At 43.4% G+C, this 71,743-nt stretch overlaps 4 protein-coding genes across 11 annotated transcripts in view; all 4 read left to right on the plus strand.

Moving 5' to 3' along the window:
- LOC135255215 (collagen and calcium-binding EGF domain-containing protein 1-like) overlaps nucleotides 1–261 on the plus strand; it is a 20,493-nt gene extending 20,232 nt beyond the window's left edge. Inside the window, exon 11 of the mRNA XM_064336075.1 lies at nucleotides 1–261. This exon is cut by the window's left edge and continues 1,297 nt beyond it. The gene's annotated coding sequence lies outside the window, so the exon portion shown is untranslated.
- A 25,539-nt stretch (nucleotides 262–25,800) lies between these two features.
- Nucleotides 25,801–31,423, plus strand: LOC135255216 (cytochrome P450 1A1-like). The gene is made up of 7 exons (XM_064336076.1): nucleotides 25,801–25,946; nucleotides 26,783–27,686; nucleotides 27,795–27,921; nucleotides 28,126–28,215; nucleotides 28,875–28,998; nucleotides 29,304–29,390; nucleotides 29,520–31,423. Exons 2-7 carry the CDS (start codon nucleotides 26,847–26,849, stop codon nucleotides 29,815–29,817), a joined length of 1,566 nt encoding a protein of 521 aa, XP_064192146.1. The 5' UTR covers nucleotides 25,801–25,946; nucleotides 26,783–26,846; the 3' UTR covers nucleotides 29,818–31,423.
- Nucleotides 31,424–31,806: 383 nt separating this feature from the next.
- LOC135255217 (enhancer of mRNA-decapping protein 3-like) lies at nucleotides 31,807–57,642 on the plus strand. Of its 2 annotated transcripts, XM_064336078.1 has the most exons (8): nucleotides 31,807–31,981; nucleotides 33,152–33,326; nucleotides 33,581–33,762; nucleotides 41,330–41,680; nucleotides 50,661–50,814; nucleotides 55,353–55,570; nucleotides 55,793–56,141; nucleotides 56,173–57,642. In XM_064336078.1, exons 2-7 carry the CDS (start codon nucleotides 33,163–33,165, stop codon nucleotides 56,125–56,127), a joined length of 1,404 nt encoding a protein of 467 aa, XP_064192148.1. In that variant the 5' UTR covers nucleotides 31,807–31,981; nucleotides 33,152–33,162; the 3' UTR covers nucleotides 56,128–56,141; nucleotides 56,173–57,642. The 2 variants fall into 2 exon arrangements, with proteins under 2 accessions (XP_064192148.1, XP_064192147.1); XM_064336077.1 differs by having other exon boundaries at nucleotides 55,793–57,642.
- Nucleotides 57,643–67,564: 9,922 nt separating this feature from the next.
- Nucleotides 67,565–71,743, plus strand: part of LOC135255218 (tyrosine-protein kinase CSK-like) — a 54,123-nt gene continuing 49,944 nt past the window's right edge. For 2 of the 7 annotated variants that reach the window (XM_064336079.1, XM_064336080.1), the window contains exons 1-2: nucleotides 67,565–67,764; nucleotides 68,137–68,277. The gene's annotated coding sequence lies outside the window, so the exon portion shown is untranslated. The remainder of the gene's footprint in view (nucleotides 67,765–68,136; nucleotides 68,278–71,743) is intronic. The other 5 variants (XM_064336083.1, XM_064336084.1, XM_064336085.1 and 2 more) reach the window with 3 other exon arrangements.

Raw genomic sequence — 71,743 nt, forward strand, 5'->3', positions numbered from 1 at the left:
ACAAGAATACTTTGGGTGTGAGTGCGCATGCGTGCATGTGTGTGTTCCTTGGTGTTTGTGCAACTGTGTGAGCGCGTGCGTATGTGTGGGCTTAAAGGCTTGCATCAGCCCAGCATTAATATTAACCAGGTCAAGATGTTCACGGACCATACTGCCAGCAAGCATCTACTAATCAGAAATAATATGTGTCGTTAAATTATAAATGCCAAGAATGTAAATAGTTATAAGCAGTGAATAAAATGAAGGAATCGCACAAACAAATCTTCGTAGGGCCAGCTGTTTGGCCCAGGCTTGGGAAAGCAGGTTGTTTCTTTATTGTTTTCTCGGATGTTTGCGGTCAGCTGTTTTCATGAAAATGTGTGTGGCCCTGCATGCGTGGAATACCAATACCGTGTGGGTATGTCTACAGACATGCCTGTTTGTCAGTCTGTGTGTATTGGCAGCTGGGTATGTATGAGAGCTATATACATATACATTTTTTCTATACCTTTTCTTATACCAATGCAAACCAGGATCGAGGTGGCCACAGGGCAAGTAGGGCAGCTCGTAATGTCCCTTTGTCCCTTTCTCCAGAAACTTCTTCCAACATCTCCTGAGGGATCCACAGACATTCATATGTCAGCTGGGAGATGTAATCCTTCCAGCATATCCTAGGTCTGCCCTGATTTCTCCTCTGAGTTGGCAGAGTCAACTAACCAAAGCTTGTGACCATAGGTGAGAAGAAGAATGACGATTGATCTGTGAATTGAGAACTTAGCCTTATGGGTTCCTCTTCACCACCACAGTCTGACACAATGCTGACATTACTGCAGCCGCTGCACCTAACCAGCAGTCAGAGTTTGATTCCCAGGTAATTGGAACACACCCTCCAGTCCCCTTTCTCAAAGATGGGAACCACCACCCTGGTCTGCCATCCTAAAAGCACTGTTCCCAACCTCCAAATGACATTGAAGATCTGCGTCAGGCATGATACCCCAACAACATTCAGATCCTTCAGCATTTTGGTATAGATTTAATTGATCACCAATGCTCTACCACTGAGGAGCTTTCTGACCACCCAAGTGACTTCTGGCATGGAGATGGTTCCTGGCCCTCTGAATGTTCCATCTGTGCCTCCTGAAATGAGGGTGTGCCTATAAGGTACTCATAGTGCTCCTTCCACCTTCCGCTAATATCCCCAGTTGAGGTCAGAGTTTCACCAACCTTGCTGAGAACTGCATGTCCCACTTTACCCTCTTGAGGTGCGAAATAGTTTTCTAAAACCTCTTTGAGCTCACCTGAAACTCATTCTGCAATGTCCCTTCAAAGTCTCCCCACACCTCAGCTTTTGCTTCCTGAACTGCATAAGTTTCAGCCTTTTGCCAGGCAGTACCTGTCTTCTGAATCAGGAATTCTCCAACTAGGCCCAAAAGACCTCCTTCTCCAGCTTGGCAGCTTCTTGTCAGAGTCCACCAATGGGTTCTTGGGTTGCCACCAGAACAGATACTCATGAGCTGACAACCACAGATTCTTGGCCTACGTGTTTGGGCCTACCAAGTTTTTTCCAGCAGCATCCTGTACCATCTGATCCAATTCACTACCAGATGGAGATGAGTTGACAGCTCAGCCCTTTTCTTCACTTGAGTGACCGGAACATATAGCCATGGGTCTGACGACACAACGACAATGTCAATCATAAATCTTTGGGCCAAGGTGCTCTGGTAACAAGTACACTTATGAGCTTCTTTGTATTTGAACATGGTGTTTATTCTGGACAAACTGAACAACATAGAAGCCCAATAACACCCCACCACTTGGATTCAGATTAAAAGAGCCATTCCTCTCAGGTACGCACCTCCATGTTTCCCAGGCATAGCCAATGTGAGTGTTGAAGTCCCCCAGCAGTACTATGGACTTGGTGGATGAGGCTATTTCCAAGCACCCCTACTACCCCCTCCAAGAAGACCGAACACTTGAACTGTTGTTAGGCACAGAAATACACAGTTTTCCCATGGCTTTCCTTTCCACCACTCATAGTCGCATTGAGGCAACCTTTTTGTTTACTGGAGTGGTTTGTGCATGGTCGCCAACCAGGGATTTGTAAGCATCCCCACAACTACATGGTGCCTCTCACCCTGAGCAACTTCTGAGTAGGAGAGAGACCACTCCCTATCAATGAGTTTGGTTCCAGAGCCAACACTGTAGAGGCAAGCCCAACTGCATGTAGTTGGTACCTCTAGTTGAAACCCAGCCTGGAGCTAGACCTGGGGGGATGTTGGCAGGCCAATACCTGGTGGCCGACAGCCCACGTAACTCAGACCAGCTCAGCCCAAATAAATATGTGGATTCACCATGTGGGCCCATCACCTGCAAGGCACAAGGTAGGGTTTGGGTGTAATTCCTGTTGGGCAGTGGCATAAGCTGAATGGTTCTAGGCATCACTTGCTCTTGGCTTGTGGTAATGTGAGAAGTCAGCAGCGTGGGATAATGGTTTGGGAATTGGGAACTGGTCTTCTAGCTGAAATGTTCTGGGTATTCTAGCTAGATAACTGCAGTTGTGCTCTTTAACAAAGTTCTTTGCTTAAATTTCTTAAGTAATATATCCAACTTGCATGTAAATGTTTTGTATTTGAAAACATATTATGTGTAAGTTGCTCACAATACGAGCATCTGCTTTACAGTGTGTCAAAATGTGAAGTAATGAGATCATGTTGATCTAGAGATGTTCCCTTATAACCAGCAGGGGGAGCTATTTCACTCATAAAGGACAATGGGACTTGACAGGTGGGTTACGCACAAAAACGGAGACTGGTCCGCCAGCCCTGAAAACCTCTGTGTATTCCATGCACTCTGATCTGGTCTCTGTTTTCTTACTATCCTGTGTCAAAACAAAGTTGTTTGGGTTACCATCTTCTATTGCCATCTGCTTTAACTGCTTCAGCAAGGAAAGAGGCAGCAGGTGGTTGTACATTTAGAATTGTTCTGGAAGCAGAAAGGAAGACACATGGACAGGTCTGCGTAATTCTGATTGATATAGGTGTCAAAGGTTGAAATATTTTGAGTTTGGACAGCTGGTGAGAGAATTAGAGTCATTTTATTGTTGTGGATTTATCATAATTCATTTTCATGGTTAAGTTGAAAAACGTGGTCAGTTAGAAAATCAACAACACATGTTGCATGCTGCCGGCCAGCTTAACATGAAGCCCCATCGCAGCACCCACACGCACACGCACACGCACACACCCGCACACACACACACACACACACACACACACACACACACACCTGAATGCACACTTCTCAGTTCTCCCCTGACAGTGATTCAACAGTTGAGGTGTGAGTTTGACAAACCAGGCACCTGACAGCCCCGCCCCCTTTCGTGCAGCCGAGGATCTATGTGGAGATGTCGCTAGGCAGCAAGGAATCTGGGTACAAAAAACAAGAAATAATTAAAGAACTATGTTAGCCAGAGTGAAAGAGATTAATCTCCCATTGTGCTCAACGAGGGTAATTTTATTATGTGATCACTGGGTGGCAGCACTGAAGGGTTCAGGAGAGTTTAAATAGGTCAAAGTAGTTTGCTCAGGGAGATATATGACTAAAGAAAAGCATACCAAGCCTTATCCATCAGCTGCCACACACGGGAAATGTTTTATGTAACCTGTACAGCCCAGCCTTCACAAATGCTTTCTGCAATGCAGAGAAGTGATATTAACTGAGAGAATAATACGAGAAGAGGTATTCTAACTAGATAACTGAGTGCTGGCTATTTTGCCCATGCAGTAAACTTTCACTATTGTCTCTGTTCAGTTCCGTTACACCCAGAGTACATTTTCACTGAAGAGAACATTTCCATTGAGCAATTTGTGTTTGTTTTTTATCCATCCATGTCATTGGTGAGCAGGACGTACTGTGACTGCGTGGTGAGGCCTTAGTAGGCATATGCCATATTCAGGGCCAGGTGAACATGGAGGAACTAGAGCAGAACATGCAATCACAAGGATAGACAAGAGCTGCCATGTTGCCCGAAAACTGCTTATGATATGTGACTTGTGGTGCAAACAGTGATCCCACAATAATATAGGCCTTTTTTAAAATATACATCGTAGGTCTTCTCTTTTTTTCAAAGCCAGGCAGGGGCAGTATAAGTTGTTCTCATTTGTAAGCGCACTCTTTCCATAACAATTGAAAATTGAAGGGGTTTGTTTGACGTTTTTGTGGCTGTTGGTAGCAATATGACCCGTTGAACTGTAGGTGATGGGTTTCTGTAGTAGGATGTTTCCTTTGGGATGGGGGACTGCTCTACCTACTAGTCCGAGGTCAGTCTTGTTGGCCAGGTTTAGTGAGTACTCCCATTGAGTAAGCTCAGATTAGTAGCATTGACTTTAGCCTGCCAGAAATGTTTGCTTTATTGCCTGCAGAGTTAATATCAGTGAACATGTGTACACTGCGCTCGCTTACACTGCACTTTGACACCAGACAGTCACGCGAACACAGAAACACCCAGCTGGTTTACCTTCTTTACATGAGCACAAGAAGAGGGCCCGCCACCTTCTCACTGCATTCACACTACTTCCAGCAGGCACCTGGGGTACCCCAAAACATAATGGGACACAGAGGAGTGATGGAATTTGGTATTTTACCACCATTGATTGGATGAGATGTTCTGCTAATTTTTTAATGAATGCTGTGGGAGTTCGAATAACTATGGTAGCACCTCTGTTGCCCTCCAGCCATAGTCATGAATTGAAATCAAGGCTATTAGTCAAGGGGTTGTAGAGCTGAGAGAGAGAACATAAACACATTTTTCTCTCTCTCTCCTGTCTTTCATGCACACAAAAACACATATTCAGTTGCAAGCACACACAGAAATGCACGCAGACGTGCACATGCTGACACACACATGGATGCACGGGCACACTCATGCATGCATGCACACATACACACTTTTAGTCTGTGTGGTCAATCTGCTTGCTCATTGTTTGTCAGTAGTATCAAAGTCTCCCCTAAACAAACTCCCAGCAGTGCTTGTAGAGACAACCCCCAGCATATGTGCAGGTGCATGTAAAATACATGTAGTCAGGTCAAGGCAGGCCAACTGCAGAGACCTTAGCAGGGGTTACACTTTGAACATGAACCACCAAACCACAGAACTATATCAGAATCTGAGGCACTGTCACCTAAGGTCACCAAAAATGGCCTCCACATTACAACAAGGCAAGCCAAGATGCAGACATGGGCTGAGCTGCTGTGGAAGGACTGACTGCAATTGCAGGTTTCGATTTAAAAAAAACACGCATGCGGGACAATCTCTACTTGAATAAATCAGGAGTGCTGAGCATGAGGGAATAGAAGGAGAAAAAAGGTAGACTCACGCATGCACGCACGCATGCACGCACGTACACACGCGAGCCCTCACGCGAAATGCTGGCATGCCGCAGAACACCTGACAAGTGCAGGTGCAGCCAAAAAAAAACAAAAAAAACCTTGACACGCTAGCTCATTCTTAAATCGCAGTCACCTGGCCTCTGGCCAAAGCCTCAGCGCTTGCTTTGGCTGCGTCTCCTCCCTTAAAATCTAGGCCCCACCCCCTTATGATGGTGACAGATCAAGCAATTATCAGAATAATCAGGTCCAACAAATTTTCCCTGACAGGGAATGTTGGGAACCTGTCCAAAATTCATTAATCATATGAAAACAAGCAAACAAACTTCATTTAGTGAAGTTTGTCATAAAAAATCCCTGGGGGGTTCGCTGTGACTCTGAAACTCTGTGTGAATCCAGTGATGAGCATTGACAGAAGTCAAGTTCAAACTATCTAGGCTGAAATGCAACTGCCTCCAGCTCTGTCAATGCATTCTCTGTTGCTGGGAGACCACTCTTTGGGTTCCTGTCACCGGCAGACTTTACCTTTTTTCAAAAACGACTCTTTCAAAAAAAGGCTAGTTAGTTCAACTGACCCCTGCTGAACACAGAGGCATGTATCTGAACCATAAGCCCCGTCTGTGGTCTAAACACAGGTGTCTAGGAGACTGGAGCGGATGGAGTTTGCTGCAGTTTGCTGTTCTGACATACCAAGGCTTCTTTGTGTCATTCAGCCCTCCCTGGGTAGATTGAGGAAACTGACTTTTCTGGACCACGGATACTGTTTGCGTGCCTTCAGCCGGTTCTCATCAAGGTGTCATTTTGGCTCGAACATAGTTTCTGTCAATTAAAATTTCTTACTACTTATCTGATTGTTTGTTTCCTTTTTATTGTTTGCATTTCACATGTGGACGATTTCAATGCACTTGCGGAATGCACCATGCAAAAATGAATTGAGCAGATTCTATGTGTGAAGCCTGTAATGTTATCACAGGAAACCTTCTTGTTCACCGGCGACAGTGGTCTGTGGTGTAAGGCGCAAAGGTTCCACTCGGCTGGAAAAAGTGGGCTTGAAATTAGCACAATATAGTCATTCATCTCACATATCGCAGGTGTATCAGAAAACCTGAACCTTTGCCAGAGACTTTAGAACATTTTGTCTGAAGAGCAGTTGCACTTTATTGTTATTATCGCTGCGTTCAGGTTTTTTTTTCTTTTTTTCTTCAAAATCCGACAGGTGGATTAATGCTAGAGCATTGTATAAACTCCCCTAGCCCCGGGCGTTCCGTCTGTACACCTCGGTTTCCTCTGTTATTTACAAGCTGTTCGCATGCACAGAGCGGAGTCGTGAGTGCAGAACCTGCCAGGCGGGTCTGGGAGTTGTTCCTGGGGGAATGTGCATCGCCTCCAGGTGCGTGGCTGCCTGACTTGCGTGAGGACGACTCTTTTATCTACACGGTTCATGTGACTTCTCCATTTTGCCTTGGGCAGGATACATTCTCACGGCTCATTTTTTTCTCTCCCCTGCACCATTGATAAAAATTGGTTCAATGAAGGAATGGCTGCATCTACAGGCCTGCTGAACTTAGGCCCGTACGGATGATTAGTGCTTCCCCTCAGACGTTCAATTCATATTGGCAGAGTTGTCTCTAAGCTGAAAATCGCATTACAACAGTTCTCACTAAGGTGAGCAAACATAACACAGAACAAACTGAAAATCTAATCCTACTGCACAAAGGGATTATCCATGGCACAGAGCAAGAGCTCTTACAGATGTCAATGGATTGGCACAACAAAACACAAGTCACTCTAAAATCGCATCCTGGGGTAAAAATATGAATGGATGGGCTATAGGCTACATGACTTGACCTTTCGATACAATGAATCAATTGTCACACAAAGTGAAAACATTTTAGATTTTTATATTATAATTTTATATAACATAAGTTCTTGCTAGGTTTTAGTTTGAAATCTTAAGGTGAAATGTTTTGAAAGAATGGGACATAAACAAGGTGGTATTTATTATAACTAAAATATTGAGCTCAGGGATTTAGGGTTAGGGTTTCGATGTGTGTGAAAGGCACCGGATGAGGACCTGATGGCGTGTGTGCATGAAGTCAGGGTTTATGATTAGGATTTTGAGCTGGGGTGTTGGATTAGGGTTATGGTTTAGATTTAGGGTGTAGAACTACGGGGCTTTCAAATTAGGGTTCACAGTGAGGATTATAGTAGCATTTTGGGTTGCAGGGCTAGAGTTGCGGTTTAGGATTGTTTGGAGGCTAGGATTGTGATTGGGGACAGGCTTTTGGCATTTTTTTTGGCAAGGTCAGCTTATTTGTATTTTTGTGAATTCATTTTGTGAATTTTCACTGTCAGGTTGCACAAATCATTTGCACTGTTTGGTGCAGACAACTGTTGCTATACGCATGTAAATGCCATGAAATAAAAGCTGATTCACTGTACTTTTAAGGGGTGGATCACCATTCTTCCAAAAGACATTTGGTGTTTTTATGATGGTGGTAGAGAGCACTGTCTAACACATCAGTCCAATATCTCCCATAGGTGTTCAATTAGGTTAAGATCTGGTGACTGTGAAGGCCATAGCATATGATTCACATCATTTTCACACTCAGCAAACCATTCAGTGTCCCCTCATACCCTTTGAATGGGGGTATTGTCATTCTGGAAAAGACCACTCCCATCAGGATAGAAATGTTTCATCATAGGATAGAGGTGATCGCTCAGAATAACTTTGTATCAATTTGCAGTGACCCTTCCCTCTAAGTGGACCCAAACCATGTCAAGAAAATGCCCCCTATACCATAACAGAGCCACCTCACTGTACGGGTCAAGCATTCAGGCCTCTACTGTTCTCTTTGTGTAGGCCACACATGCACTTGCCCACTTGTTCAGAATATGGTGAAGGATGACTCATCTGACCACAATTTTTTTCCATATCTCTGCAGACCAGTGCCTATGGTTTTTCTACTACTGAACTCAAATGTTCATTCATGTAATGAGGGGTTTATGCACTGCAACCCTACTATAATATTGCACTCTATGTTGTAGTCGACAAACTGTTCTTGCTGACAGTCTGACTACCTCCTATATTGACATTCTCGGGCACCTGTGAAAGAGCTGCAATTCTGTTTTTTCTTGCATATCGCACTAATGCACAAGTATCACAGTAATCAAATTTGTGTTTTTGACCACAATTTTCAACCCTATTTACTGATGTCTTTCCCACAGATCTAAATGCAGATGTCTCTTTCGTCACTGTTCCTATTGAAACATTAGCCAGATCATTACCCTACTGTAGAATGAAGCACCGTCCAATGAGTTTGGAGGCATTTGCTTGAAAATGAGCCGGTAACATACTTCTGTATACTTCATTCTGCTGCTGCTGCTGCCGCTCTCAGTGGTCACATTATCAATGAAGACAAGTGAGCCAGTGCCTGTTGGCAGCCATACATGTTCAAACCATATACCGCCACCATCATGTTTCACAGATGAAGTGGGGGGGGCTTTGTATCTTGGACAGTTCCTTTTGGCCTCCACACTTTGCTCTTGCCATTATTCTTATACAAGTGAATCTTGGTCTTATTTGCAATTGATTTTCCACATGGGTGAAATGGGTGTTTAACATTTTCATTAAATAAATGAAATAATAATTTTTAAAATGTGTTGTTGGCTTACTCTGTTTCCCTTTGTCTAATACAACATTTTGTCTAAGGATCTGAAACCATTCAGTGTGACAAATATGCAATAATAGAGGAAATCAGAAACAGGGCAAATACTTTTCATGGCACTGTATACACACACACACACACACACACTTGCTGTAGTGTTACATTAGCATTTGTGAACAGTGTCACATCTATTAAACTGACAGACCTGACTTCTCATACAAATGTCCTACTTCTCATACATATGTGCTGTTCAATGGTTTTTGAAGAATATAATAGCTGGAGCAGTGGTCTCTCATACACCCCACAGGAACATCCCCACATCACCTAAAGGCATGAGATCATAGAAAGACTAGAATGTTTCAGTTAGCATGCATAGGTATGCAATATTTTCACTCGACAGAAAAGAGTACACATCCATTTATCAAACAAAGACCATATTTTTTATTTGCGAGGCTAAGCTATGAATTAAAGATATTCAAAAATAGCCAAGAAATGTTTAATCAAAGTGCAACTGGGCTGTTCACATTGTGCAATCGTCTCAGCCCTCAAGCACACTCCAAAGAAGTTATACTAAATTGCTTAATTTCATTGAGTAGTTATACCCACATGGCTCTTTGAAGTCTTGCATAAAACATGTTATCCACTGCTTACAAATGATTGCTTCCTGCCAAAATATCACATTAATGAATGAAGGTGTTTATATAAATGAACATTGAATAGCATGTCCTTTTGCAATAGTTACCGCCTCTGCTTCACACACAAGAAATAACATGTTTCATTGATAACATTCACACAATTCCTTCATTCTACTGCAACAGATGCCTGACACCAGCAATCCAAATAACTGTCAAATAAAAGTGATACACTGTCAAAAGAGTTTGTATTTTTGAGCCAAACCACAAAAAGTGGAGGGGATTACCATACCTAAGAAATAGTGCGGTGTGAGGGCATGGGGACGAGCTGTTTGGAAAGATTGTAAAAGATTTTCTTGGGGCCCAAGTTTAATTAATTCATTTATTTTTAAAATAAAGGGGTTTGGAGGTGCTTTGGTGCCGTTGGGAATCACATTATGCCAAGTGCATATTAAATGACGTTTTTGACAGGTGCATCTTGGGAGATGGGCCGGGTGGTCTGATGGCAAGACTGTGCCCTTGGATTTGAGAAGAAACAAATGGTTTAGCTCACCAATTTCCTGTGAGCAATCAACAAACGCCACTCGCTTGTGTGAAAATGGATAAATGGATGGGGGCGTAAAGGAGGAGGTGCTTGTTCGTCCGGACTCTCACCCTTGGTAATATAACTCAGGGTGACACTGCTGTGTGCGAGTGCTTTTGCAGGACCTGGCTGTGGAGTAGCAATGCCAGAGATGCTGTGAATAATATGCCACATGTCAAGACTTAGGCCTTTGTCAACGGGAGTAGTAATTCAATTCTGTCAGCTAGCACACGGTAACCCACCGGGGTGTTGAAAGAAATGTCTGGTCGGAGCAGCGAGCGGAGACAGAGAGGCTAATGTGGTAAGTGTCTTGTAAATCAGATCCTGTGTCTGCCAGGCCTCTGCTGCTCCATCAACATTGACTCCTGAAGGCCCCCCCCCCCCCCTCTTTTTCAGCACACCTTTGTTACCTAATCCCTGCAACCGATCAAAGCCCGCTGCACTTCTGTAACTACTCCCGGAACATATATCTCTCCCGCGCTCCTATCAAACCCGCTGGGGGATTAATGAGGAGCTGGGCATTCGATAGCCCTTCTTTAGACCCCGCCGCCAGCTCGGTGTAATTGAATTATCGCTGAGTGCCGAGCGGCAGGTATTCAAAGCGCTCCGTCGCCTTGTGCAAACGGGACAGCGGGAACGGGCCTAGACGGAGTGTAGCCACAGTGGGTAAGGAACTGGGCTTGTAACCGAAAGGTCGCAGGTTCGATTCCCGGGTAAGGACACTGCCGTTGTACCCTTGAGCAAGGTACTTAACCGGAATTGCTTCAGTGTATATCCAGCTGTATAAATGGATACAATGTAAAATGCTATGTTAAAAAGTTGTGTAAGTCGCTCTGGATAAGAGCGTCTGCTAAATGCCTGTAATGTAATGTAATGGCTGTCATGCTGCATTTGAGCCCCCCTCAGAACGACACAGGCAAGAAAGCAGCCAGAATATCAGGGGTTCGCCACTGACCAGACCGTTAAAGAGCTCCCGCTCCACCCCTTCCCCAAAGCCAGAGCCAGATTAGAGGTCCCGCGAGCGTTAAAAATAGTCCGGAGAGAAGGAGGCGCCAAAATAGAGTCCGGTTAAAACTGAAAATTAAAAGATATCTGCATTTGGACAAACACTAAGACAGAGATGAGACAGACTGGCCAGTAAGAGGGAACATCATAACTCCCATGAAAGTGCATTAGAGATGGTCGAACGGGTGGATGATTTATGATCCGGCAGGGAAATTTTGGCAGGGCTGTCAGTAACTGCTAGTGTTGGTCTTTCATCTCCTCTGTGTGAAAGCACAGCCCTGGGGCCTCCAACATTTCCGAGGCGTTTTGGTCTGACAGCTTGTTTGATTACTAAAATCGTGAGTGAATAAACATTTCATCGAGCTGCAACACTGAAACAATAAAAATGTACCCACGTTTTCTCTCGAGCACGCACACACACACGCACATACGCACACATACACACACACACACACACACACACACACACGCGCACAGATGAATGTTCTCCACCGTGTGTATGACTGACATCGCTGACACCGGTTTCAGTGAAACTGATGAACAGATTTACATACTGCGCGAACGCATTCATGCACTGAGGCAGGCAGAACAGAGAAACACATAACTTAAAACCACACCACCCCATTAATAATAATAACCATAACAATACCTCACCCTGTACTTTAGTGATTATGAAAAGGATGTGATAAAACACACAGGATGTAATTAAATCAGGCAGCAACAACTCAACTTGTCAACATTCTTTTTTTTTAAATTGCATCTTCCTCTGTCTCACCAACAATATAGGTTACATTCCTCATTATGTACACATTATACACAGCTCACTTACATAAGAGTCAGTGGAATACACACACACCTGGGTTTAGGTGAATGGAGGTTTTGCAATCACTCACAGTGAGACCGTATCTGTAGCGACAGGGTGAATCAAAATCTCAGAGCAATGAGATTATTGATCAAGCCTATTTCAAGTTGGATTAATTTTTTATGTAACTTTTTGACATTTGTTGTTGTTTGTCATTCAAAAATCAGAACCCTTGTCAACAAAAAGATTTGAGTGACACCTAAAACCTTGATTTGGAAAATTGTGTTTTTATTCTGAGCACACAGTACAAAAAAGCGGAGGCTCCCAATCTTTTTGACCTTCTTCAGAGTGTGTCTCTACTTCAGTTTTACCAAAAGCACATCAGAGTGCACCAAAAAAGGAAGTCAGTGTCAATGAGGCAAAGTAAGGTCAGCCCAAGCTTTGAATCACAGTGTGTCACTAACGAGCAGTGAGTACACAGAAATACAGATATATTTTCCGGCTCAAGTACACGCACTCACACATAAGCACACACCCTGCCTCCTGCACGCACTGTCTCTCTGTGACACGCACATTCTCGCCCTCTATGGGCTGTAATTGACAGACAGAGCAGTGGCGTGAGAAGCTGGATAAGGAACCGCGGCGGCACTTCCTGCATTTCAGGCAGGAGCAAGAAACTGGGTGGAGTCTAGCTCAGGTGACCAGTCCTTGGCGCGAGAGGGGAAAGAGAAGGAGTGCAAGCGAGAGAGAGAGAGAGAGAGAGAGAGAGATCAGGGGGCAGTGGAGACAGAGCTGCACTTCCTCACAGAATGAACAAAATATGAGGACATAAGAAAAAATGTATTTTCTAAAATTGGAACAATTTCACCTAAATTCTCTAATTACCATAATCTGGAAAAACTCCCCTACATACTCAGGGAGAAAAAAGAATGTGTGGCATTGTTTGCAAGATATGTGGCCTCCTGTCACAAAATGAGGGACAACCAGTGAGGCACCATCTATGTTATCTGTATTGTTAGTAGTCTTTATTTTTATTATTGTCCTTATTAGTGTTTGTCTGTAGGTTTGGCTTTGGTTATTTGTTTGTTAATTTATTGCATTAATCGTGTCTTATTTGTTATTGTTAATTGTTTAATTGTGAATTGCTTTGGCAATATTGTTATATAGTCATGCCAAAGCATTATTGAATTGAATTTAATTGAGAGAGAGAGAGACAGAGAGAGAGAGAGAGAGATTCAGTGATCCCCTTTTGGCTGGTCAAGAACAGGAAACTCACACGTTGTCTTGACCGAGCCTCAGTGGCCTCTGATGACCCTTAACCTGCTGCACTACAGGCCTCACTTTCTTCCTCAGAGGAAATTGCTCAGTCTTGCTTTTTTTTTAGAGCTCTTGCAAGATATAATAGCACACACTTTCTTAGCCTTAGTAATGCATGACACAAGATTGCAATTTCCTACGTTTCCTGTATTTTTTATTAATGTTTTCCGATGAAGTGATTCAGGATCATTTCATAATAGCAATCCAAGAGGCATGCTCTCATACACTCATTGCACCTTTTTGGGTGATGATAACTCAAACCATTTAGTCAAGCAAGATCAATCAGATCCTGAGACTTCCTCTCTGTGTGCATGCACATTGAGCTGCGTCATCAAAGACGGCACAAGATACTTCATTAAAATGTGTACCAGCAAGTGTTTGTGTGTTTGTGTGCATTCCTACCGTGTTGCACAATACAATTACACAAATATTGCCTTGCTCTGGATACTGAACAATATGGTATCACGTTTTCTCTTTTCATATTTTTCTTTTAGTCATGATTGTTCAGCAGCGTGGCTGTGATCTGTTTAAGACACATTGTTCCTGTGACAGGAGCATAGCATACCTGATCATTTAGTCACTCAGCTCCTTGTGTACAGGGAGAGACTGAAAACAAGACAATCGCCATAAACTTTAATGAGGCCCAAAACGCAGCTTAGGTGGAGCTCACCACACCCGTGTGTGCTTTTCGTCCTCGCAACTCTTTTTTATCCAGTCCCAGGTCCCCAGAAGCTGATAGGGAAACAGTGCACTATGGGGCTTACCCCTCTGCGGACGAGTTTAGCCGACTGTACAGTGTGTCTGTGCAGGACGTTACATGGCTTCTGTCCAGCGCAGAAACACTTCTCTGTTACAAGGGCACTAATGCTGACTGGGCAAGATATACAGTATATATGCTGAAGAGCTGAAAGTAGCAAAAGAGCTTCACATAGGTTTGTGTTTTTGTTGAACTATTCAATTCTCCATTTGTCCATCTTCCCAGAATTCAACTTGGTCTCCTTTTATGGGGGTGGGGAATCATTTTTTAGTTTTCAGGTTTTTTTACAGTAATTTTTTTTAATAGAAATGGATTGTGCTCTTATTTCAATTTCAACCATCTTTCCATTCATTTTCCATTTTTGATTCATGATCAGGCTATGCTTCATTTGCTTTATTAATGTGTACGAAGCCCTTCCATGTCTTGTTCATGTGATGTAAATAACTTTGCGAAGTCAACTGAATAGGCCCCCAGGTTAAACTTAAATGCCCTCCCTCCTGAAATACCCTTATGCCGACTCTGTCAGCACGCCATATAGGACAAGTGGCAGATGCTCTCTTAGTTGTTCAAGAGCACACGGTATGCCTTTTGTCTAGCTCCATTCCCCGTTTTGTTAAATGCACTCAAGAAAATATATGTATAGCTTAAGAGAGATTTGTAGTACAGCTGTTTTCACCTTCATTTTGAGTACCAAATTCATGTGCTGAAATCTATAACCAGATGGGTTTTGGCTGCTCAAACTTTTTTTTTCAGTCAAAAAATGTCGCTGAAAGTTGTGGCAAGCAGACTGAGAGGTAATGATGTGGAGATAAGGCAGCATTGCCACAGGTGTTCATAAACCTTTGGTGTTGCGACATTTCAACTGGGAGAGGTTCCATACAGGAGCTCCACTAGACCCTGCCCCCCTGCATAGCTCCTGCTCTCCTTCAATGGATCGCCCCACTCAAACATAGAGAGCTGCGGCCTGGCACTGCAATGCTTCAGCCGCAGCTCGTGTCAATAAGCATTCTTAAGGAGCACTCAAAGTGCAGCTTTAATTGAATTTATTCATTCCAATGTCAGTTAAAAGATGATACAGTACAAGCCTGCAGGTAAAAAGAGTGGTTATGAAGAGAAGCCAACAGATGAGGAAAACAGATTAGGTGCTTTGAGAATCAAATCAAGCAATCAGAATGTTGGAGTCACAGGGGAATTAGGGCTTCTGGGCCAACCTGGCTGCAGGTTTGTTTTGTGTTTTTGGGACTCTTGTTGAAGTCGGGTGGGTGGAGGGGGAACATCACAGCTGCCTTTGGGAGACAGGAGTTTATTCAGGACAGGCAACACCTTGGCCCGCTATGGGGAGCAGTACAATTCAAAGGCCTCCATGAATTTATGTAAACACACACATACACACACAAAAAATGTGTGTGTGCAAGTATGCGCGGGCATGAACGTGCTTACCTGCACACATGTACCCACATGCACAGACAGAAAGACACAGACTCACGCACGTACACTCACACGCACGCACACACACAGACATATTCCAAATTCTTTTGACTGTCCATCCCTGTAAGCACCCTCCTTAGTTGATTCCTGTGAAGAGTTATTTGCCTTGCTAGCAGTATGATGGGCTCAGAAGACAACATGGAGCATGGACTCTCTCATTAAAGGACTGCAGTGGAACACCATAACATCCAAAGTGTAAAGGGCAATTCAGTGATTCGGTTTTCCAGGGGCAATATGCCAGTACAGACTGCTCACGAAGCTACCCGTTGAGCAATCATTCCTCTGTAGTATCTGAATCACCTTGGTTAATATTTTAATGATTTTTTCATACTGATGCAAGTTGGTAAAAACAGTGCTCATGGCTATGAAAATGTCTTTATATATTTTCCTCAGGATTTATGATAATATGCCAATAAAAGATTAATGTTTGTCTGATTGTATTTGACATTTAAACTGATGCTGTTGTGGCAGTGTGTCCATTTTCTATTTCCAAATCCACTTACCGTACTGAGCATCACTCTTCTGCAGTAGGATAACGCCTTCATTGTAAAAAAAACCTATAACCTACAAAAAACCTACAAGAGGGTAACCGACCATTAAAGCCAGGAATGATAAAGTTCCTGAACATAATTCAATGGCAGAATTGCAAATATACATATATTTACATGATAAATAAGGTGGCTTTGTGAGAAAGGGAAAGAAGATTAATAGTGAGCCAACATATTTATTTTGTAATTAGAATGGCTATGTTGTGAAATACCTCTAATGAGGCCCCTTTCAAGAAGATGGAATGTAAGAAACTGTTTGCTTTGTTTGCTTTGCAGCTGACTGGCACTATAATGCTCTTATCGTAAAAACAAAAAACAACAAACGATGGTAATAAACTGAGAGAACACATATTTCTACGAAAAGTAACAATCAATGATACCTGTTTCCAGCCATGCAATTTTAAACAAAATCTATCAAATGTCAGAAGTTCTGAACTACTTTCACTGAACCATGAGGAATGAGGTAGTCTCTTATTATCTGACAAAATGTATGGCAAACCCTGGAGATCTTTGACTCAGTGCAGTCCTTTTACGCTGTGACACCTACTGGGAATATGATGCTACTGTGGGAGCTTTTGAAGTCAGCCACAGATAAAAATGCATTGTATTTAAACATTTTTAAGTTTATTTCCCATAGGGGTTGCATATTTATACTTGTAAATAAACTAATGAATTATTTTGTTATTTAAAGCTACATGGAGCCAAGGTGATGACAAGATGAAAACTGTGGGAAGTGTGTCATTTTGGGGCAAGTGGGAGAACTGCATTTGAACTGCATTGTGATATTAAGTGTGGAATGAAACGGAGCTCTCAAACAAACAAAACTCAGTCTTAAAAACATATGGCATTTGTGTGCAAGAGAGAGACTTGCTGAAAATGACTCAAGGAGTTGACCCTAAAAGTGAAAGACTAATGTTTTACTCCCAGAAGAAAAAGATCTATTTGTCCTTACAATTACGAGCTGCCGAAGGAAGACTGTAAAGTTATGAAAATACAAACCTATAGTGTGATTTGAAGAAAGACGTGTTCCACAATGCATCGTAATTCTGATGGTGCTGAGAATCAATCACACTTCCCATCCCCTGCAATTAAACCATAACCTCTCCCTCCCCGATTCCCTTCCTGCTGCTGAGAAAACTGCGGAGGAAATCTGAATCACCCTGTGGCGGATATGAATAGCTCCACCACAATGAGCTGTTCAGGCAATTGAAGCCACTCTGACTATTACAGCTGTGATGATGAATTTAGTGCTATTGCCACTATTGTAAAATGTCTACACCGAAACTTGCTTTGCTTCAGCAGTAGTTCAGACACGTGATGATACAGGCTATTCCATGGCCCATACACATCTGTATGGCACCACATATGCATATTCACGTAGACATGTGTATGTACCCACACACACACACACACACACACACATATGCACACATGCACACACGCACACACACGCACACACACACACAGGCAGTAGCCAGCTACATCGGATGTCCTGTCTCACTGGGGTTAAGGAAGAGACGTGTTATGCTTGAACTGGATTCAGTTCATTACTCAACAGGGGCCTGGGGGATAATCTGTTTGTGCCGTCCAAGAAAAACACTGGGTGGTGCAGATAGATGCCTGGTCCTCCACACAATGCTCTCAGTCCTGCCATCCCAATGCTCCAGTCCACAAGATAGAGGCCTGCACCCACTCGTCTCTGTCCCACGTCAAATTTCCGAATCCCAGCCAATTTGCACCCCATTTTCTTTCTCATCCAATGAATACTTTATTTTGGTTAAGATATTTTCATCTTGCAGCTACTGACACTGACACTGTGCTCTGTGCTCTGACAAGAACACAGACTTCCCGAAATGTCCGTGCTGCATTTGCTACCCTATAGACATCAAGTGAGTTCCCTTTGTGGGCAAATTCCGTTTGATTACATAATTAAAATAATTAATTTTAGCAAGCAGATGTATCCAAGTGTAACGGCCCCACCCCCACAATGAACAGCAACTAATTTTGTACCTGGATACAGTTTAAATGGCCAAGCAATAGAACAGCAATTTATGATTAATGAAAATTTAATGTGACCTTTATTAAAATTAAATGCAAGATTATTTCAGATAGCTTTTAAACTACACTGGAAAAGACTTTGTAATGCAATAGGCTTTTTAATGAAGCAGGTGGAAATAAAAGGATTTTTTTTTTCTTTTTTTTTTTGTCATCTAGCAGACAATTCCCACTAAAATGCACTCAGAAAATACTAATCATACTTTTCAGGGGCAGATGACAGCTTACATTATGTATGATTTGATTTATTGTAAATAAAATAATACCTTATGTCCGAAAACTAGCCTACTTATGGAACAGATATTTTACTTTTATCACTCAAAAACATTTTAAAAAAAATATTTCCCACGAAGGTTGTCGAATTGCTCTGTTCTTTTGGCACGCGGTAGAGGGCTGAATTGTGCCTGTACAAACCAGAAATGGCTACTGACTTGTTGGAGGAAAGCCCTTCAAAAATATATCGTATCGATGCCAAATCCTATATTTACACAACGGCAGCTCTTCCAAAAAAACAGCCAGTGATTGTTTTGATAAAAGAATGACCCACATGGCTGGACTATGCCGCCCTCTGCTCTCACTGTACGCAGCCTCGCGACCCTTGGCACGGCCCGAGCAAACATTGTCTGCACGCAATGCTGGGACTGTGGCACAAATGATTAACCCGTAGAAGCGCTTTCTGTCCGTAGCCCACTGTTGTCTGCAACTGCCTAGTGGCTGCGGCAGGGCAAATGCGGTTAATTTGTTTTTTGGTCAAACATATTTTGCGTGTCAAGAACTGTTGCGCGTTTCATTCCGTGCCTCTCTAAGCACGCGCTTTTATCTTTATGCATTCGTTTTTGTTCGAGCACAATCTGAGTCAGCGAAAAGAAAGCCATTTGGCACCTTCATGTCCGAAAAGTCAGAGGTGGCAGAGAGATGGATGACCGAGATAGATGTGTCCGCACGCAACCATTGTTTACACGGAAAGCGGAATGAAATGGCTCGCAGAGGTTGGGCGCCGCAAAGCCATTGTCGAGCGTAGCCTACTCATGTCTGTAAGTGGAAAGGTAATATTATTGGTCCAGTTACCCACACGCTCGCTGTGAAACACTAGCAGTTAGTCTGCGGCTGAATACAAAGCGTGCTCATTTGTTTGCGTGTTTTAGGACACTATAAAACAGTATTACAGCTCTTGACCTAATATTTACGCAACCATGTCGAGTTTATTATCTTTATCTATCATTCTCACGCTCCACAGTATCCTCCCTTTCCGTTATCTAACACAGACTCTATTTTTTATCTGTCTTTAACTTGACATAGTAATTAACACCTACTTAATTTTTTTTTAATTTTTTTTTTTTTTTGCTTCTTTTTATACTCCAGTGTCTAGGGCAAAGTATTAACAGAGCAGCTCGGCTACTTTCTGGTGGGAGATAAATAGACATAACTGTTTTGACATTTAAAATGGAAACCTTTAATTTTGCATCCATTTTCCCTAATTGACTACTGGTAGTCTATTGGTAGCAAGCACATTCAGAGCCGGTTCTGGGTGATCGCCTAGGGCCACATTTGTCTCCAAACCCCCAACAATTGCATACCCCAAAAACTATTCTCAGCACCAGTGTTCCGCAATTACAACCCTGCCTGGGTGGGATATAAGTCAAAGGTGGGCCTTCAAAGAAAATTTTGCCAATGGCTACCAATAGTTTAGAACAAGCCCATTGATGTTTAAAAAGGTAGAGGTGCACAACAATGGTCGATCCGTTTCTGCATTTTGTACCAATTTCTGCTCTTGATTATTTATTTTTTTAGCTCAATTATATCTTTATCTGGCATTTGTATAAGCACCAGCTACAGCTATAGACTGCAAGAGCATCGTGAAGAGTTTACTGTGCTCAAGTGCTGGAGCGAACCAGCATAGTTTATAGAGCAGTCACAAAACTAAAACTAAAATAATTGGTTGGAACAAAAACCATCACGCAGACCAGTCCAATAACGTATGAGCAAAGATTTTATGTTTGTGTAATTAAATTACCTTTGCAGAGATTTTTCAGCAATATTAAACTGAAAAACTGCAAAGCCCAATCAGTCTAAAAACACCACTAAGAAGAGCAGCATGAATGCATTTTGTGTAGTTATTGTTAATTGAATGCTTGATGTCATGTTTGCACTATGAAGTTATTGCTTGCTTGTAACAAATGGAGCCAGATTGGCCAAATGACTTATACCATGATAGTACTTACCTCTGACTACACTTGGCCCAGCTTCCCAATTTTTACAGAACTACTATATTCTGACTGGGCCTATCCAGTATTTCCATTGCTGACCCTTACCACATGGTGTTTGACATACTTAAAATGGCTGAATGTGCCAAAAATCTGGGATTGGCCCTAAATCAAAGGCTAGATGAGCATTGGGAGATGGGGCCCAAAATGGCACGTCTTCTTAAGTTCAGTCATGCTCTTTAAAAGGTCTGTCATTTCATTTAACTCGCTATGTGTTTACAGAATGTAGTATAATTTTGGACGATTTAATGAGATATGCGTGTGTTTTATTGTGTAATTGATATGTATACTAGTTTGCTGTAAAATGTTTGAGTACGTAACAGTGGGATATGATTTAAGCACACATTTAAAAATTTAAAAACAATCTCACTGGAACCATGCACACCAGTGGGAATATTGTGTACGCAGTAAAATGTCTAGTGTTAATTCAACTCTTAACATATGAGTGCAATTGGGACCATATGTACCCTATATAGTTGTTTTAACACAATTTTACTGTGCGGCAATTCAAAATGAATGTTGTTAGTTAATTATGTACACTAAATTCAATTGTAAATAAGTATTTACTAAACATCTTCTGAGTTTGGAGGATGTGTGATTGCCAAGGCATATTTAATCATCGAAGCTAATGAGAGACTATACACTCATAAAATGTTTCATTGGATAAACCTAAAATGTTAACTTCAATTTGTTACACCTATATTCTTTAGGTTTTCTCAAGTAAACATTTTAAATATTTTTGTTTCAACTGTCTTTCTTTTCCTGGTTCAGCTCATTTAAATTTACAATAACCGCTATGAAAAATGAGCCAACCAGTGGCTACAGTTCCTGTGCGAGGAATCCCTGCTTTGTGCATCCCCTGCTGTCTGTCGGTGTGGGGGGTCAGTGCAAGGTAGACATAGGTAGGGAATGTTATTGTGTGTGTGAGGTCATGACCTGTTGACCCACATAATCCTATTAAGCCTGGCCCGACCAGAGCACACGCGAGGGCACAGGAATGCAGACGGTAGCTCTGCTGCTGGTTTACAAGTGAGCCAGTCGGCCGCTTCTCTTCCCCTCTGATCCGCTTGTGGTACAGAAGCTATGCTCCCAACCGCTGTGGAGTCTGTCGCACCTCCATGGTGCTATACACTAGAGACATGTAGACATTTTCAGCTTCACCCTCTGTACTCCAGGTCAAGGCATACAAGTAAATACTGGATTCGTTTGTAAACAACCTGTTGAATGAAAGCACCTGTCAAGTAAATTCATTATCACAAAACCAATTGTTTTGCAGACTCCTGGCAGAAGTATTTTTTAAACAGGCTATCTTTATCGGGTGCATCCTTCATAAAAGTCCTCCTCTAGCATCTACACAAGATGTCAATGTGATATCCTTATTCAGAATGACATGCAGCTGGACTATGGTTTCACCAAGAGAGCAGACAATTAAGAAGGAAAAACAACGATAATGGATCTTTTCCTCTTTTCAGTGGTCTTTTGTGCAATCTCGGTGCTGAATTTGGCACAAGTAAGTTAGGCTGACTGCACTTTTCTCTCATACACCAGGTCGGGATGGTTTGTGTGACAGGTTCTGGGAGACAGTGTGATGATGATTGGGCCGCCTTTATAGTTAGTACACTTTCATGCGCTTTTCTTGCATGCCCAAGAAGAGAGGATCTATGGAAGATCAGTGCGAAGGGCAGTGATTTTTTAATAGCTTGCCTTCGCTTACAGCTTGTGTGTGATTGAATGTGTCGTGTTTGCAGCCTAATCTTCTGGCTAATCCTGCTCTTATAACATATTTTTTCTTCCTTCGAACATAGGATTTTTTTTCTCCTGGAGATTAATGGCTCAAAGCATTTTTGAGTTTCCAATTCTATCTTCCAACTAGAATTTTTAGCATGTGATTATTCCTGTCCTGTGCTAAATTTAACCTAAATGCAACTTAACTTTGATTGAAATGAATGTATAATTTTGTTTTTCCCAAAGAAGTCATTAAATTGTGTTGTGAAAAGTGATGTATTGAGGATCTGTGCTTTTGTTGTTTAGAGACCAATACCTCTCTGTCATGGATGGGCTCCTGAAATGAACAGGGATTTTGAACTCTGAGTTTAAAGTCAGAACCATTGTTTCAAAATAAAAGCCATCATATTTTGAGATTTGGAGAAGGGACTGTGGTATATTTCTAAATGACTTTTCACATACCTTAATCTTTCTTTATTTCGGTGCATAACTTAAAGGTGACCCTTGTGAACTCCAATGGTTGTTGAACAAGGTGACCCAACACCCCTCCAGTCCCTAAAGCTAAAATACAGTGTGGGATGAGCAGAATCTGAGAGTTGTGTAATAGATTTTAACAATAGAGTGAACACTGTTGCTATCGCAAGCAGGTGATATACAAGCTGACAGCTGATTCTACATGGAAGTTCCCACCCATTGTCTCTCACGCTACCGTTTTGCTCTCACAAACGTAAGAATTCCGTATTCACGCCACCATTACTCAACTTTGCCTCAGTTCACAAAGAGTAGATTGGCCGTTTTAAGTAATTTGACGTGTAAATTTAATTTATTAAGAATACGCTGAAGTGATGCTTCTTGAAATATGTTTCGTTTTCTGAAAGCATCTGAAATGTAAAATTTTTTGTGTTAATCAATAACTTTCTTCCTTTCTAATGCATCAGGATGATTTCAGTTCTGACACTGAAGCAAATAACATTCTAGCTTTTCGGTTTACACGCCAATGTAGCTGCCATGGCACTGTGCTTTGAATGAGCTAAAACTGCCGTGCTGTGGCAGTTGACTTTAGCCTATAATGCCGCAGTTTGCATGCCTATACGTGAAGTCTGAACAGATCGCCTGACTCCAAAGCCCAAGATCTTCGCATGTACAGTAGCCGCAGCGCACAAATATGTGCACCTCCAGCCCAGGGGAAAAGTCTCACGTCCGGCGGTCTTTGTTCTGCGAGCTTAAGACCCTTGTGTCTTTCCAGGCACCGCTACCGCCTTCGCGTGACTGACCAAGCAGATTTAGGATTGTCCCGAAGAACGAGCCCACCCCCACTGAGCAGCGGGAGCTCCGCTTTCTCACGCAAACAGCAAGAACAGAGACACGCACTACGATGGGGGCACGACTGGCGAGCGACAGAATGAGAGCCAAAACTGTCCACGAGCATCCTCGGAGAAAATATTTAGAGTGGTACTCGATGTGGCAAAATCCGACTGTAAGCTATGAAATGTTAAAAATGACTTTCAGGGCACTCAATCCATTGAGAGTTATTCTGCCGCTGTTAGGTTGTGTAGACTACCTTGCACCGGCGGACAGAAGTAACCGATTACAGTCCTAAAGAAAAAAAGTCCCAAATTAACAATAAAGTGGCAAATTGTGAAATACTGCGTTGTCATTTGGGGATTTTTTGTAGGCTAATGCAATCAACTCGAAGCGTAGGCTGCCTCGCATGGAAAATATAGCCTATTTGAACACGCAAGCTACTCGAGTCGTGAACAACTTCCCATAATAGCCAACTTCATGCATGTCTGTAAAGTTACTGTCAAACGCAATCCATGTAGTTTAACCTATATCCAAGATACGAAATGATAATCCGAAAATGCAGTTCAAATAGCCTAACATATCGAATACTGTAGTTTTATTAGCGTTTTCCTTCTATATAAAATAAGTAAAGTTGCGCTGCCCTGCCCTGCTATCTTCTCTCTTACCTTCAGTGTATAGCCTATTTACATGGCTTTGCAAACTATTCTTTCAAAGAGAGAGAAAGTTAAAGCAGTGAACTCATTTACCCTTTCACCCGTGCAGTGCTAACACAATCATTCCGCCCAGCATCCTTTACCAGGGGAAGAGATACTGCACGAGTAGGCTAAGGCTCTCACGCAACTTTGCCAATCTTTAACGGAGCGCCAACAGGTGCACGCGAGCAGATGTGATCGCGGTTTTTTTTTTCAAGCAATTTCTCACCAAGGGCCAAATCACACTTGGCGTCGTCCTACGAGTATGCTGTTTTATTAATTCGGGGAAGTTGTTTCATATTTTGTGAAACATCGGCGATATGCCACGCGGATATGATTGCGCGTTCATTAAACATTTTCCTTAATAAACACGAAAGCAAGACTTGTTACGAGGAACTATTTTATAAATAGCCTATAAGACATCTGTTTTTATAAATAACATATTGCGAATGAGATTTTCATGTTATTTCACTCTTAATTTAAAATAGGAAATAAAACAATTATGTAATTACATTTGATATAAAATGTATGTATCAGATATTCACTGCCAATGCATCCTATTTCTGACACGATAGAAAATGTAAGTTATGTAACAGATAAGAAAAGTGTATCTCATTATGTATAGCCATATGGTGTAAACAAGGAAACCTAATACCTAAAATATATGGTCTATATCTTTCCTGTTGAAGCCATGTACTGGCAAATGGTTATTTAAATGCCCGTTAAGTTATTGTTTCCATGAAATTACGTAAAAACACGTAGCCTATTCATTGCGGTGATAGGGAAATACCTTTGTTGTTCATTTAATATGTTTAGCAGAAATTAAACATTTTTAATGATGCAATTAAAGAACTATATTGCGAAAATAAAAATGTCACAGAACATGCTCTAGTAGTAGCCTATAATACATTAAAATATGAATGTTTTAAATTAGCATAGCCAATGTATTTAAAACAATAGTCTATTTATTATTGTTGTTGTTGTTGTTGTTGTTGCTGTTATTAATATTAATAGCCTAATTAATCGGAAATTGTTTGAAATATATTTAGTGAAACAAACTAAGAAAGATTCCGGTGCACATTATGAACACTCGTATTGAATGAAACGCTTATGTTTATGTAGTTCTCAGCAGCTGTAGACCAACAGATAATTTTTATTTCTTTTAATCAGATCCTTTTGTTTTATAATGCTGAAATGACCGTTTTAATAACTGATATGAACGAATATGCACTCAAACTAGACTCAAAACTAACGGCACATGGGTGAGTTTATGCTAGGCTATTACGCAGTCAAATTATTAGTTTGATAATTAAAATGTGAACGGGTTATTTCGGTTATTGTAATCTTATTTAATTTTGTTGTCACGCATGTGTTAAATTGGAACCCTTCCAATTACTGGAATTATCCGTAGTTTTTACAGCCCGCGTATCTCTTTCATTATCTTTACCTAAGTTTTTTTATTCTCTGTAATTACCCTTCTAGCTTAAACATTCCCTTGCTGCGCCGCGGGGCGTCCAAATACTGAGAAATAACTGGTTACGTCAGTCAGACTGCAGGCCAATAGAACCGAGAGGCACTCTATAAAAGAAACGTCCATCCCCTGGCTAATTCACTCCTCAAGGAGAAAACGGTAGAAGAACAGACGAAATTTATTTTTTCTGCAATACTCTTCCTTCGGTGGATACACAGTTCACTATTTCTCCGACACTTGTGATCTCATATCACTGCTGCATTATTGAAGGTAAATGTTGTTCTAAACTTAGTTTGTAATAATAAGCAATGCTTTATTGATGTGAATGTTTAAGTATAGGTGCCTAATGGTGAATCTACACAAACAATGATAATATAATCCAGATTTCGACATGCAAGCATTCCTGTTAACATACATTTTTTATACTGCTCTCAGAAAAAGGACCGTACAAGTGCTCTAACAGAGAGCTCCATTGAGCTATTTCTAATATGGGAAAAATGCTATTTCAAAGATGTTGGATATTCACGGGAAGTTCTATACAATTTAAACAATCAAAAAAGGGCAGGTGGAATAAGGTTTGCAGTAGCTAATTATCTCGCGTGCACAAATTGCAACTCGTGCTATAAACGGAAAACACCTATACCGGCTTCTCAAAAGGCATTTAGTATTATTTATCCTGGCACATGCAATCATGTGTTCACGGCAGTGTCTTGCAGAGTGCGTTAAATGTACAGAGTACAATGCTTGGAAATTATGCAACAAGTTGGTTGTGGAATGAAGTCTGGATTTGGAGGCACTGACATATACTTAAACGTAGATCTACGACTACATCTGCCAATTTGCATTTTGGCATTGAATCCATCCCTTTTGTTAATTTACTCCTTAAACATTTTTTTTTTATCAGAGTGGCAACTGAAAGTGAATAATGCACTCAATGATTGCACCTCCCACAGTAATGTAATCAATTCCATTCATGCTGAAACAAGATTCTGGCAAAGAAACACAGGAGCAAGGTTGATTCATGCATTTAGAAACCTAGGCTGTTGTTTTCCCTGATCTTGCTTTTTGTTTCTCAGTTTAATTCAGTTTTTTTCCCACCTGAACAGGTATTCCTTAAGTGTGCAACCTGAAGTTCCCTCTTGTCTGCTGAAAAAACAAAGCAACCCTAAAATGGCACTGATGGTTCTACCCTTGGTGGGTCCTGTCTCGGTGTCAGAGAGCCTGTTGGCCATGGCAACAGTATGTATAGTGTACCTACTGATGCGGCTCCTGCGCTCAGATATTCCAGAGGGGCTGCAGCGTTTGCCGGGGCCTAAGCCACTCCCCGTCATTGGAAATGTGCTGGACGTGGGTGCCAACCCACACCTTAGCTTGACTGCCATGAGTGAGCGTTTTGGCCAAGTTTACCAGATTCAGATCGGCATGCGCCCCGTGGTGGTCTTGAATGGGAGCGAAACAATCCGGCAGGCACTGATCAAGCAAGGGGAAGAGTTCGCCAGCCGGCCAGACCTTTACAGCTTCCAGTTCATCAACAATGGCAAGAGTCTGGCCTTCAGCAGCGACCAGGCTGGGGTGTGGCGCACCCGACGCAAGCTGGCATTGAATGCCCTGCGCTCCTTCTCCACCATCAAGGGCAGTGACTTGGGCTACTCCTGTGTCCTGGAGGAGCATGTCTGCAAGGAGGGTGAGTACCTGGTGAAGCAGCTTAGCAACGTCACGGAGGCCAGTGGCAGCTTCGACCCCTTCCGCCACATTGTGGTGTCGGTGGCCAACGTCATCTGCGGCATGTGCTTCGGGCGGCGCTACAACCACGATGACCAGGAACTCCTGAGTTTTGTGAACCTGAGTGACGAGTTTGGACAGGTGGCGGGCAGTGGCAATCCTGCAGACTTCATCCCCTTCCTCCGCTTCCTGCCCAGCCGGACTATGAAAAGCTTCATGGATATCAATGCTCGCTTCAACGCCTTTGTGCAGAAGATTGTTACAGAGCACTACAGAACCTTTGACAAGGTTGGTGTTGATGTACTCCTGTATACATTTTCTCATTAGCATTATGTTATATTCAATACTATCTATGTTCCCAGGTGGTAATTTTTGTCTGAATTTTCTCCCTTCTAGAATAATATCCGTGACATCACAGACTCCCTCATCGATCACTGTGAGGACAGAAAACTGGATGAGAACTCCAATGTCCAAGTCTCTGATGAGAAGATTGTTGGCATCGTTAACGATCTCTTTGGAGCTGGTATGTAAACAAACTCACTTGATCTATTGTTAATATATGGAGAAAATTCTAGTGATTAATTACTGAGCCAGTGATTACATATTGAGCCAATGGTGTTTATTGTGTTTATTATGTGATCTGTGCCACACTTATAAACACATACATAATGGAGAACTACCAGGTTTTAAAGGAATTGAGAGTTAACCAGTCTTCTCCTTCCCTTAGGATTCGATACCATCAGCACTGCTTTGTCATGGGCTGTTGTGTACCTGGTTGCACACCCTGAAATCCAGGAGAAACTCCACCAAGAAATGAGTGAGTAAAAATATCTCAGTGTTGTATCCAATTCCCACCCAAATCTGGAAGGTCCAATTGTCTGCAACTGCAGCCGCGTTCCATGCATGAACCACCCTGCTGATTTGGGAGAGGTGGGACATCCTCTGAAACACATGCTGTCCATGGCCTGCTTCTTTTCGCATCGCAGACCATAGCTAAGCTCACACAGTTGTTTCAAAGGAAGTCCTTTCATATGCAGCTTTGGCATACAGTCATATGAGTGCCCTTATTAGCCAGTGGGAGTCACCCAAGAGATGTAGATCCCTATCTGACTGAACCGTCCATATCCTGGGTGAGGCAGGCGCCAATTGCGCATCGCCCAGTGGAGCTATCGGCCACAGTCGGCACTGGCATGGTCCAGATTTGATCCAAGGCCATGAGGCTTATTCATGAAAGACAGCAAGATGCATTAACCAAACGAGCCATCCAACAGCCTATCTTTTTATATTCTAATAAAAGCCTCTAAACTTTCTGATCACATTTACATTTCTAAGGCCTGTATATTCTGTCCTTACCTTAGGCTGGATGTAAAGTGTCTACCAAACTGAACCATTTCCCAATGCAGATCTTGTCTTTTTGGTGACTTAATAATATTGCATGTTCACATGTTTATTGTGCCTTGCTATGTCAATCTGCAGAGGACAGTGTGGGACTGGAGCGTACTCCACTTCTCTCTGACAAAGCGAACCTACCTTTACTGGAAGCTTTTATCTTGGAGCTATTCCGACATTCTTCCTTCCTGCCCTTCACTATCCCACATTGGTGAGTGATACCTACTCAAAGTATGTCATACTTCTGTCCAGAAATCTACTCATCATTGAGGGTTATCTACATTTTAATGGACAGCTTCAATGTATTTGTAGGGTATCTTCCATTTTAAGATCTCACACTGCACTGGCATGCATGAGCTATATTTTCCATATCTTAAGCTGCTAAACATTGTCTGAAGGCAATACTTGACTCAGATCCCTCCCTTATTTACAACTATATAATGGTAGGAATAAGAAGCAACTGAGTCTGGTTTGTTATATTATATTAAAGTCTTTCTTCATCGTCTGTCTTTTCAGCACCACTAAAGACACCGCACTGAATGGATACTTCATCCCCAAGGACACCTGCGTCTTCATCAATCAGTGGCAGGTGAACCATGACCCGTAAGTTTTTGTTTATCATTCTACATAATCACTCACTATTTTCAGAAGCATTTGATTCTAATTGGAATTACAGGAGCAGAAAGATCAGTCTTTCAGACAGTTCACCCCTTTATCTCCTGTTTATTGCAGTGCATTGTGGAAGGACCCTTCCTCTTTTAGCCCCGAGCGTTTCCTGAATGCCGACGGCATTACTGTCAATAAGATGGATGCAGAGAAGGTGATGATTTTTGGGATGGGGAAGCGGCGCTGCATCGGTGAGGCCATCGGGCGTACAGAGGTCTTCCTCTTCCTGGCCATCCTGGTCCAGAAGCTGCGCTTCCATGAACTGCCTGGGCACCCATTAGACTTGACCCCTGAGTACGGGCTCACCATGAAGCACAAACGGTGCCAGCTGCGTGCCAGCTTACGGGTCCAGGAGCAGAACTGAGGAGTGTCCCGTTGTTGTGCGCGCACATTCAGTTTAAGTTATATTCATTGTCCTGAAGTATTTTTCAGATATGAATCCAGGGCAGGTTAAAGAAGAAAAGTGTAACAGGGTACACATCTCTTTTTGGAGTGGCCAGCACCTAATTTCACTGCTTCACTCTTATCCCCTTTAGACATGGTATTTTGTCCAGTCTGTGTAGAAGGGTTGTCAAGAAAAGGGAAACCTAATCCAGAAAGCAGGGAAAGGTAAATGCGACCACATACCTGATATTAATAGGTAATGGCAATCCAGCAAAGGGTAGGAAGCCATTAGAAATGTAGCAGGTGCCCTACAAAGGCAACAAAACACCACAGGTTAATATCAGCTAATAAACATTCATTTAAATGTACATATCATATGGCATATGATCTGATCGGTTTTTGGCATTTAACAGATGGTATTAAGTAAGAAGAAATATTGCCACCTTCAAATACAAGTGCCTTTTTGTCATACAGTACCATACAGTAAATGAAATGTAGCCACTGCAGTTTTGAAATCATAACCTTCTACATAAAGCTTTTCTCAATTAGAGACAGTCGTAGCATAAACTGGTAAGGTGCTAGCATTAGCCGTAACACTTGTAGAAATGAATGATAGCAACAATGAGCAAATCTTCCATCCATTGGTAATGGCCATGTTATAGGTTATGGCGAATTTTGCTACAGTCTAGAGTGCTCAGCCTGTTACCGGCTGAAAAAATGAATGGAAGTCAATTAGGAACGTTGTTAAGGAAGCTACTTAAACCTTGATAACAACGATTGTAAATCTTTTATTCACATTATTTCTTTTTTATACATGAAAAACATGTCTGCCTCAATGTATGATGAACCATGGGGCATGACAACTTATATTTATCCAGCTAAAAAAGCAGTTTTGACATCATGTTCCACTTCTGGTGCTGAAACATTTTACAACAAAAGTCCACAACATACAGCATCTCATTTTATCTGAGTTAGGACCTGAGCTGAAAAGTGCAACAATTGTTGTAAAGTGCTAAGCTAGCGCTACTGAATGGCATTACGCCGTCATCCACTGTATCTGCTCTTATGTCTGATTAAAGTCATTTTACTGAGTTCACCTGTCGAAAGTGGATTAAAAGCAACAAAGCTATTTTGCCTTTTTTGGCTTTTATCCCAAAATGTGACTTCTATTGCCTATGTTTATATTTCTGGTGATACTGATTGATAGAGATTTCTGTGCTTTATTTGAAATGTTATTTGTACAGTGTGTTATGAAAGTTGTTTAGGAGGATGTATTTTACAATGATTCTCTCTGATTTACAAGATCACTGTTTGATTTACAGTGTTAACACTGGCAATTGTTCTCTGTCATAAACTTAGTTTGTAGTTTATAGGCATGTCATCTTGACAAGGCAATGAAGGAATTTGTTACATTTATAGTGGAACTTCGAAGAACAAAAACAACATATGATCAATTATCAAATTGTGTAAACAAGCTCTTACTATCTGTTGGTGTATTTATGTGTATTGTTTGATGAAAGGAATGGCATTCTCTAATGCATATACAGTATGCATCTCTGTGAGATACTAAAAATATGTGGTTAAAATCCTGTCTCTTCGTTTTTCTTTTCATTATCATTCATTTTAAGAGTACAGGTAAATTCAGTAACAAATCACATTCTTCATAAAATGCTATAATAAAAACACTGATATACATTTCTCAAATACTCGTTTGGAATGTACTTTTATTTGATATCCTAAAAAGATTCGGCACAATCGACATTTAGAAAAATAGGTGACCAACAGATTCTCCTTTCTTCCTATGTTCAACCGAATTCATCAACTCCATTTCAGTTCACTTGAAAATTTCTACACGTATTTTAATTTATTTCGTTTTATGATATGCAAGTAACGTCCTGAAAACAACCTGGTTTTGCTCCCCCACCGAAAACGTTGTTTTAAATACGCAGAAGTACTTTGGACGTCACAGGAAATGAGGTAACGAGCTAAACTTGGACACAGATTGGCCTTCAGGAAGCGGAACACCGGATCTTAGGATTCGAAAATTTTGTCATCACAGAAATGTAAAATACTAGCTGAACAATAATTTGCTTGTTAAGAGGACATCTAACGTTAACTTTTTAAAAATTGCATTCTGAGAGAAGGTATGTACCCTTTTTCTTCTTCGTGAAATGAACTAGCTGCCAAGCTTCGTGAACGAAAAAGCATACCCAGTAACGTTAAGCTACCACTAACTATACCGAAATAACAATGATAAAGCTCGAGAACTGTAAGCTAACAAGCTAATGGTAATGCCAAATAAAGTAATATAGCGGGGTCATTATTAATCTGTTCGCGAAGTCTTGTAAAGTCTAGCGGATGCAGCTCGTTGGTGTAATCCGCAGAAAAGATATCTTGCTAGCTGGGTCGAATGAAACTAGTTCGTTACTAGCTAGCTAACTAACTACCCAACGCTAGCTACATGTGTCATGGTCAGCGTCACTATACTTATTTTCACTTTGTTAATTGTAAAGATCCCAAGTCAAGAAGACTGGTTGGTCAGCTAAGTTATGAGTGTTCCGAACGCTACCTAATGTTACTGTTACTAACAGCTAAGTTAAATTGGCTGGTTGGCTAACACGGCTTGTTCACCGGCTTGGCGTTGAAGTAGGTGGCTACAGGGAGATAGGAAGGATCAAAGAGTGTTAAGCCTGCACGCGATCATGCCTAGTTGACGTTTATTTGGCTAGCTATTCTGCTCCTCATAGTTGCATTTTGTTTTATTATCAGTCAGTTGTTTATGTAGATGTGGCTCAGTTTGACACTGGGTCTGCCGCTGCAGTAACGTACTCTGTTCCATAAATTACAGGTTTGTAAACAGCATTACATGGCCATGTTATAGGCCTATTTGCAATCTCGTTAACCAAAAAAAGCAACGCCTAACTCTGTAGTTTATTTGGATTATCTTGTATTTATTATTATTATTATTATTATTATTATTATTATTATTATTTATAACCGTGTCCAGCTATTTTTAATGCATGGAGTGTTGTACCAGGTTTTATAATTGTAAGGAGCATTGACCTTTAAAGTGTGTGGTACTAAGGAAAATATTAACGCTCAACAACGGCTAAACAACCAGTTGGTTGAAATTCGCTACTCAAGCCTTTGCTGCTGGCTGCAAAACAATGAACAAAGTGACATTTAGAATGTAGGCTACTTTTAGGTGGAAGTTCAATTTCACATGAATGACATCTAATTTGTATATTACGCCCTTTAGCCGTTTACCTTATTTTAAAATGGGATACAAGTTAACATTAACTACTGGCATCCAGGGAGAGACGGTATGTCTGCCGACTGGTTGGGGAGCCTGGTGTCCATCAACTGTGGGGCAACACTGGGCGTGTACCAGGGGGAGGTGACTTCGGTGGATCAGGCCAGCCAGACCATCTCTCTCAGACAGCCCTTCCACAATGGCATCAAGTGTCCAGTCCCGGAGGTCACTTTCAGGTGAAGACTTGTTAGCATGCATCAGGTTTTATTTCTGCTTGCATTTTCAAGTGAAGTGAATGAAGCTGTCAAACACAGTGATAACTAGTGATAGCATGCATCTTAATATTGTCCTGCACTCTGTACTTACAATGAATAGATCAGTGAAGGGATACAAGGAAATGTTTGTGAACAAATGACAGTGCACTGTTAAATAAAAGGAAAAGAAAAAAATAATGTTCATGGTTCAAGTGTTTGTGTGTCCTCATCTGCAGTGCCATGGACATCAAGGAGCTGAAGATCCTAGAAATTCCAAATGGTGTCTGTAGGAACAGCAGCAGCCAGGGCGTTCCCACTGACCCATGCCCCGCCTCCTCTGGGTTCAGTGGGCGGAGCACTGGGGCTGCAGGCTGTGGAGGCCCAAGCAGCAGTGCCCCAATGGCAGTGCCTCGGAAAGGTGAGCAGTCATTTCTAACTGGTTACATTTGTGCATTCACACGTGATGCTGCCACATTTGAGGGTATCACGGACTTCAGCGAAGACTTGAGGCAAGTGTGGGGAAACTCCTTTCCTGCACTTGTCTCACATCTTCACTGAATACTTTGCTGGTGCGTACGCAGGTTTAGTTTTCCGCTTAATTATGCTGGCTGAATTAATGAACTCCATACACCAGTGCTGGACCACTTGTAAACTAGATGAAATTAACATGTTTTGTAGGGACACAGGATCAGTCTTCAGCTGTCATTCACATTTTTTTTGTTTCCAAAAATTTAGCTAAAATTTCTGATGACATCAATGATTGGTTGAGTTATTTTATTAAGATTAGCCTGACCCAGATTTCTTGGAGGCTAGCCGTGAACTGTGCAGTGTCCTTGCCATCATTTGGGGTACCCTCAAACATGGCAGTCTCAGGGATCACACAAGTCTAATCCATCCATCCATTTCTTTGTGTGTGGTAGCTACACGTTGCAAAAGAGAACAGAGAACCCTGCCAAAAAGATACTACAATAGAGAATGGCTGTGGGTTCATGCTCATACATAGCAACAAAGAAAAGTCAGTTTCATATAGTGTCACTGCTGAACATTTAGTTTTGGGTGGTAGTCATTTTGATGTATATTTAAAAAAAACTCAATAATGAGTGCCACTCCTTTCATATGGACAGGTTTTAGAACTGATAAGGTGTTAGAACTGAAGAATTGATTGACTTTTTGCACCGATTGGCCAAACGGGGGCGTGGTAGTGTCTTTACCCAAGAATAACTTCTGAATGGATTCACATAATACCACAAAACTTTGTCCAAAGTTTGGTCATGGGGCAAGGAAGAACTGATTAACTTTTTACTTGGATTTCCCCAATGGGGATTCTGACAGTGGGCGTGACTTCTCTCAAAAAGGCTTGTAACTTTTGAATGGATTCATGTAACACTATTGAATGTTTTGTGCCTATCAGCGGGGTGCTGGAAAACTGATGTTCAGCCACTGAACTAATACAGTGCTGATTGGCCTCATGGTGTTGCCATAACCAATTAAAATGTTTAAGAGTGGCTCAAATTTAAACAGGCTAATCTCATGCCCGATTCAAGATGTGGTCTTGTAAAATGCTTGCATCTCCTGATGTGAAAGGCATGGAAGTATGAAATTATTAGCTTTTGATGAATATCCAACATGTGGAACTGGCATATCTGCTCTACTGAGTGCCATCTTCTAGTCATTTATTTTTAAATTAAAATTTAAAGTAATTTAAATTGCCTTTCTCACTGATTTGCCTTGTGCTCAATTCTACAAAAATGTTTTTTTTTGTCATTTTGTTTTCCTGTTTCCCTCATCATGTCACTCAGTTCTAATTCTGACCCTCTACAGCCATTTAAAACTGTACAAGAAGCATTTTAAACGTTCACTATGGAAAGTGTGCTTTATTCTGTGTCCTTATTTTATCAATGGGAACCGAAGACTTGCAGTAATTGGTCCCATTGGAAGCCTGATGTAGTAATGGCTTGCGTTTAAATGGAAACCATATAGCTACTTTCCTACTCATCTTTGGGTACTATGATACCTCAATTACAATGTGTGTACACACTCAAGCGCGCCTAGGCACTTGTATTGCCATCTGAGACTCGGAATAGAGTTTTCAATGTTTATCTTTTGTTTGCTTAATGACATGAAACGTGAAACCGCCTATATCGCTGTCACATGCAGGTCCTCTCTTAAGCCCTAGTTACAGTAGATTTGTCAACAGTGGTTGAAGCTGAGCCAGGACTGTTTTTGCCCTGCATTCCAACTCTGCTGATCACAGCAAAGAATTATCCAAGCACTCTGACATCAGTGCACTATGAAGTGAAAGGAGTCCATTGTCCTTCCTGGAGCCATCTCGTTGTTATTGCTCTTTCAGGAACTCAAAGCTAAAAAGTGTACTATTACGGAATAAGAGAGAGAAGTCCACTCTGGTTACATCATAGGTTTTTTTGTTTTTTTTCCCCCTCCAGCGGCTGGTGATCAACCTGAGTAAACAATTAAATCTGTAAATCACTAGCAGAGTTTTTTGACAGTCACGCAACGCAAGTTCTTTAACACAGTGTACAGTTGATTATTAACCATACCACTGTTTGTCTCTGAATTCACCTTCACATAGTGCCTCTTTAGACAATGTCAGTGTAATTGCTGTAGTTTTTCCCATGATCTTTTTTTATTATGTCTAATGGCAAAACCTTTGGCGATTCTTTGAGCCACTGGCAAATCGTTCATCCCTGTCGATGACAACTTCTGAACCCTCAGTCGCTGGTCGAGGGTGACCGGGGTGGGCCTGCGGTGTCTCTTCTGCCTCAACAGCAGTGCTATGATTGGTGCATTTCTCAACAGCAGTACTATGATTGGCGTATGCTTAAATCTTCATGTTGATTGTATTTTTACTGCTGTGGTGCGGCACCGAGGCAGTGATTCCGCAGTCCTGTGTCCGTCGTCCTGCTGCCCGCGTGCAGCGCTGCTGCCGGCAGCCCTCCCTCCAGTCCGGCCGGCCGGCAGCAGCGCCTCCCAGAGAGGCACCAGCTGGGAAACGCGCTGGGGGGGGTTTTTACACCATAGCTGCGACTTTGTGGATTCCCATAGCGTGCTAAAGGCCTATACCAAAGTTCCTTTTTGGAGTTACGTGTGTGACTAAAATCAATAAACATTCCACTTTCCCTCCTTCCCCCCACCCCCTCCTGGCGGTTCCTAAAGAGGAGGTTATGCAAGGCGCCCTGGCTTACGTGCCTCAGTGCCCCACTGCTCTCCCTCCCTCACTTCGGCACGCCACTGTTGCCTCTCCACACAGGAAACCACCCGGCCCCCCCCACAGGAAGTCATGCTGTCCCAGAGCGCATGTAAGTGCAGGGTATATCAATTGTGCAAGCTGTGTTTACCTTTCAGACTTTCTATTTTAAATCCTTGTTGCTTGAGGCTACTGGCCCAGCCAACGAAAAAGGTACTGCACGATTTGTACGGGGGTCGAAGTTCTTATTGGCAGAGGCTTGGCTGACCCTTTCACATGCAAGTGGTTGCTCTAATCCAGCCTTGCCAAGTAAGAAGAGATGTGGGAGGGAAAGCGGGGGAGGTGGCTCAAGTTACACAAGATCATGGGCTGGCCAAGTTTTTTTTCCTAATTTAAATTAAGTGGTTATCTCATCGTGTTATTTTGGGATGGAAAGGGGGGCTGGAGGTGCATTTATGATGCGGTATTTAACAGGCCCTCAGGCCCTTCTGGAGTTTGAGAATTTTTCCCAAACCTAGAATGAAAAAAAAAAAAGAATGTTTTAATGAAACGTCCCTACGGTAGCCTAAGCGTTTTGATTATTTAAAGGATAATTTCTAGTTGGGTTCCCGTCACATTAATCCTTGTCGCTGTTTCCTCCTGGTAGTGATTGCGCCTTGTCACAGTGTTCTGGTTGAATGACAGTGTTCTTCCTTTTCTCAGTGTCACCTTGCATGTGAACAGATTTCCGCCCCAAAACCAACTGATGACAAGTCCAACGTGCTGTCACAACGCACTGTCACACAGAGCAAGCCTTTGTTTACTTAACTGTAGCAATCACAATCTAACAATCTAAAGCGTAGGTTGTCTAAAATGGGGTCGACATTAACTTTTATCTGTAAAACAGACTTTCTGTTAACTTTTCAACTGTGCAGTTTTCACTGTTACATGCTGGGCACCATCTCAAAATGTAATATAAAGCCTCCACTGTGTCTCCAAGAGTTTTTTCACCAATTTGCACACATTACATTTTTTTTGGTTGGCTCTTATGTACACTCAATAAATTCAGGGAGTCGACTCTGCAAACCACACATCTGTAAAAAATCTAACCTTGAAAACACTGTCCTTTCTATTTTTAGCTTTTTAGCTCATAATGGGTAAGGGAGGTTAAGCCCAGGACAGGGAAGACCTGACAATAGATCAGTTCTCGATCTTTGAGATGCTTTATGAATGCAGTCCTATGTCGGGGGTCATCTCTGTTTCGGACACGGGTGCATTGTTCTGATAAGGTCACATCACTGAATGTGATGATTTTTTAGAACCTCTGGGGGTTATTTAGAAATGTTTGTAACTTTGAAAGTGCAGCTAATTTTAATTTTAATTCTTGGATTGACTACTTGCATTTCTTGGGCCTTATCTTTATAGCAGGCTCTTATTTTAAAGGTATATATGGTTAAATGCATACATGCAGGATTTTTATCCTTACTGTGGTTCTGTATTCCCCTCCTCCATCCTCATTCCCACCCTCTCACCTTCGTTGAGCTAGAGGTAACATTATTTACAGGTCCGATAGAAAGCACTCCCAATTCCTCGTTGTTTTTCATCCCCTTGGTGAACTTTAGCTATCGCCTTTGAGGAAAAGCAATCCCGAATTGGAATTTTAGATGGACCCAACATGCATTTAAGCGGGAGTTTTTTCAGTTTTTTTTATGAATGGAAAGTGTGACTCGTTACTGTTTAATGCTCATTTTTGCATCAGTGGTGAAAACTGAGGGCAGAAGGGTAGCATAATGATCATGAAACTCGGCTTGCAACTCTGACGTTATATGTTTAGAACCTTTGTTACCAGGCCTGCAAATCATTTCTCAAAGGCCACCTAGTCTGATTTGATTTGGTATTGGAATGGTTCATTGGCTTGGTTTGGACAGATTTTTGCATTCCGAAGCTATTACCCTCATATTGCCTGTCTGATTGAAGGCTGGTTGTTTCATTGCATCGGCTTACTTTGCTGTCATTGTTCATCCGTTCTTCTGTTAGTAAACAGGCTCCTGAATTGCCAGTGGTTGCGGGCAACTGCACGGCTGGAAAGGATGAAAATCTACTGGGCCGGCCCCGACGCCGCCGTTCATCCTGACCGCGGTGCGCGTGTGACACGGCGGCCTGGCCCGGGTCAGTCTGGAGCAGCGTTGGGGCAGAGGCGCGGGCCGCGGTGTACATTTGAGATGCGTGAGAGCGCACACGGGCCGTCCCTGCCCCGCTCGCGTGCGACTGCGCCCCTCTCCCAGCTAGCGTGAGAGAGCTCGGCGGCCAGGGTTGAACACCAGGTTTTTCCAGTTTTTTTTTTTTTTTTTTTTGGTTGTTGTTCGCATGTGAGTTCATTTTTTTTTTTGTTTCGTTTTGTTTTTTTTGCATACGTGCATGTTTGTCAAGGAGCCGTGCGCTGTTGCAGAACTGTTTCATGTCAATCGGGTGGTTAATCTCGCCACTGAGAGTTGCAGAGTTCGTGCTTGTGTCCTGTCATTGAAGTATTATAGCATGGAGAGGCAAAAGCAATTGATACTCAATGATATTCTGAAACCACATATTATTAGGGCTTTACAGACAAAATGCAGGTCATTTATGCATAACAACAGCATTCAGACATAACAACGTACAGTTAAGCACAAACGAGGACAGTGGATGAAAGAGTTCAAAGTGGATTCACTTGGCCATATGTCATCATGTCCGTCTGCCGTCTTTTTTATTGTTTGAGAGCTCTTTCCACACACACGGTCTGTATTCAATGTCTTTTCTCCACCGTGAGTCTTTTACCAGCACAACAGGTGGGGTTTTGGCACTTATGCTTTCTGCATAGCCATGCAGCACAGAATTACTTCATAACTTAAACACAGGCAACAAAATGAAAAGCAGATTTGGGAAGAACCTGTGTAAAGGAGCTGGAGGTCAGACAGCAGCTTGGCAGCAACAAAGATTTATGAACATTAGCTTGCATTTAGTAGGTCTTTGTTCTTTCCTGTGGAAAAATTACCGTTTGATTCTTGCTTAATTGTAATTTGTCTTGGAAAATGAATCTCTTTACCTTATCTGACCTTATTAGGCTTTAGTTTGGCTTGTTAGCTTAATCAGACCAATTTCACTTGAAGATGTGAACTGTGAACTGCTCTGGTTTGATCATGTTTAGTTTGCCAATGTTAAATATTAGTTACTTCAGTGTTAGTGTTTGTTTTCTATTGGCCCAGACGTTTTTGAGATGTTTCTGACCACAAGCTGGGTTTCCAGTGGTTAGTATGGGGTATTTGGGGGTCATGGTGTAAAGCAAGATGTGCATGTCAAGTATCGCCAAAGCAGCTCGTGCAGGAAAGTTATGTTTCCACAGCCTGTCCATGAACTGATTAATTTAATAGAATTTATTCACTATCATAAAAATATCAGTTTTTATAATGTGCTGTTACTTCTCTTATTGAGCACAGCTGAAATGTAAATTTATGATTAAATTGTATTATTTGAAGAATAACTTGCTAATATACACTTGTTCAGTCTCTGGAGACATAAGTGCTATACACTGCTTTGAAGTTATTTGAAATGGACTTTCTTGCTTTAGACTATAAACCCTTGAATGTGGTTATACCTGGAATTGTAAAGCTGGCAGATGGTCTGGCACTTCTTTAGATATCTATAGTTCCTTCCTTACGCAACAAATGGTCAGGTCCAATCGAAAACTAACCCCAAATCGGAAATATTATCTACAAAAAAAAACCCAGAAAGTGAATCTTTAAAAGTGATTTAGAGCACACTCTCCAATTCCTTGCGGCAGCAAGGATTAAAGGAAATGGTACAGGTGAATCCTTTGAGTTATTTTGATCAATTTGATGTCTTTAATCGACTTTATGATGTGGTATCTTTTTATTATAAAACATGTAGGGCAAATCTTATAATCTGATTGGTTAATAGCTGTGGTGTAATAACTTTATACCACAGCTATGACTATAATGTATAATGCTTCTTTACAGTTCCATTTTAATTATCAATCCACGAATAAGCAGTCATTAAAGTGTAAATGTAAAATCTTTCCATGTAACTGTCATCATCACTCACGAAATGGAAACATTTGAAACTGTGTGACGAAGATCTTGAGGGGTGTGAGAGATTATGTCTGTAAGCGGGCTCAAGTGCGAGAGCTCTCTCTCTCCGGAGTTACTGCCGACCGAAACTCGGGGACCGGAGAAGGTGGAGTAGAGTCCTAGCAGTGCGCCTCCTCCACCTAACAAAATGAATAGACCTACGCAACGCGATCCCACTGATGTTGTTCAGTTTCTAAGTGGTTGCACGATCAATGGGAACGTACAAATAAACATCAATAAGGCATAAACTCGTGTGAGGCTCACTAACACTGGCTTGCTTGCTAGCTAGTTTGGCAGAACAAAATGGAGTTTACTAATATTGCAACTGCCTGACACTACTTGTCATGAAATTGTTAATACAAACTCTTTTAATTGGATTGTGTTTATAATGTTCTTTTTACCATATTTTGTAACCGTTTTATACAATCAGTAACTCACGACAGGCCGTGGTATATTATGATTATATTACAGCTAAGTTACGGTCCGACGTGCACAGCATCCCTTAGTTGTGTTATAATCACAATATATCCCTGCCTGTTGTGAGTTATTGCTCAATATATATAGTAATATAACTATTATTCTTGCTTTAGAGAAATTGGTATTTAAACAGTTTTTTGAACAGTCAAACCCCCCTCTCTCTATCCTCATCTTTAACATCCGTCTCTCTCTCTTCCTCCCAGCATCCGCTGTCGGCCGAGCCGTCAGCCAGGCCACGCCCAAGAAAAACGGGGTGAAGAACGGAGGAGGGGGGCCCATGAAGGTGAAAGACGACGAGTGTTTCGGGGACGGCATGGACCCGGGCCTGGACACGGACTTTGACTTCGAAGGAAACCTGGCCCTGTTCGACAAGGCGGCGGTGTTCTCTCAGATCGACACGTCGGAGCGCCGCGGCAACGGGGCGCGGTCCCGCGGGACGCCCGGGGAGCGGACCCCTTCCCGCTATCGCCATGACGAGAACATCCTGGAGGCCGAGCCAATTGTCTACCGGCAGATCACTGTGCCGCAGCAGGGGGGCAAAGAGTACTGCACCGGTGAGATACTGCTCCAGGTCACCGTAGTCATGCTCAAAATGACTACTTTCTTAAATGGCCTATGAAACATAAATGTGACATTTAGTGTTACCCAAATAGTGTTGCATTAAATATTCCCCTGTTCAGAAGGCTTAAAGATTCTGCTGCACGTAGACATAGACAACTGTTTACATGGCACAACAGCTAACTTCCATCTGCCACACACACATTCAGCTTGTACACAAAGTTCAAGAAAACAGCTTTTTTTTTCCTGCAAATCATAAAATTATTGCAATTTAAGCATTCATGCTGCAAATGGTTACCATTCCAAGTTTAGATACTGCAGTTATTGCTTAATCGGAAGAACAACACTCAGGTTGCCCCCCCCTAGTGAACCACAAAGTCTAGGTTGGGTAAATATCCTGGCGATGCAGCCGCACGCTTTCTCTGTGACTCTGAGGACCCGCACGCTCCTGACCGGGGGCCAGGGGAAGCGGGGAGACGAATGCAGTCTGCGAGGGCAATTACTGGCCCCCGCTCCCAGAGGAGCTCTCCGCCCCGCAGTGCGCTCCCAGCCTAAATAAACCAGCCCCCGCTCACTCTCACTCTCGAACCGAGCACGAGGGGGGGGCCCGGCCTTTGTTTATTATTCCTTCCTTTTTTAAGGCAGACTTTTTTTTAGTGCAGAAGAAGCGGTTTTTTGGGGGGGGTCTTCTCATCGCCCGTTACAGTGCGAGGCACAGCTTGTCACTCCACCGCTGTTAAGTAAGCTTTTGGGGTTTGGAGCAGCGTGCTACGAACCCAGGAGGAGAGCGTGTTGGACTCCAGGAATCGTACCATTTGATTTAAGATCGGGGGGTAGCACGGGGTCTTAGTTTCAGCGTGAGCTGGCTCTCTGTGGCGAGGTTGCACTCCTTAGACCGGAGTTGGGCCTGCCACCCTGGACAACCTCCAGTTGGGAGATGGCCCAGATAAGCCTCATTGTTTCAGTATTGAGGTGAATAGGCTTGGAAGAGCCACACACACGTACAGCGGGTCAGTTACAGCAGAGCTTACGGGAACATAAGGACAATAGAATGCTTGGTGACGGGAACGAGCCATTCAGCATGTCTGGGGCTATCCTTTTGCATTTTGTGCAGAGAGGATGGAGCACCACATCACCGTAGCATTTCTGGCCTTAAGCTCACCAAGTCTGTTGTAGCCAGACTGCATATGCAGATTTTCATACCGTTATATCGTCGAAAATTCTAAAGTTCATGATTGTGTTCCTTTTTTGATAATTACTACAGATATTCGTTGTAATCTGGGGAAGCATGTTATCGTAACTGGAATTGATGACATTGCTTACATATATACTTTGGATTCCATCGCCTGCGCTTCATATTAATATCAGTGACTGTGATATTGGTTCTTGCAAGTGCAATGAGGCTGTTCCTGTCGGTTTTAAACCATGTTCCAAACCGTAATGCTGTATGAAGAAATTCTGAAAGAACCTGCATTAATGCATGCATTCTGAACATGGTGCGCTAACCGTTCAGACAACATTGAAAGTAATACAGGCAGTATTTTTTGTACACCCCATTATATGGCGTCATCGGATATTGGCCCAATCCAAGTTGCATAAGCTTTTTTTTTTATTTTAGATAAAAAATGGGCCAATCTTTCAGCCTCAGAGTCCAAGGTGTAAGTAGAAGACCTTTCACAACCGCCGGATAAGGTATTACATTACATTACATTACAGGCATTTAGCAGACGCTCTTATCCAGAGCGACTTACACAACTTTTACTTAGCACTTTACATTGTATCCATTTATACAGCTGGATATTACGAAGCAATGCAGGTCAATACCTGCCAGGGTACAACGGCAGTGTCCTTACCCGGGATTCGAACCTGCGACCTTTCGGTTACAAGCGCAGTTCCTTGGGTGTACTGGCGGGGGTGGGAGGGACAGGCGACGAGGGCGATGAGGAGGGGAAAGTGAGCGGCGGACCCGGGCGCCCTAGGACCCCGGGCCTGAGAGGTGAGGCCGGGTGTGAGGCGAGTCTGTTGCCCTAACGCAGCAGCACTAATCCTGGTCCCCCCCCACTCCCCCACCCCCCCGGCGGAAGCGTTCTCCCGCTCTGTAATTACCCGGCCGCCCACATCTCGCTTTACGTAAACAGCTCGTCTCAAAACCGGAAGAACCGGAGAGCGACAGCCCAGAATTCGCCTTACTGTAAACAACCGGCTTAACCATTCGCTGTGTGGCAGAGCAAAGGTGCGTTTCCCCCCCTCACACCTCTTGAAGTTTTGCCATAGCGTTTAAAAAGAGTGAAAACAAGGTTAATTTTGGGGAAGGTGAGTTTTGGGCAAAACGTTTTTTCCGAGTTTTGCCCTCGTTTCGCGCAGCGTACGGCAGCGTGCGATGACGTCATGGCCTTCCCCTCGCCGTCATTCAGACAGTTTCCTCAGCGCGCAAGATGTTTTGCACGAGGCACGATATTGGCAATGCACGAGCGTCTTCCTAAAACGCGTTGCACAAGGCCACGCATACGGACCGCGCTCTTCTCCTGCACGCTTGAAGACAACCAGAGCCAGCTCTCGTAAAACCGATGTAAAATACGCACGTCCTTCCGTCTGCTTCAGCAGGAGCCGGATCCATTTCCAGTTTTGACTTGCTGTTGCAGTTTGGGAACTCTAGTGTTCAGTGCATAGGCTGCTTGCTAAACCACATGCTGTTACAGTCATCAGTGTAGTGTTAAACTCATTTTGACATTAGTATTGAAATATAGATCCAAAAGAAAATTCAAGTAGTGTTATTTGAAAATATGAGAATCGTTGGATTGGATCACTGTCAAAATTGTTCATTTTTATGTGGTATTTGATATTATGTACTCATTATTGCACTGATACTATGTTCCAGTGTATTCCTCCCTTTCCCTGCTTTCAGCACAGTGTCGGTCTCTTTGTTCTTCTTGGTGCTTCTGTGTTCCCTCTACAAGCTTGTAACAAGTCTTCCGAACGTCCATCTGGTAAATGGTAAATGGACTGCATTTATATAGAGCTTTTATCCAAAGCGCTTTACAATTGATGCCTCTCATTCGCCAGAGCAGTTAGGGGTTAGGGGTTAGGTGTCTTGCTCAAGGACACTTCGACATGCCCAGGGCGGGGTTTGAACCGGCAACCCTCCGACTGCCAGACAATCGGTCTTACCTCCTGAGCTCTGTCGCCCCTGATCTGCCGGATCGACAGAAGCGCGAGCCCCCCTCCCACGACACTGAGTCTGCTGCTGTTACCGCACGTCGATCAGCAGACACCTCCGCTCGGTTTCTTCCCCCCTCAGTCCGTGAGACACATTCGATTTGACACAGCGCTGTTAGCAGAGGAGCGGTCACGGCGCGCTTCATCGATCGAGTCTCGCGTCTGACCGTCTTTTTTTCGCCCAAAGCGAGAAGTTAAAGCAGGAAGCGCATGAGTGAAAGTCTGCGCACGTCGCGTTCGTTAACGCGCATCTTTTCGCATTCATTAACACGCATCTTTTCGCATTCGTTAACACGCATCTCTGTTGCAGTGCCTCTGTTCAAAGAGCCATGCGTACAGAATTTAGTAGAATATTCGGCACGCCGAGGTCCCGTGAGTGCTGGTACCTCTCATGAATCACAGAGGCCCTTTAAGCACAGCCTTCCACAGAGGCTTGTGAAATCTCACTCTCGCACTTTCTGTGCCAGGTATAATTGGACGTGGCCGCCGTCCAGCTTCCTCCCCCCCCCCCCCCGATCGTGTATTCATTTCAGCTCTGCTTTCTTGTTGTCATGCTTGAAAGATTGCTTCCAGCTCAGTTTATTTTACTGCTCCTGCGTGCTCCCTGGTTACCCAGTTGAGCCGGTCTAACGTTGCGTGTGTGTTCACACCGCTTTGTAGAGTGGGCGTGTGCTGTGTGTGAGCATACACCAGGGCGGTGGGGGGGGGTGGGGGGGGTGGGGGAGGGAGGGTAGGGGTACTGCGGTAGAGGCATTCTTTACAAACACACCCGGAGGGTTGGTCGAAAAGCAATTAGGACAAAGTACGACAACCCACCCCCCCCCTTTCTTCTTTATCACTGGAAGGGGTTGCATGACAGAAAGCAGTTGACTTCTTTTTGCTTATCAGTTGTGTGTGTTTGTGCAGGGACCAGTTGCTTACTCTCACACATGCTTGCGCTACCCGCCATTGTTGAAAGATCGTGGAAAGCGCAGGGGAAGGAGACATTTTGTGGGGCAGAAATGGGCCCCTTATCAGCCAGGCATGAGCCCCCCGACCCACCCTGTGTGTGTGTGTGTGTGTGTACATGTGTGTATGTACGTGTATGTGTGTGTGCGTATGCACATGTACGTGTGTGTGTGTATGTACGTGTGTGTGTGCGCGTGCATGCATGATATGTATGCGTGTGTGTGTGTGTGTGTGTGTGTGTGTGTGTACATAATGTGTGTGTTGTGATGTGTGTGTGTGTGTGTGTGTGTGCATGCATGCATATGTGTGTGTGTGTGTGTGTGTGTGTGTGCATGCATGCATGAATGTGTGTGTGTGTGTGTGTGTGTGTGTGTGTGTGTGCATGCATGTGTGTGTGTGTGTGTGTGTGTGTGTGTGTGCATGCATGCATGTGTGTGTGTGTGTGTGTGTGTGTACATGGTGTGTGTGTGTGTGGTGTGTATGTGTGTGTGTGTGTTTGTGTGTGTGCATAGGTGTGTGTGTGGGGTGTTGCATGCATGCATATGTGTGTGTGTGTGTGCGTGTGCGAGTGCATGTGCGTGTTCAGGTGCTTCAGAGGAAGCAGGGCACTGTGTGAGCGGAGGCTGCTGTGGTTCTAAATGCCTCCCAGTAGCTTCTTCACCTCGACAGTTTCTGAGCTACAGCGCACATCTAGCCCGGCTGTGATCCCTCGCTCTTATTTGGGGGGGGTTGCGGGCGGGCGAGCGGTGGGTCGTTAGAGCGTCGCGCCAGTCGAGCGATCGCCACGGCGCCCCCCGCGACTCCCAGCGCCGCGGGGGGGCGGGCCTGACCCCCGTCTCGCACCCCGGGCCGCCCCCCCCTCTCAGACGGCCGGGTCGCGAATCCCCTCTCGCTCGGACTGGCCCGGCGGTTCGGCGGGTAGCGTCGCTCCCCCTCGCCCCGGCCTTTCCGGGCTGAGGGGTCTCGGCCGGGTTCGGCGGCGGCTGAACGCGGGGCCTCCTCGCTCGGGGCTTGTAAACCCCCCCCCCACCCCCGGCACGGTGAATCACTAAATCACTGGCGAAATTTCATCGGTGTGAGACAAACAGAAAAACAGCAGCGAAGCCCCCCCCCCCCCCGTTACCACCCTCCTGGAAGGGCGAATGGCGCGCTTGCGTGAGCTCTGCGGCCCCGGGGAGCGCGGGGGTGTCGCATTCCGGCCGGAGCGCAGACCCTCGTCTGGCAGCGCCGTGATTTAGGAGATCCAGCGGCGACCAGGGGGAGGGGGGGGTGCTGCTCGTGTGAGCCTGTCCCACAGGATCGCTAACCCCACCCCCTTCCCCTCCCAGTTTATCACGCTCCCAGCCGTTGCCAGCACATCCGCTGCCGTGACAACGGATCGCAAAGTCAGGGGGGGGGAGGGAAAAAATGGTTGAAACGGTCGGAAAAGGAAGAGATACTGGAGGGAAGGGGGGGAAGCCTAGCGCGGGCGGGGAGGCCGGGGAGAGGGAGGCAGGGGGGTGGGGGTGGGGGCGGGGGGGAGCGTTTCCCAAGGGAACCGGGCTCCTTGCGTGAGGAGCCTGAGACCGGGCTTACGCGCGCACACACTCACGGGGCAGCTGGAAAATCCCTCCAGTTCCCAGAGAGAGGGCGCGCGGAGGGAAGCCTGTGTTTGTGCTCGCAGTGTGGATGGGCACAGCACCTCCTTCAGCTACTCCCCCCCCACCCTCCCCCCCGTTCGTCAGGCTCCCGTTCTGCCACGCCGCGCCGCTCCTTCGCCTGGCAGCGGCCGCGGAGTCGCCTTTCTGCCGCCGCCTTTCATGCCGTCTAGTCTTTCGCGGCTCGTCTTGCGCCGCGATCCGCCGTTGCGAGGAAGCGGAGCGCTTCCCGCGGCCTTGGAGAACGTGCCTGAGCTCACGCCGCCCGCAGCCCGCGGCCCGCTGGCCGGGTGTGATCGTGACCTCGTGCGTGACCGTGCGCTTTCTGGAAAGGTGCGCAGGCGTCTTCGCCGCTTTAGGCTGCCGTGGGGAACTGGTCGCGGTTGTGAGTGTGTGTGTGCATGTGTCTGTTTCTGTGTCTGTGTATGTGACTGTTCGTGCGTGTGTGTGTCTGTGTTTGTCTGTGTGTGACTGTGTATGATTGTGTGAGACTGTGTGTGTCTGCGTGTGTTTGTGCATGTGTGTGTGTGTGTGTGTGTCTGTCTGTGTGTGACTGTATGTGACTGTGTGTGTGTGTGTGGTGTGACTGTGTGACTGTACTGTGTGACTGTATGATTGTGTGAGACTGTGTGTGTCTGCGTGTGTTTGTGCATGTGTGTGTGTGTGTGTGTGTGACTGTGTGTGACTGTGTGTGTGTGTGTGTGTGTGTGTGTGAGACTGTGAGACTGTGTGACTGTGTATGATTGTGTGAGACTGTGTGTGTCTGTGTGTGTGTGTGTGTGTGACTGTGTGACTGTGTGTGTGTGTGTGTGTGTGTGTGTTGGACTGTGTGTTCTGTGTGCTGTGTTGTGACGTGTGTGCTGTATGTGACTGTGTTGTGTGTGTTGTTGTGTGTGTGTGTGTGTGTGTGTGTGTGTGTGTGTGTGTGTGTGTGTGAGACTGTGTGACTGTGTGACTGTGTGTGTGCGTATGTGATACAGCGAGCGAGAGCAAGCAGTCCCTGGGGCAAGGACCTCCTCTACCGGGCATTTTACTTCCTCATCTTAAGTCTTTGAAGAGCAGCTCTGCCCAATTTTTTAAGAACTATATAGTTTCAACGCTCTAGGCCATGTTCCTCTGTGTGTGTGTGTGTGTGTGTGTGTGTGTGCGTGCGCGTGTGCGCAGTTCTGTATGTGCAGTCGGGTGCGTTCGTGCGCGCCTGTGTGGTCTTTCAGTGAGCACGCAATGGCCCAATGGGTGTGTATCCTGTGTAGAAATTTGTTTTTATCGCATGGTGGTAAGAAGCACAAGTTGTACTGTGAGCCTTTGACATTCCTGTATCTGGTGCCAAATTATTTGTGTATTTTCATATTCTGTTCAGTGTTTTTTTTTTTTTTTTTTTGGAAGAAAGCTGGAAACGTACTGTCATATGTTCTTGTTCTTTGAGCCCCTAATCACCACAAGGTCATGCCCAGATTTCTTATGTATTTGCAGTTGTTTAGTTAGGCACTGTAACATGCTAGCCATCTATAATGTATTCCATTCAATATTTGCGTCAAAGATAAACAAGGAAGCGTATAATTTTTAGCATGTGACTTGTATTATGAAAATTGAAATATTTGTATGCTAAATAATGGTTTAAGTGTATAGCCATTTTGTGATGTGAAACAGGCTTGCATGTCAGCTTACTATCTTGAGTGCAAATTTTCTCAACAAAAACATGTTTTCTTCATACAAAATGGACAATTTACTCATGCATACAAAGCACTGTCTATAAGTCATTACAACTTGCAAAATCTAGGCCTGCCGTTAAAAGATTGAAATCAATATTGATATCAAAATGAAGCTAAGTTACAACAAACAATATTGACACAATCTTAGCCCACACAAATTGAATGTGCTCTTTTTCAAAGCAGTGCTGCCCATTGTCTCCTAAATTGTTTCATGTAACTTGGCCCTGTGTTTTTTTTCCCCCGTATTGTCTGAAGAAAATGTGGTCATTCAAAGTTAGCTGACTTCCACATAAGACCAAGACCACAAAGTTTCTACAATGTTATTTTGCCTGCTATCGAATGTACTATAATTGGCTAGTTTCAAGATGAGATGTTGTCATTGGCAGATGTAGCTAAATGACCAATGGGAAGAGTTATTGATAATGGACCATTTGTGATAATGGACCATTTGTGATGCAATTGGCAGGAAAAAGGAGAAGAAAAAAGGCAAAGTAACCCAAGTTTGGTGCTTTATTGTGTTGACGTGTGAAGTCGTTTGTGAATTCTGTCTTTTTATGGGGTCAGAAAGTACTGCAAATCTGTGGGCATTGTGGTGATTTCTGTGGGGGACCCTGAAAAGAGCCAAACTCTTGGTGCTGTGTAGGTGTGGAGCATGCCACCCCATCAAGCTGGAACATACCTGCCATCCCAATTTTATGACAAAATGACTAGTAACCTTATAACTACATGTGCCATGTGGCTTTCAAATAGAAATTTCTGGTTCAGTAGTACTGCTGTAGCTATGTTATTGTGCAGTGCAGGTATATTTGTAAAATAGGCCAGTAATATAATAGCCACCAGTGGTAGCCGGTTCGGTTGCAATAATAGCAAGCGAGCGTGACATCTGGTTTTTGACTTTTCATTCGGATTAAGCACTTTCTGTTTTAATATTGCAGTGCTACCAGCGGCTGTGTAAATATGATGATTAATAAACAACACAAATGTCAGACACAGAAAGATGATTAGCTTAGAAAAACAGGAATAATTATTTTGTTGTGGGTCATTACCCGTATGATTTTGGAAAAAACCTGGGAATATCTGCATTTATAGAATGTGTATTTTATTTTTCTTAAGTCCTACGTTTTGCCTACTTTCTTCTGCATGAATGACCACTGGTGCCTTATGAATGCTTTTGTGGGCTCTATCATTGTTGAATCGCTTTTATGAATGTGTTATAAATGAAACATGATGCTAGATTAAAACATTTCATCATTTCGACTGGCTTATGTTCACTTCTTAAAACCTTTTCATTGCAGGAATTCTACCTGTTCTGTACATCATCAACCAGGGAATATAGACTGCAGTTGGTAGTTGGTTTCTAGAAAAGGATTGAATTGTAATCTCTGTCTCTCTCTCTCTCCCTTTCTGTTGCTCTGTCGCTGTCTCTCTGTCCCGTTCTCTCACTATCTCTCTCTTTCATATAGACTCCGGGCTGGTGGTTCCCAGCATTCCCTATGAGCTGCACAAGCGGTTGCTGTCGGTGGCCGAGCGGCACGGCCTCACGCTGGAGCGCAGGCTGGAGATGACCGGCGTGTGCGCCAGTCAGATGGCGCTGACCCTCCTGGGCGGGCCCAACAGGTGAGCGGTCGCGTGGGCTGAGCGCTGGAGTCTGTCGGATTCAGTGCCGCCACTGACACTAGCGCAGCTTCGCCAAAGTTCAGCCACAGTGACAATCCAAGCCCCGACTCGAACACCGTGTTCAGCCATGTTGCCTAACGAGAGCCATGCCGCCCTGGAGTCTGTTTCGCCCCAATAACAGAGCGGGCCCCTGCAGAGCAATGTTCCACGGCAGTCTTGTCCTGAAGTCCAGTGGTGGCGGAGTCCCGCTAATGACCCTTAGCGTTACATTAATGAGAATCCGAGCCACGTCTCTTGACATTACACGGGGATGTGGCCCAGCTTCGAAGTTCCGGACCTCTTAGCCAGATACTAGCCGCCGCGGCAGGTATTTTGCCCGCGCGGTGTAGCGCACACGCACACTCCGCTCCCTGCTTACGCGGCCCAGATCGGCCGTCTGAGAGCCGGGGTCGGCCGGGCGGGTCCAGCCCTGCGTGAGCCGCTGTTTACCCAGACTGTTTATACAGATGGGTGGCCGTGTCCTTGTACGGTCTCACTGTGTTTATCCTGTCGGCATACGGAGTGAGAAATGCGCTTTCCTGGCATGCGCCGAATCACGATTTTGAGAAGCGCTCTTCAAACACACGCAACGTACCGTAAAGCGCCCTCCGTACGATTATATGTTCTGCGTTCGGAAAAGACCGCGTTCGGTTTGCACGTCGCTCTGCTCAGGCCAAGGATTTAATCATTACCCCGCAAGCTGGGGTAATGGGGTCAGGCCACAGCGGTCATGTTCCAGAGAGCAGAACCTGAGCCAGGGGGGGGAAACTGGAAGCACAGACCACGAACTGTAAACTGGCAGCACTTCCTCGCGTTCATTTTTCCATCAAACTTTCTCTGGCAAGGAGCCGCTCACGGCAGGGCTGGGCGATACACCACAACGGTAATTATCGAATGCAATAGCGGTCATCGTGGCCTCACTTTTTGTCTTTTTATTTTCTTTAATTATACCTGGTGCGGTAGTAAACATCCAAAGTTTAGGGGCCGTGTGAAATGCGTTCAGGGGAGAAAAAAAGGCCACCACTGTTTTCTGTTGGGTGTTGATAAGACAGCCAATCAGCAGCAAGGTCATACAACTTACATGTGATCATGTGATGTGTACTTGTCAGTCAACAGCCTCTTTGCTTTCTTATCAGCCAAATAGATCACAGTGGTGACGTCTTTTTTTTTTTTTTTCCCCGGAAGCATTTCACGTGGCCTCTGAGGTTTGGATGTTAACTACCCAATCAGGCATAGTTAAAGGAAAAAATACGAAGAGAAAGGCAGTGCACCACATGGTGGCAACGATTGTTTCTTGCATTCAGTAATTGTCGTTGCGGTATATATCGTCCAGCCCTAACTCACGGACACCACAGCAGTCGGCCAATCAGACGAGATAGAGGTCTTTTAAGCTATTCAGCTGGTGCAAGATGCCCTGCTAACAAAAACCCATATCTCCTTTGGTGGCTGGTTCTACTCCACCACACGCCTGGTCGTAGATGCTGCTGGAACATTGTGGATCTGATCTGAAATTTCTTTCAGATTTTAGAAAAAATTGACACATTTCACTCTGACCTGATTGGGAGTGAGATCAACCCGGTAGTCTCGGGGACCACAGAACCCTCCTGCTCTCTCGGTTAACTGATTGCTGACGGCAGCTTCTTCGCACGGCGTTCTGAATCGGGGGGAACCATGCGGAAAAAAAGGCCCCACAGAGCGCACCCAACGCAGTCTCCGGCGTCCGTCTCCGTGTGACGGTTCGCAGTGCTGGCCTCTCGGTGCCTTCCGTCGGCCTCTCTCTGACCTCTCAGACGGCAGGATGTTGGCCCTTATCTCTGCTTTGGCTGGGCTGTCACTCCCAGGAACTGAATGTCTGCTGATTTCGTGGTGTGACCAAACGCCTTTTCCGGAGCAGCCTGAGCACTGGGCAGCTGGGCAGTTTAATAATGGGGGCTTTTCATTAATGGATCCTGTAGAGCAGTGTTTCTCAACCCTGGTCCTGGGGACCCACTGCCCTGCATGTTTTAGATGTCTCCCTGCTCCAACACACCTGATTCAAATGAATGGGTCGTTATCAGTTTGAACTAGCGCCATTGTGTGAGTGGACCAAAACATCTACATGGGCAGTGGGTCCCCAGGACCAGGGTTGAGAAACACTGCTGTAGAGCTGTTGCATTCTATGGTAATGAATTAACGAATAGATGTCGATCCAGTCCTCTACGGTAGATTTATCGGATGTTTTTTAATCTATTTAGCATACCTAAAAAGGGGCCTGTCCGAAGGCCTGTTTTTGTCATCAGACTTTCTCAAGTTGATGTTTTCCCAGCTGTTCTCTTGTAGTTTTCCACATTTTCTGGTATACTGGTGCACACAAGACTACAACTTGTTTTTTGTTTTTGAACCAAGACAAGTTCATACAATAAATGTTTCGTTAAACTCTCCTGGTAGTCATAAAATCATCAGTATTTATCGGTTTTTTCTTTTGTGCTTAATCTTCTCTTAAAAGGTGCTTAACCTTTAAGGTGGTTGTAGAAGTTGTAAGATCATAAGTGAATAGAATGTTCTTAACCTTACATTATAATGCAGATATAACATTCACTACTGGTAACTGAAGCAATGGAGTTCTATAACACACTGCCTTAGAATTTTGAAAAAAACTTTCGAAAAAACCTACTCTTCAAAGGGTTAACCACAGTGGTTTGTGCCATGTTTTTCCTGCCATGGTGTTACAGTATATCATTTGACAGGATGACTCGACACCAGTTATGTACACGGAAAGCTCTTGACACGGTGTAATCCCCAACCCTAACTGACTTACCGCAGATGTACAGCAGACTCCTCTTTTGAGGAGGCACTACAGTACAGTGGTGATGGATAAACATCAACCATCCACTGAAAAAGCAGACCTTTGTGCTTAAATGAGCTTAGAGATGTACCGTGTGCAGGATATCCCCCTGTAACTGAACACTGTTCCCACCGTTGCCCTGATGAACACTTACTGTTGCACTTTATTAACAGAATGTACATTTTTAACTTCAGTTTATATTTACAATGAGCTGTTAGTGACATCTAGTCTCAACAAGCACGTCCAGAGACATAATAGAGAACCGTGTTGGAAGAAAGCCTTTTAACCTGTTCTTCTTGCACTGTCATTTAATGACTGCATTTGTCAATGTAAAGCAAAATGCATTTACACGTGTTTTGTGGTGTGTGACAAATCACAGTTGTTTTAGGTCCCATTTAAGGGCTACTGTTTCAGCTAATCTCTTTGCCTGTGCAATGCTTTATCTGTACATTTCCAGATATGGAATTTTTGGTTTGGATACACCCCTAATACGGGGAAACATCCAAGGGAAAAAGGGGGGAAAATCATTGTAATAAGTATGAAATTCCCTGGTTAAATGGGTCAAAATAAGAAGGAAATTAATTGCTTCCGAACTCCACTACACTTTGATATTGGCAGTGGGACACAATGTTTCCCAAAGTGCCTTGACTGTTTTCCATCCATGCTTATAACGAAGAAATACTAAAGTCCAACAAAAATTCATAATCTCCTTCATACATTATTTTCATTGAGTCCAAAGCAACAATTCAGACAATGCATAAACAGTTCTGTAAAGCAGGGGTGTCCAGTCCTATCTGCAAACGGCCGGTGTGGGTGCCGGTTTATGTTTAAACCCAGCACTACCACACCTGATTCTACTTATCGAGGTCTTGACTGAAGACCATGATTAGTTAATTAGTGGAACTTTTCATATTTAACATTGTTTCTGCTGTTGAAGCCAAAACACTTCAGTTCGATGCATCTTTTGAATTGGGGATGCACAGTAATATCAGGCGCATAACAATATTTGCCAAAATATATCTTAAAACAACCTTATCAGACTCCATGAATACGCTCAGGTTATGTCCAATATGATGAATCAAAATATACATCCCAGAAAGGCCGCATATTTGATGCTCCGCTGATGCTATGACGATGTCATGCTAAAATGAGTAATTACAGTCATCTGAATCTTTTGATTATTTATTTTTTATATATCACTTATAAGGGTTTTGGAGATTCAGAAACTCTCTAAAGTCATGCTCTCTGCTTAATAATCAAGTAAGAAAGTTCGAAATGTTTTGTTGTATGTCTGAAATGCACCTTCATAAGTTGACCATTTTGCTCATCAGTGAATGTGAAAACTTGGTTGGAGTTAGTTTAGTGTTATAATAGTATATCGAGTATCAGTATTGGCCAACATGGCAAAATACAGGTTATTGATACTGGCCCCAGTCCCACAATTTCCTTATTGTGCTCTCCTATTATGAATGTTAATGCCAGGGGGTGGCCAAGGGCAATGTTTTGTCATAGATGTGATACCGTGTATTATGGTACCTGGCACTGTTGTTACTAACCGGACCCCAAGTTATCAGGAAGTAGAGACGACAGAAGGGAAGGAAAGCAGGAGCTGACCATCTGGTTAGCGTGTAGAATCTGTGGTTACGAGTGCGGCGTTCTCCCTCCTGCATTGCAGGCTGACCCCTAAGAACGTGCACCAGCGGCCAGCCGTGGCCCTTCTGTGCGGCCCGCACGTGCAGGGGGCGCAGGGCATCAGCTGCGGACGCCACCTGGCCAACCACGAGGTGGAGGTCATCCTCTTCCTGCCCAACTTCGTCAAGATGCTGGAGTCCCTCACCAACGAGCTGACGCTCTTCGGCAAGACGGGCGGCAAGCAGGTGTCCAGCATCAAAGGTACCGCACAGGCCAGCCTTTGAACTTGGCAAATGACCCAGAAGGGCCAAATCTGGAGTTAATAGTGAATTTTCTTATCTGTGCTTTTTCAAACCGTCACCATGGTTTTCTTTATCGTTGTTACAACGGCGCCCTCTGTTGGTGGAATTAAAATAAGAACAGGTGCAAGGAGGTTTGCTCTGATCGTCGGGGCTATAAATTGGAAACGTTTGTTTTTCACAGACCTGCCAGAAACCCCTGTGGACCTGGTCATCAACTGCCTGGACTGCCACGAGAACGCTTTCCTGAGGGACCAGCCCTGGTACCGGGCGGCGGCGGACTGGGCCAACCAGAACCGGGCGCCGGTGCTCAGCATAGACCCGCCCGTCAGCGGGCAGGAGCAGGCGGTGGAGGCCAAGTGGTCCCTCTCCCTGGGCCTGCCCCTCCCCCTGGCCGAGAGCGCGGGGCGGGTGTACCTGTGCGACATCGGCGTCCCCCGACAGGTGTTCCAGGAAGTGGGCGTCAGCTACCACTCCCCCTTCGGCTGCAAGTTCGTCATCCCCCTGCACTCAGCGTAGCGAGGGGTCCGGGGGTCTCAAGCGGCGTTTCTCCTGCGAGAGAAGGGGAGGCCGTGGACACAAATGAGCCTTAATATCTCGAGAGTGTGAACGTACGGACGTGCCTGCTTGTGATTGGGGAGGGCGGGTGGATCCTTGGGGATACGGGGGAGGGGGGTGTAGGTGGCATTGCTGGAGGGAGCCACCATGTTGTCAAGGGACTGTGGGTAATCTCCCTAATCAGAATGTGCACTCCTTTGTGTTTCAGTTTTCCTGTTGTTTTTTTTTTTTTTCTTTTTCCGCTTTTTTCCAAAGTTAGCAGGTCTTGCGCTGATATGCCAGCCAGAGGAAGGAAAGGCGCAGCGAAAAGAACGTTCTGTATGTTTATGCTCATTTATTTAGTGATAAGCCCACAGAAATAGACTCCCCTCTATTTATGTGCCGTGCTGTTTACAGAGGTCTGAAGACTGACCGAGTCTCTCTCTCTCTCTCTCAAGGGAAGTCCCTCCCCTTTTTTTTCTCTTTCGTAGTTTCTGCCGTTTCTGCGGGAGATTGAGCCAGGTCGTGCGACGTTGGCTTTTGACCGCATGCGAATGCGACCGTGCGTCGTTGACCGTGTGGATTTTTGTTGGGAGTCGGGGTTTACGTTTGTGCGCTCTTTAAGGTCAGCTAAAGAAAAGTGGTTGAACGTTACCGCAAAGAAGTGTTGCAGACTCACAGGGACAACATGAGTCTTTAATTTTCCCTTTAAGAGAAAACCTGATGTCACAGGGATGACTCCTTTGAAAGATGTTTGTGCCAGGAGTGACCTGCAGTCGGAAGCATTTCATTACCATTTCGTCCTTCTTACTTGTGCTCAGTGTTTATTGTGGTCTTTATTTCTATTTATTTTTTGTTGTCACAAGTTCTGACTTGTGTTGCTGTGTCACAAAAACAGATTCCTTGGTCTTTTAAGACTTTTCAGTTACATCTTATAAAACATTGGTTTTAAAAATTGATTGTCTTTGGAGGGGGGGGGGGGATATGTTTTTGTATAATATGAATATTCATGTGCACATGGTTTTGTTTGTGACTGAAAATGCCATGACTCCTATCCTTTACTAGCTGGGAAAGACACCGAAGCAATTATGGGTAAATGCAGTGACCAAAAAAATATTTGGCACCAGGTCACAATGGCAAATAATTTTGTTTCATTGCATTTAACTATGTGGATCATTCTCCAAAAATTGGGTCAGTTCCTACTGGTGGTCTTCAATCAGAATCAGTTATTTTATCACAGAGAACAATGTTGTCCTAAAATATTTGAAGAATATTTAGGGAAATATTGTATACAATAATGGTATTTCTCTTCCCTGCGTAGTTTTTTCTGGTTACAAACTTTTCTGTGACATTTAAGTGCAGTATTTTTTCTGTGGAGGGGAAGAGCTGGTTTTTAATTTTCACTGTGATTGGTGCTAAGAAACCCATTTGTTTCACTGCAAAAGAAAATGGAAAAAAATAAATGCCACTGGTAATATTGCCACTAAACTGTGCAAATGGACATGTACCTTTTTCTATTTATCATATTTTGCCCTAAATGTTTGAATTTGATTTTGAATACAGCATCAATGTAGCTTGTGGTGTCTGGACAGGGCAATATTGGAGGAATCCTTTGACTGCTGGTCATTGGTAACATGCCATCTAATTCAGAGGTCATTGTCAGGTCAGAGATTTTTTGTGTGCGTGTGTGCGTGCGTGCACCCTCTCCACATCTCAGGGAAATCATAGATGGCTATCTCGGTCCCAGTGGTGGAAAGTGTTGATTTTCATCTCTGATGTTTGAATTTTTGGGGGTAAAGTTGGATTGAATTTATCCATTTACCCACGCTACTTCCTGTCCTTTCCTGCCTCGTCCAGAAGTATCCACTCTTCCTGTGAATGCTTTGTCGTAGGATGACTGGAATCCATCCTTGGAGTGCGTGTGTCTGTTTAATTATAAATGTTTATAAAGGCCCTATATTGATACAGATGTCAGAACTTAAACAATGGTGGCCCCCTAATGGTACCTGTCAAGTGTGCAAATACATGAAAAACCAGCTGGTTTTATTCTTGCAATATCATACATTCTAGTCAAATATTAACATTTATTTTAATATGTTGAAAGGCAGAACATCTGAAGATGTATATTCAAAGGCTTTTTATGCTTTGTGTTAGTTTCTGTATTTAGACTAAGAGCAAGCTGTCTTTCATACCATAGCTGTGCTTCACTGTGAATAGAAGGCCTCTGGACAAGCTAGCAAACTTGTAGATAGCTTGGTCTCGTCTCTAATATCTCGTTTAATTCTCATGTATTTCGCACATCGTCCTCATGTCACATTTTCTTGCTAAGGTGAGTTGTGCTATGACTTGTATGACGAGTGAACCAATAAGCCATTTGAACCTCCGTGTGAACCATGTGATTTGATCAGCCAGTCAAAAATGGGCCACCATTTGTCATTTATCTGTTAATACAGTGACCCTATGCTGACCCCTTTACAAGTTGTGCGTCACGCATATGGAAGAAAGACAGTGCAGCTCAGCTTTTATACATGAGCTGAATGGTCGAATGTAGCCAATGGCAGGAAAGCTCCATTTCACTCTAGTCTCTCCATCTGAAGGTTATTCGGGTCATCTTGTTTTTTCACTGCCTTAAAAGGAGCAGACACTGTGAATGGTTCCCAATGAATCAGTTGCTCCCAACCCGTTCTAAATTTTAAAAAGGCTTCCAAACTGCATTTGTAAACATGTTATCCCTGTCATGGCTAAATTAATCGATTAGTCATGTTTAAAATAGAAGCATTGGGCAAGTTTGGGTTTATGGGATTGATAACTTGGTGATAACAGATACGTGTGCACATATTCAAGTTTATCAAGAACGAAATTCATTGGTTGGCTACATCGATTTGTCAGCCATCGACTGCAAAATAGGTGGTTGAAAAGGATGTTGTTAAAAAAAAATTTTTTAAAGCCCAACCCAGTTATTTCACAGCGCTTGTACATCATTTACTGAAAAGAAAATGTCCTGAATCAAATGGACACTGGGTTACATCGTCTCTCCATTATTATCAAAACTACTTGTTTAAATCTTGGAGGAGAGCCAGCTTGCACTCCCCAATATTGAGCGGATATTGAGCGAGGCCTTCATTTCCATTTGCTTCACTAGGTCGCATGTCGGTAGCATGACATGCCAGATTATGAGCATTATGATGTCCAATGGATTCCCCACACAAAGCTGCTGGCCTAAGTGGTGATCTACAGCAGTTCATTATGGCTGGCTTAGCAAAGTCATACATACCCTTAGTAGTCTAAACAACGCAGGAATACCGCGGCTTCGAAATATACAGGAGTCGGATGCTTACAGGAAATCAGACCGGTTGTTGCATCGGCCTACATCAGCGTTGGTTAATTTCGAAATTGAGCGAACAAACCCCTTCTTTCTGTCCCTGGCTGAAATTCAGTTGACTGCACGGCAGTTTTAAAATTCAGATTCACATTTTACCAAGTGTTACCTTCCTCCTGCCTTAAAGCCCATTTTGGTTGAAAAATACTGTGTCATTGACCACATAACTTGTACCACTTAAGTCAGGAACTTGTAACCATTGCTTGAACGGGTCATACAAAGTTACCAGAGAAATGTAGTAATGATTTGTTGAATTTCAGCCAGTTCTATTTTAACATTGTGTCTGTGATCAATGCAAAGCTGTGTTTCAGTGTTGGAGACCTGTGTTGTTTTTGTAGAATTATTTCAGGTATTCTTGCTTTTGCTCGAAAATCCACTCTAACAGTAGCATTCAAAACGGTGCATTATGCACTATTAATGCAGACCTGCCAACCTGCACGCATTTTGTGTACCAACCACGCAATTATTGGTCAAAATACGCAGGTACGAAATGCCAGCTGAAACTACGCAACAACAAAAAAAAAAAAAATATATATATATATATATATAATTGTAATTTAATTGCGGAAAACAATCAAATAATACAAAACAATACCATACATTTATTCGGTATTTAAACTACATCCCTCGGATTGAAGTAGATGCTACGTCCTTGTGCTTGTGTTTCTGTAACCCCTCCCCGACCCACTCAACATCCACTGATGCGCAGCGCTACTTTACTATCCACCGAGGCGTAGCGCTGCATTGCTGAGGTAAAATGGGAAGTGGGGAGCAATAATCAAGCACAAAAAAGGGACCGTAATGTTAACATATAAAACGTTAAAACATGTTCGGTAACTTTACGAGATGATGCATTTCAAGGGGTATATCCTAATGAGATAAATTTGTGTATATAGTTAGCCGTGGTAGTAGCTCGCGTACGATTTAGCCTCGTTAGGAGACGTGCGAATAACTGATGGAGTAATTTAGCTGCAGTAACTCAAACGCTACGGAGACTCCGACAGTTTGTATAAGCACACATATCATATAATGAAATATTAATCATGAAAAAATTGTTTTAAGCAGGCGTACTCAAACTTTTGACTTGCAAGTGTATCATAATATAGCCCAGTGCAGTGCAAGTGATGTTTTAGAATCAGGTCAAATTATACAATTTTGCCTGATTACGTCAACAGTCAAAACTAGAATTATGAAGAAAGGCTTGTGTGTGCGTGCAAAGCGAAGTGGTGCGAAAGCATGTGAACTAAGCGTTACACTGACTATTGTGGTACTCAAAATATTTTTCTAAGGTTGGCAGGTCTGTTAATGTATAAATGGCTGGGAAAAGGGTCACCAACAATTCCTACTGAACATTAAAGTTTTTGGTTTGCTTAGTCTTTGTTTGAAAACGGAGTCTATTCGTGGAATGTGCTGTGCAATTTATTGATACTACTTCATATGCACAGATTTAATCATTCAAGGTCCTATATTTCACTGTCTCAGCCAACCCTTTTTTCTTTTCTTTTTTTACAGCACAATGCTCCTGGTTTTTGACGTTGCCTGCCCACACCTAACGCACACATTTTTTCTGTGCACATTTATTTTTCTAATGAATTTTATTTTCTCAACAAATGCATCGATTCCTATTTGGGGGGTAGTTGGTGGAACGTGGGTTGTCCGCTAGGTGGCACTAAAAGTATTCATCAATGTTGGTTACTATGGTTACTAAGTAGTTGGCTTCCGAGTTAGTACAACAGGATTGCTTGACCACAGAGGTCTTGGTAAAGTTGAACAGTAACTTCCAATGGACTGCCTGCTGTAGTCTTTCATTTGGAGTACAACTGATGGCATGTTGCAGATATGGGCACCCTTTGGAGCCAGTTCAGGAATATGTATCGGCATATCTCCCCATCGATATTTGTCCAGATGTTTTCAACCTATGTTTACGTGGGGGAGCAATTCCCCTGAAAGGACATGTTATGTACATACTGTCCTCTGGGATACGTCAACATGAAGAATAAACCGGAAACCTTAAAAGAAAAAGCATTGCAGCAGCTGTTTTTTTCTCGTGTGAGCTAAAAATTAAATTCCAAGAAGAGGATGTGGTTGTTCAGTGGTAGTGACATAAACCTTGATGCAAGTTAGAAGACACAAGCAAGCTGTCAGTAAGTTTGACACATTTCCTATCTCAGCCTGGTCCCCAATGTATAATGTTACAGGGGGGATGCGAATATCGGAGTGGTAATCAAGGTTTTAGTGATTTATGAGGACATGAAGTTACTGGAATAGATCTAGACAAGGGCTGAGAAAGAAGGTCAGTTGCAAAGGTCTATGACCTGATGTTCATCGATGTAATATGGCCACAAAGAGGAAAAAAGTATATGAATTTAAACAAATTATGCCAAGAATTAAATTGAGTGCTAACTTGGACTGTGGCAGATAACTGATTAGCCACTGCTTGACCATTGTCTCTTCTCCCACTGCAGCCCCACTGATGGAAGGGTGGGTTACCTGTCACTGTTATTGTCTACCCCAGTGGTTCACAGTCTGGCCCTGTTGACTGCTAGCAGTCCAATGCCAACGGTTTAATTTCATGGAAACTGTATTTGTACTACAGCTGCTTGGTTATTATTAATTCAAGCCTCTACTTGGACAAGTGTTGGTGGTTGAAAGTAAGTTTGTGGTCATCCTGCATTTCTAATGTGCCTCGTTTGTTTCTGGTAACGGAAATGTCTGTAGTATATATATATTTTTTGTGGTCTGTGGAAGGAAAGGCCTGCAAACCATTGATCTAGCCTGTCAAGCGAATTTTATAGATGAAGAGGTACTGAAATAATAATAACTTGATTTAGTTTTCTTTTTCCTTTTTCCTGTAGATTACATCACTAAAAATGCTTCAGTACCGCAATCAATAATTCTCATTGGACATTTAGCTACATCAACCAATAACAACATTGGATCTTGAAATTAGCCAGTTGCTTGTAGAATACTTGGATACACACGCAAAATGGACGTATAAGGAAGTGCACTCATTTTTAAAAACTTTGCAGTTACCATCTTTGATTTCTCTGCAGGTTAGTTTGCTCGCTAAATAATAATTGCCAAAAAACCTATTAATAAAACTATTGCTTTTACAGCTGTATAATCTTTCTGGGAAATCACATTTATATTTATGAAATACATTTTCTATCATTTAACATGCAAACCCCAATTATTTATCATTTCATTCCTAGGGATGGGTATCGTTTATATTTTGATGATACGGGTGCTACGACGATACTTTTCACAACTGAACCAATAGTCTACCTTTTTTAAAAGAATGAGCAAATGACAGTATTAAAGAATGTCCTTTTATTGCAAAGGTATGTCCCATTGTTTGAATCCTTCATACTGTAAAATACAGCCACACAGTTTTGCTTTCAGCCCTAAAATTTCAGACTGCTAATGCAGGCTTCGCCCAGCCAGGGGTTTGTTTTTGTTTTGTTTTGTGGAGCTGCGGCAACAGTGTGATACGCGCAGTGATCTGAATGATCAAAGACATAGGCCTACAGGCTATAGAAATGACGATCTATTTGATCTATCCATGGCCATTTGAGTGTTTATAACTTTATTTCCTTGTGCAATATTGATATTCAAATTGTCAGAATGTTCAATACATACATTGGTTTAGGAAAGGTCATGAATATTAACTGTGTTTTTTCATCCTACCATCTGAAGAGAATGTGGTCATTCCAACTTTATGTGTTGCATTAAGTGTCAAACAACAAAAATGACCTTGTGGAAGAAGACATCATCTACATGAATGTTTTAAAGGCTGATGACAACTTACATTATATGTTTAAACTTGGTTGTCAAGTTGTCAAGGGACTGAATAAATAAATACAGATAAAAATGACAAATATTTAGGCCTATTACATGAATATTGAATCTTACAAAGTGATGCAGACATATGTTTACTACATTATGTACTGTATGTTTGTGGGTCAGATAAAGTTTAGCCAAAAAGTACAATCGTATAATTTCTTTCACAATGTAATATCCATCCATTATCTAAGCCCACTTATTCTGGGCAGGGTCACAGGGAGTACTGGGGCCTATCCTAGTGTTCATTGGGCGAGAGGCAGGAATACACCCTGGGCAGATTCGAACCCAGCACCGCTGTGCTGCCCTTCACAATGTAATAATAAATCTTACTTGTGAACACAATTCATCTTAACAAAATAATAATAATAATAATAATTAAAGCCGCAAGCGGCGTTGGGAGGGGTCCAAGCATTGGCACTATCGCACCCCTTACGGAACGATTTTTAACCCTCCTATTATGTTTAAATTAACTAACAACTTTTATGTTTGGGGTCAATTTGACCCCAGCAATATAAACCTGCAGAAAAGAATTGTAACTGAAAGTGTTACCAAAGTTTCTCTCTCAGCTACTTTAGGCCTTTCTACTGACCATCTTAATACCCCAGTAAATAAAACATGACTCCTCCCATCCTCCCCTTATACATCAAGTATTGATTTTATATGACTGTTGCGAAATATGCAAATGACTGTAGAATCTCATTCATTGACCTAAAATGGAAAACAAAGTATGTTTTGGTGTTTGCAGGGCTTTATGTTGGTATTAAGTGCTCATTAAAAAAGGAAAATAACATTTGGAAAGAAACACACCTTTTATTATCAAGCGTAGTAACATTTTATGTTCAGGGTCAATTTGACCCCAGGAAAAAATATTAAAAATGTGAAATGTTTCATTTCATTCATTTCCTGAACATTTTAAATGTTTAGGTTCAGAAAACACTTCAGAACATCAATAAGTAACATATGACACTTATTCAATAATGAAGAAACACCAATAAAAAGTAAATTAATCACCAGAATTGAAAAAAAAATGAACATAACAGCTCAACTAGGTACCCGTGGGTATCAATTCTTCATTCAGATGAGATAGGTGCAAGTTTGTCACGCTCCTGTCGACCCTGCCTTGTTTCCCTGTCATCAAAGCGTATAATGTGGGAGAAAACATGAAATTTCTCCAGAGACATTGTGGCTGGAAAAATTGCCCTACCAGTGTCAGCATTCCAAAGGCTTGCTGTTGCTTCACCTTTTGACTTGTACAGTCCTGCCAAAATAAGCAACCCAATATAGGATTTCTAGTGGGTCACATCCAGCTCTTTCCAATTGACACCATACACATGCCTCCCCTCTAAGTTTGTCATCTCAAGAATATACTTTTGCATTGATGGTGTTATGAAGAGTTCAAATGCAGACTTTATGTCTTGTACATGACTGCTAGCATATCTGGTGGGGCCTGGAACCATTTTGATGACATTAGCAGCACTAAGTCTACCGTCTTTCAACTGGGGATCCGAACCATAGTAGTTCTCCATTTTTGGAAGTGAACATGTCAGTTCTTTGTGGTTGAGAGATGACGGGTGTTTCTTGGGGGTTGAGAGATGACAGGAAGGTTTCTTGGTGGTTGAGAGATGACAGGGGTTTCTTGGGGGTTGAGAGATGACAGGAGGGTTTCTTGGTGGTTGAGAGATGACAGGAGGATCTTTTGGTGGTTGAGAGATGACAGGACAGGTTTATTGGTGGATGAGAAACAAAAGGAGGGTCAGAATGTGATATCTCAAAGGCTTCATTCTCATCATCAGAGGAGGATGCCACACCATTATCCTCAACAATATCCATTATCTTCCTCAACATTATCCTCAGTCTCAGACATATCCTCATCTAAATCACATTCACCCTCCAAGATCTGTGACAGAACCTCAGTAGCAGAAAATATACACCTCTGTCTGGTGGTCATTGTCAGAATCTTTAGGCACAAATGTAAAGAGAAATGGTTTAGAGGGCTGTGTGTGCAGCCTTTATTATAAGTTTGCCCCCGTCCCCATGTTGCGAGAATGATCAGAGATCTCGTGGGAACTATATTTTCTCCTCACACACAGGCATGCTCTCTCTCTCTCTCTCTCACACACACACACACACAACCACACACACACAAATTCATGTGAAAGTCCCTCAGCCAACACAACAAAAACAAGATCAAAATGATGGTTTTATAGAGTTTGGGGTCAAAATGACCCCAACAACACCGATGCGTACAACATGTGTACAGGACATTGAAAATAATTTTTTCAGTTAATTTTGTGTTTGCCATGTTTTCCCCATAAAGTTAGGAAAAGTAATGAAATATCTAGCTGAAAAAATATGGTAACCATATTTTTAGAGACAGTAAACATTGAATGGGGTCAATTTGACCCCAAACATAATAGGAGGGTTAAATGGTTTTGTCCTCATGATCATATACCTTCACCCAACATATCTACTGCATCGCCATGGATGTCTCCTAGAGGCTAGGCGTAAAGGCCTTTACTATGTCGTAACACTAAAGGCTGTTTTATACTTATACTTTTATACTTTATACTGCATAGTAGGCTATACGTAAAAATAGGTATGTGTAGGGGTTGTGCGCAATGTGCGGCATGTGCGACGGTTGCAGACCACGGCCGCGTTGAAGAGGCAGACCTCCTCAAGAAATTAAAAGCGCGTAGTTAGTAACCAGTGACCGCATACGCCGTAAAGACGATGATTGGTTGACTGCTGACATGAGGTCACTGGCATACCGCTTTGACTAACAGGTTATAACAGTTGCTTCGCAAAACCGATATAGGCAACGTTAAATATGCGACTGAAAGCGCTTTTCTCAAGTGAATGTCTTCGTTGCAACAAGTTACATCTAGCTGAGAATGTTTGTGGTCCTTGGTGGGCTATTTAGTAGGTTTTGAAATATGAATGAAGGTGTTGTCTTTTGAACTATAACGGTCAGTAACAAAATCTAATTACGTGGCCTGCGCAACCTGTGCAATATGCCGCACAAATGATTTGGCCCTTCGCGAGTGCCGCACACAACGGAAACTATGCAGACTAGGCAAAAGTATAAAACAGCATTTAGATGGTCTGGCGTGTATGTAGAGGTGCAGCGCTTCTGCGCTGCAACTAAAATAGGCGTCACACACATATTCCAATCCATTGCTCAGCTTAGCAGAGAATGCACTTTTCAGAGTGCCTCAGAGACCGATAGAATAATAACACATAAATACACATTTCAAATAATAAATACGACATTGAGAAAAAAACGAAACAAAAGACGAAATATCAACTGGCGACCTGCGTGCTGCGCCCAGAGTAGCCTACCGTATTATTTATTTAGACATTGGCAGATAAGAAAATTTTCGGTTACGCTGACCTATAAAACGCTATTCCAAAAGCAAAATCAGACAGGCTAGAAATCTTATACTCTCACCTACTGAATAAATGAATTGTCAATCAAGCCAAATTGTACTAAAAAAGGGCGACAAAGCTGTAAGAAACAAGTATTACGCACAGCTATTTTTGAAGGTAGCCTACCCAGGGATCACAAACGCGCGTATATTTCACAAACGGATTGTCCAAGAAAATATATGACCACTCAGTCGCAAAACGGACATCTCTACGCGTAAAACCAATGCTAAGTTGTATATTTATTCAATGTTTAGTCCCAGATATTTACTGTAGAATTACATGGTATAATTTTAAAAAACTTTGTCTCGTTTATTTCGTTATGCAGTGAGCAGTGTATTGGCCACCAGCTTCGCTGCTTGGGCCCCTAATAATAATTTGTGTGAGGTAAGATAGCCAATATTGTTTGTTGTAACTTGGCCCCATTTTGATATCAGTACTTTTAATGTCAGGCCTAGATTTTGCTAGTTTTAATTACTGACTCATAGACCATGCTTTGTATGCGTAACTTGGCATTTTCGAACATTCAAAACGTGTTTTTGTTGAGATTGATGCACAACAGAGGGCTAATACCCGAATAACGAGTAACAAATGGACGTTCAGCGCAGGCAGCACCGTTTCAATTCGTAACCGTTTCACGTTTTTCTATTTTGTACCGCAGACCAATTTTTAAAGTGGTCACTTTATCCACGAGAGGGCACTCAATACTTTTATTTGTTTTTACCTCGTACTTCTCCCTCCTGTCGCGCGCGAGTGCTGTTGCTGGTGGTGGTGCGCATGCGCAATTCTACTGACTGAATGAAGGGGACCATTTCCTTTTGCAAGGCCTGTTCGATTTGGGCAAACAGAGAGCGGCCGTGCCTTCGTTTGGATTGTTTTGTTTATTTTTACGCTATTTAAACTGGACAGCCACATGAACGGACATCGTTCGCTCTGAGTGACGTTTGTGAGCGTGAAGGCACACATAGCTACAGGTTTGAGTTTTTCCTGCTAACACAGTCAGCTGCAGAGTAGCGCTGTTTTGTTTTCTTCTCCGCTGTATAGTCTAGCTGCAGGAGCTCTGTACCACTTTGGAATCGTTTGACTGGTATAAACTGGAGGGGGAAGAAGACTGCTTACTTTCTAAGTCATATCTGACAAACTGCACAGCGTTTCGGTCACAGAAACGGATAATTCCATACCATTTTTTATGATTTCTCCTCTGTTTTCATTTTGTCTAAAGACTTGTTACAGTTGCTAGCTAGCTAACGTTAGTATTATTAGCTTGTCAGCTAGCGAGTTACGTTTTGTGGTGTATGCTATTGCTAGCTAGCTGGGTACTGAGGTTTGAACGTTTTGCCGCTTAGTACAGCCCGGTTGATGGAATAACGACGGATCCAGACCGGAGAGTGGACTCAGTACAACATTTACACATCTTTTTACCCTCTTCAGTCCACCAGACAACGCCAAGGGTTGGACGTAAAGCAGGCAACCCCAGTGGGAACTAGGTAAGGCAGCTAACTTGGCTATCCAACAACATGATTCAAAATACATTATTTGATACATTACATTATTGTTGGTGAGGAGCGCGGGTTTGTTGGCACAGCGCGACTTAAAAATTAACATGGGTTGGATTTTCTTCTTCTTCAACTAGATACTCGCTGTTACGGGGATTCATTTTACATCTTAACTACGGCTGACCAGTTGTCCCTGAAACGTAAATCGTTAAAGCAGGTAGCTTTATAATGTAAGTTCCATATATGGCTAGCTATGGTTATTAATTTATGCTACAAATTGCTAATTGTGACTTGATTAAAATGTACTTTCAACCTCATCGTTTGATACTAGTGACTGTCGATAGTGGTGTAATCCATTTCCGGACAAATGCTTGCTTTTTGCAGTTACGGTGCACAAGTGTCCGCTACACGAGTAGCCATGCATGCAAGCCTTGCTGGCAGTAGGCGTTAACCCAGCCTTGGCTAGGTAATCGAAACGTTTGTTTTCCGCGGTGTGGGTGTTTGAAGATTTTAAGTACAACTAAGGTGCAACCTTCTCTTTAGAGACAAGATATAAAGGAATTCAACCATCTGATTTTGCTATATGTTGTTGATTTTTTTGATCAGATAACAACAAAGTGACTGGTTTTATATTAATAATTCATGTTCTCGTCAGCGATTGTATATCCGTTTGAGTCTTCTCTAAATGTAGGTACAGGTAGTCCTGTTACTGTTTGAGCACTGCGTTGGAGGCAGCTGAAGCCGTAGTGAGATTTTTTTATATGCCAGAAGAAACGCTTCAATTTTTGACTAGGTGAGAGGATAGACGTGGGTTGAAGTCTCTTGGCATTTTCAGTAAAAGGTCTCATTCTTTTGTATATTTGATTGCAAGACTTGCTTCTCAAATTTGAGTTTGGTTCTTCTGATAGAAAATGTTCAGAAATGCTATGTTTACTTTTCTACCAGCGGAGCTCTTGAATAATTTAGTGTTATTTCGACTAGCCATTAATCCAAGACTGGTCTGTGGTTGTCTTGACTTGACGGGTACATGTTGTTTGTTTTGTGAACTACTCGTGTGATTACTGTGTGTTAAAGATACGAGCAACAATGTAGGAGGGGGACTTTATTTTAAAGCTTTGCTCAGTTGTTCAGTTTGCTTAGACGGTGAACCAAAAACGATTTTATTCAACTTGTTCAGTTCTCTTTTTCCATTTGTGCAAAGATGCCTCAAACTACACGTTTGTGCTTAAATCAGGTAAGTCAGGTGATGCCAAACCTGGGCCAGTGTTAAACAACAGCTCAGTCAAGCCTAATTAATTAGGAGTTCTAACACAGCCCCCAGCGACGTACAGTGTGCACCCAGGACCAGCATAGAGAGGTGTTGTTGCCCTGGGTGACTGTTTTTCACCGTTCTGGGTGAGTAGGACTTTCGATGCTAATGCGTTACCTGGACTTCTCCATTTCTCAGTTCCTCTGCAGGTGATTCACGTCAGGTTTGCTCTTTAACGCGGCACTGTGTAGCTGATATGTGCAGATGGCCGTCATTACTGTAACACTCAAACAGCGCTACACTAGCTATGTTACTTTATTCGCCAGTCTTTTAAAGCCCTATAAAAAACTTTCATGTTAAATTGGCAGGTGCTGTACTGTAGGACTGTGTGGCGTTTAGTGTGAAAAGTGGCCGCACTTTCTGTTTTCTGACCCTGCTCCTCCTCTTTGTAGTAGAAGTGTTAGAAAAGTAGCGGTTTGCTTGCAGTACCTCTTTCTGAAAGCAATGTTTAGAATTCAAATCCTCACCAACATAAGGACTACCGTCTTTGTAGGATATAGTAGAATGGCAAGAAGTCCAAAAGAGTCAGTAGTATTGATTAACCTGGGCTTTCGGAAAGGACACTCAACACGCAGCTCCTCAATGAACGCAGCCCAACATCGCTTATGTGGCTCGGGGTGAGGTACTGAACCACCTGCTCTGTAAAGCCTCGGGTAGTGAAGTGCTTATTGAGTTAAGCTTCGTCTCAAGTTAGACAGCCTCTGGTGGCTTAGAAAGTTCTGGAATTTTGCCTCCTTGCTCAACCTCAATTTGCCGCAAAAGAACAGGTATCTCGTCCATTGCCCTCAGCTGAGAGCACTGTCATGCCTGGTCAGTGTGGTGGCCCTGACTGACACACTGAATGTTTGTGACATCACAATGACAGAAAAACTGCACAGTGGAAGTTCTGCGCATTGTGAAAGTAGTAAACCGACTAGTTTGGTGAACTGCTATAACTGTGAGCATCAGGGCTTCCATCTCCTCCAGTCATGCAGTCACACTTAAACATGACTGTCAGAACCCATTTGGCCTCTGCTTGGTACTGGGCTTTTAAGGGCGAGTATATCAAAAATATTAAAGCCGCCGTATTTTTGGAAATTTGGTTACATTTTTTGAAGATAATGAGCAATGGAAGACATCTTAGCTGTTAAAAGATGCGAGAAGATAAATTCAAAGTAAAATGAGCTTGAAATAGTCCAAAATGGATCTAACATCTCGTGATGGCATTTGAGGAATGGCCTGACGAGATCTGTAGTCTTGGACCCAGCCTCAAAAATGCGTCTCAATTTACGTGGACAAAGGACGCGGAAGTTCTCGTAGGTGTTGCCTTTTTAACCCAAATATTTAGGGTTTTAGGACACTGTCATTCTTGCTTCACTGTCCTCCCCACAGTTCTGGCTTTCTTACAGCATGATGGCTGTGGGGTAAGGAATGTTGCTTGTGCTGCTTGACTGAATGGGAGCCTTACAGCTGCCTGTGTGGAAACAAGCTTGTCTGTCCGCACCAGGCCCAACAGGGGTTGGGGGGAAGGAGGCGGGTCAGCTGGGCTGAATGACAGGGCATGATGGGTGGGGTCTGTTAATGGGAGTAAGGAGCCAGAGCGCCACGTGGTCTGCCCCCCCTCCCCCGTCTCGTCTGTATTCCGCCCCCAGCAGCTGCGTAAGGGTCAGCGGAACACCCTCTCCCTCCCGCTGCGCTAGGCAGCAGAAAGAGGGCATTGTGGCCCGCGTTCGGGGCCCGAAGGAAGCGGCGGGGTTCCATCTGGGCAGCCGCTGGCGCCGGCATGGCAGGCCGCTTCTCAAGTGCGCCGCTTAGCCCCTGCCGCCTCACGCGTGGCGCGGTCGTGCCAGGACTGGCGCTTGCGCACTCAGCCATCGCCAGATCACGCACTGCTTTCGTAAGCTCAGAAGCCGAAAGAGAGAGCGAGCGAGTGAGTCAGTGAGGAGGGAGCGAGAGAGAGCTGTGAGCGGAAAGGCCTCGCTCTCAGACTGAGGGCTGCGTTTCTGCCCCAGCAGTGGCGGAGGCGCGCACAGGAAGCGATCGGCGGGAGATAACGGTCTCGCTGCCGAGAACCGCGGTGCCGAACCGTCCGCGTCATCCTCGAAGGGAAACGACGGTGAAAACAACCCGAAGATGTTCCCAATCATCCAGGACCTCTGGGACTGCTGC

This window comes from Anguilla rostrata, chromosome 5 (assembly GCF_018555375.3).
Source record: "Anguilla rostrata isolate EN2019 chromosome 5, ASM1855537v3, whole genome shotgun sequence".
Taxonomy (NCBI): domain Eukaryota; kingdom Metazoa; phylum Chordata; class Actinopteri; order Anguilliformes; family Anguillidae; genus Anguilla; species Anguilla rostrata.

What these genes read in the sequence shown, in the direction of transcription:
- LOC135255216 (XM_064336076.1), top strand. Translation starts at nt 26,847, where the DNA reads ATGGCACTGATGGTTCTACCCTTGGTGGGTCCTGTCTCGGTGTCAGAG. An exon ending in GAAACTCCACCAAGAAATGA is followed by an intron (nt 28,216 to 28,874) that starts GTGAGTAAAAAT and finishes GTCAATCTGCAG; the next exon opens with AGGACAGTGTGGGACTGGAG. An exon ending in CCCTTCACTATCCCACATTG is followed by an intron (nt 28,999 to 29,303) that starts GTGAGTGATACC and finishes CTGTCTTTTCAG; the next exon opens with CACCACTAAAGACACCGCAC.
- LOC135255217 (XM_064336077.1), top strand. Translation starts at nt 33,163, where the DNA reads ATGTCTGCCGACTGGTTGGGGAGCCTGGTGTCCATCAACTGTGGGGCA. An exon ending in GGGCAAAGAGTACTGCACCG is followed by an intron (nt 41,681 to 50,660) that starts GTGAGATACTGC and finishes TCTTTCATATAG; the next exon opens with ACTCCGGGCTGGTGGTTCCC. An exon ending in GCAGGTGTCCAGCATCAAAG is followed by an intron (nt 55,571 to 55,792) that starts GTACCGCACAGG and finishes TGTTTTTCACAG; the next exon opens with ACCTGCCAGAAACCCCTGTG.